The sequence below is a fragment of the Stenella coeruleoalba genome (genome assembly GCF_951394435.1).
Source record: "Stenella coeruleoalba genome assembly, chromosome: 11".
NCBI classification, from domain to species: domain Eukaryota; kingdom Metazoa; phylum Chordata; class Mammalia; order Artiodactyla; family Delphinidae; genus Stenella; species Stenella coeruleoalba.
This window is the reverse complement of record NC_137157.1, coordinates 8730238-8800128: the sequence shown is the minus strand read 5'-3', so window position 1 is coordinate 8800128 and position 69891 is coordinate 8730238. Positions and strand designations below refer to the sequence as shown.

The 69891-nt window shown below is 51.5% G+C and overlaps 2 protein-coding genes across 9 annotated transcripts in view; both read left to right on the top strand.

Moving 5' to 3' along the window:
- The first annotated feature begins 20026 nt into the window (after window positions 1-20026).
- On the top strand, window positions 20027-48337 carry FAM83F (family with sequence similarity 83 member F). 2 transcript variants are annotated; one of them, XR_013830574.1, is made up of 5 exons: window positions 20027-20567; window positions 39429-39596; window positions 40086-40207; window positions 41085-41723; window positions 47837-48337. XR_013830574.1 is itself a non-coding variant. In XM_079937708.1 (5 exons), exons 1-5 carry the CDS (start codon window positions 20070-20072, stop codon window positions 47884-47886), a joined length of 1530 nt encoding a protein of 509 aa, XP_079793834.1. In that variant the 5' UTR covers window positions 20027-20069; the 3' UTR covers window positions 47887-48337. The 2 variants fall into 2 exon arrangements, 1 of the variants encoding a protein (XP_079793834.1); XM_079937708.1 differs by having other exon boundaries at window positions 41032-41723.
- Window positions 48338-60119: 11782 nt separating this feature from the next.
- TNRC6B (trinucleotide repeat containing adaptor 6B) overlaps window positions 60120-69891 on the top strand; it is a 250109-nt gene continuing 240337 nt past the window's right edge. For all 7 annotated transcript variants that reach the window (XM_079936132.1, XM_079936128.1, XM_079936129.1 and 4 more), the window contains exon 1: window positions 60120-60831. The gene's annotated coding sequence lies outside the window, so the exon portion shown is untranslated. The remainder of the gene's footprint in view (window positions 60832-69891) is intronic.

Sequence of the window (69891 nt, the reverse complement as noted above, 5' to 3'; positions counted from 1 at the left end):
ATAGCCTGAGAGGCAGGGGGAGTCCAGCGAGTGAGGAGGGGTCTCTGGAAGTGAAAGCGCAGGAGGTAGAAGGGAACAGAGACATTTCAAAAGATCCAGGAGCAGCGTGAGAGGTTGAAGGGAGGAAGAGGGACAGGAGGTGAAGTGGGACAGGTGAGGAAGACACTGGAGTGACAAGTTGGGGGCAGATGAGGCACGGGCAGGAGGGACAGAGGCTGGTGGGCAGGACGAACCTGGACAGAGGAGACACTGCAGGAACCAAGGCAAAAGAACAAAGGCCAAGGAGCCCGGATAAGCTGTTTCGGTGCTGGGTGATGTGAACAGGTTACAGTAAATAAAAGCCAAAGTAATGTTTGATTTTACAGTATTTACAAACCGTATGCTTTCAGCGGTCCACGAACTTGGTCCATTTGTCTGATTCTGTGGGAGGACCAGCCCCAGGGAAGACAGAGGGAAACGACTGGGTTCTGGCCTGGGTTTTGTGCCTTGAAACACTCCTCAAGAAAGCAGTAATAAAACAAGTGCCTTTGTTCTGCTGGGCTGGGTCTGGGTCTGTGTCACACGCCTCTCTGGAGGAGGGTGGGGGTCACTGGCCTGGAGAAGCTGACCACGCAGTGTGGGCAAAGCTCGCAGAGCCCCTGGATCTGGACTTTCTGTTCCACCAGAGCTTTTAATTGAGGTGCTCAAACAGCCTCGTCCCTGCTCATCTGGAGGCTCAATCCAGAAGGAACTGAGAGTCATCCTAATCACCCGCAGTGAACAAGGGCCCTCGGGGACCAGACTAAGAGGACAAGGACCGCGCTGTCCGCACTGTCGGGGCAGGGGAGGCTGACCCTCCTTGGCCTCTGGTGCTGCCCAGGGGAAGTTGCCCTCCACCCAAGGGGATTTCAGCACCAGGGGCGGGTCCCCCCAGGGCCTCTCACAACCACACAACCAGGAAACAACACATGGTCTCTGAATTCGGTTGAATGAATCACTCTGCGTGACTTGGGGGCCACCTGGAACTTCCAGAGAAAATCTGGTTCCTGTTGGACCATTTCGGTCTCCCTAACCGCTTGCTGAGGCTCGCAGCATTTCAACTATCTTGTACCTGCCACTGCCCACCCACTTTTAGATGGCCCTAGGGTGACCTGAGGCAGCGCTTTTCTCGAAATGAACCTGTCTGTGAATTGCCTGGGGAGTGTGTTCAAATGCGGAGTCTGGTTCAGTCCTGCAAGCCTGTCAAGCTCTGAGGCGTTGTCGCTGGGTCCACAGACCACACTTGAGTAGCAAGTGCAAAGAACTTGGCAGTGAGCTAACTGTCTACGAAACTCTAATTGAATCTCTCTTCTAGGGGTATTTAGGCGTTTTTCTCTGTTGCTAACAAGTAAGTCACTTTGGCCGTGGGATAGACAGGCATGATTCAGAGCTGTCATAACATCATTTGCGTCTGGCAGCCCAGACTTCTTATTTTAGCATCTTCATCTCCATCTCAAATCAAGAAACTTTAGGGCAAGAGGCATTCGGATGAAATACAGACAGGGATTTCCTAACAGTAATTATTGTAAACACGAGCAAAGGTTACAGAAGTGGTGAAAGCTTTCTCAGGAAACCCTTAAACTCCCATCAGCTGTGATCCTGCTTGGAGGCTATGGGGGGGGGGGGAATAGCCCTGTGACGTCATCAGATCTCGGGTAACATAAAGCAAAACAGGCCACGTGTGGGACAGACTGGCGTGCTCAAAATATTTGCTGTTTGCTTTGTCTAAAGTTGGCCTGTCTATACCAAGGCAAGAACCTAAGAAAAGCCGGTCATCTCAATTCTTCTCTTAAATACTCCTTAGACTCCTCCATTTCTTTCTATAACCACAGCCATGCCACCATCATCTCTCCCTTAGCAGCTGAATTCCCCTCCACCCTTTTCTTCCTGCACGCCCTCTTGTCCCCAATCCATTCTCCACACATTCTCCAATGTGAATCTGAAGGCACCACTCCCCTGCCCACTGCACTTAGGTTTAAAATCCAAAGTCCTAATGTGGCCCTGTGAGGTGTGGCCCCTCCCTCCCTCCCCAGCCTCCTCTGCTTCCTCTCTCCTCCTTGCTTTCATGCCCCTGACCCACTGGCCTTCTTTCAGTCTCCAGATGACAAAGGATTTGTCCCCATACCTTTCACACCTGCTGTTCCCTCTACCTGGAATGCACATCCCTGCTCTTCACCTGGTTCACTCCTATACATCTCCAGGTCTTGGTTTAAATATCACTTTCTCAGATTGTCCTTTCCTGACCTCTAATCTAAAATAATCCTTCCCAGGATTTCCCTGGTGGTCCAGTGGTTAGGACTCTGTGCTTTCACTGCCGAGGGCCTGGGTTCAATCCCTGGTCGGGGAACTAAGATTCCCCCAAACCACGTGCTGCAGCCAAAAAATAATAATACTAATCCTTCCCGTTAGACTATCTCGCGGTTCCCAGTACTCTTCCTGAATAGCACATCTACAGATGATGGTGCCAGACTGATTACTATGACTACTAGACGGTAAGCCCCCTGGCGACAGCATTGTCTCTGTTTTGTAAACCATTGTACACCCAGCATCTAGCACGATTCATGGCACACCCAGGTTTGATAAATATTTGTTTAATGAATGAACAAGTGAGAACTGCCTCATCTTACTTATCATTCATTCTGTAACCCAAATGTCCCAGGCCTTACAGACCCATAGGTACAAACAAGGTGATATTAACGTTGATGCCCAAGTTATAGCAGCTCTTAGCCATCTGCCCTCAAAATCTCCAGTTACTTCTGGAAGCCCAAGAGACAGAGGCTGGTGTCTCTCATGTGTTTAAGCACCAGTCTGCTTGTGTCTCCTTCTCTGGCCAGGTTCGATTGCCCAGGACACCCTCTGCTGACAGCGTCTCCCCTGATGCTGCAGATGCCCTGCGCATTGCATCTGTCTGCCGGTGAAACGGGCCAATCCTTCAGGAAACCGAATCTGCTCCACAGTCCTTGTGGCAAGCGGTGTGGGGGGAGAATAGCCTGTGCCCAACTCTGAGTAGCTCTTGTCCCTGGGCCCCAGAGAGGCACTGCTTGGGTCCAGGGTCCCTCACAGCTTGTTCCCTTCTCACCGGAGCCCTCTCTGCATCAGACGGGATAGGGATGCCACCTGCCCCGTCATCTCTCTTTTCTGTCTCTCTCCCTATTGCCCCTTTTTCTTTCAGCTGAAAAGAATGCCCCTGTACCTCTTCAATTGTGCAATAGGGTCCCAGGGGATGTGCGCCCAAGTTGTACAGTCTGGGCTTGGTTATAATTCATTCATTAAATCAACAAATACTTACAAAGCACGCCTAGGGGCCACACACAGTCAGCCATTGGGTCCTTTCCATCTGTCGGACGCTGCCCTGTCTCTGCACCTGTGCCACAGTCATTGTCTCATTTAAAACTTCCCTCTCTTCCCTCCCAGGTGATTGCCATGGTCTCAGAACTGGCCTCCCTGCCTCCTGGCTGGTCCCTTCAATCCAGACTGCCAAAGAGAGCTTATTAATATGCAAAGCTGATGACATCAGGCTTCTGTTAAAGCCTTCAGGGCCTCCCCATGGCTTTCAGGCTAGAGTTTAACCTCCTTAGCTTCACACTAAAGACATTTTGTGATCTGACTGCTGCCTGTTTGTTCAGCCGAAATTTCCATCTCTCCCCAGAATGAGTCACGTTGTCTCAGACCTCTGAGTCTTCCCACCCTGTTCCTTCTGCCTGGAGTGTCTTTCTCCCAGTTTTTGGTCTAGACCAGTGCTGTCCAATAGGACTTTCTGCAATGATGATGGAAAAGTCTCTGTTTGCTCTGTCCAACGTGGTGGCCTCTGGCCACACGTGCAGTGTGTCTAGTGCAGGTGAGTTACATAGCCAGAAGTGGCTCCCTTATTGGGCAGTATGGATGCAGACAACTGCTAATCCCTTTACAGTACTTAGCTCAGGGCTCCAGTTCTGTGCCGGGAAGCCACGCCAAATTCATGGCTGATGCAGATGCCCCTCCTCTGTGTCCTGTAGCATCCTTGTTCTGTTTCTACGCCCATACTCAGAACTTCTCTATAGTCAGTGATGCATCAACCTGCCTCCCCCACTGGACTGAACATTTCTGAGGGCAAGGGCAAACAGTTCACCCAGTGAATGGTTGGTACATGAATGCATAAGTGCACTGCTAAAGGTTTAACTAGCTCAGAGGAACAGCCCTGATTTGTTGTATTTGCCAATTCTGTAATGTAAGTATTCCTATTATGTGTCCAGAGAATAAGACAAGGCACAGAAAGAGAGAACATATTTGCAAAAGTCATATCTGATAGATCTGTTATTTAAGACTGTTATCCAAAATAAACAAAGAATTCTTAAACTCCAACAATAAGAAAATGAACAACCCAATTCAAAAATGGGCAAAAGACTTGAACAGACACCTCACTGAAGAAGATAATGAGATCACAAGCAAGCAAATGAACAGATGGTCAACATCATATATGATTAGGGAAATGCAAATTAAAACAATGAGATACCACTACACACCTCTTAGAACATCCAAGATCCTAAACACCGACAGCACCAAATACTGGCGAGGATGTGGAGCCGCAGGAACTCTCACTCACTGCCGGTGTGAATGACATCACATGGTACGGCCACTTTGAAAGACAGCTTGGCAGTTCCTTAAAACCTCGTCTTAACACGTGATCCAGCAGTCATGCTCCTTGGCATTTACCCAAAGGGCTGAATACTTATGTCCACACAAAAACCTGCACGTGAATGTTTACGGCAACTTTACTCATAATTGCCAACCCTTGAAAGCAACCAAGATGTGCTTCAGTAAGTGAATGGATAAATAAACTGCGGGACACCCAGACAATGAGATATTATTCAGCGCTAAAAATAAATGAGCTATCAAGCCATGAAAAGACATGAAGGAGACTTAAATGCGTATTACTAAGTGAAAGAAACCACTCCGAAAAGGCTACATACTGTATGATTCCAACTATATGACATTCCAGAAAAGGCAAAACTATGGAGACAGTGAAAAGATCAAAGGTTACCAAGGGTGACTGGGGAGAAGAATAGATGAAACGGGATTTTTAGAGCTTCGCAGTGAAACTGATCTCTGTGATTTTATAATGGTGGCCACATGTCATTATACGTTTGTCAAAACCCACAACAAGAGTGAACCCTGACATAAACTATGGACTTTGGGTGATAGTGATGTATCAATATAGGTTCATCAGCTGGGACAAATGGACCACTGTGGTGGGGGTCATTGAAAATGGGGAAGGTTATGCATGTGTGGGGGTGGGGAGGATAAGAAAAATCTCTATCTTCTGCTCTAAAACCTACTCTTTAAACTGCTCAGAAATCAAGTCTATTTTTTAAAAAAACCCCACCATGGCTGACTTCAAGCTACCAACATGACATCACTGAACTCAGAGTGGGGAAGAGATGTGCAGGACTGGCTCTCACAAATCCAATGCAGTGGTGGTAGGAGCCTGCTCCAGCACACCACTGCATGAATAAAGGAAAGAACGAATGAAATATAAGAGATGCCTTCAGGCTCTTTAAGAAGAAGCTTATTCAGACCTGCAAGAAGCTGGGCATGCAGCTGCAGGTCTGATTTCAGTTCTAAACCATCAGATAAAGGACTGAGGTGTCATGTCTTTTGACTTATTCAGGTAGAGAGACTTTTGTTTCCTTTGGGTCCTTTACCTTCAATACCAAGCCTTGTCCAGGCAACTACTGAGCACCCAACTCAGATTAGAGGAAAGTGGGTGAGTCTGAGGCTAGGAAGCAAGGGTATCAGTTAGGAGGGTTCGCCTGCAAGAACATGGAATCCTGGGCTTCCCTGGTGGCGCAGTGGTTGAGAGTCCGCCTGCCGATGCAAGGGACACGGGTTCGTGCCCCGGTCCGGGAGGATCCCACTGCCGCGGAGCGGCTGGGCCCGTGAGCCGTGGCCGCTGAGCTTGTGCGTCCGGAGCCTGTGCTCCGCAACGGGAGGGGCCGCGACAGTGAGGGGCCCGCGTACCGCAAAAAAATAAAAAAGAACATGGAATCCTGACCGGAAGTATCCTAAACAGCCAGGGATTTGTGGTGTCCCACATAAGATGTCCAGAAGAAGGGCAGTTCCTGGCTTGCTGAATTCAATGGTCAACGATGCCATCCTCTGAGCATCAGTGGTGTCTCTCCTCAGCGGCCATCGCAGTTCCAGGCATAACACGCAGGCTGACAACGTCCAGTGAAGAAGAGGCACATTCCCTCCCAATTTTAGTTAGTGAGAAAAACCTCTCCCAGAAGCCCTTCAGCAGCCATTCCTTCAGATCCCAGCGGCAATGACTAGATCACATGCCATACTTAAACCAACCGCTTCCAAGGGATGAGACCACCGTGACTGGCTTAGGCCTATTGGTGGGACCCTACAGGAGGCAGCACCTGGGAACCCAGGCAGGACTCTGCCCGTGTGGAAGAAGCAGGTAGGGGTAGGGTGGCAGTGGGCAGTGGCTGTCAAGACCCAATCTACAGGGAATATTAGAAGAAGATTCACCTATTTTATGACCAGGCCATTCCATAAGAATTCTTGAGATATTAAGGAACAAGAAGGCAGTGGAGGGAACACAGCTCCCCGGATTCCCTCTCAGGTTGAAATACCTACATGGACACAGCCCTCCTCTATGGATTCCCACGTGCAGATTAAGCCAACACGTCAATGGGGACAGGTTCCATGCTGTTCAAAGAAACCAGAACTGTGCATAGTAAGGCCCTGCGTCTGCTGTGGGGACAGAGGCCCCAGCCAGCCCAGGTCTGAGCCATACTCCCAGCAACTCTCTGGTCCTGGTGTGAGACTCCCCCTTGCAGGTGCTTCCAGGTATGGCTCTAGCCAGGGTCATCTTGGCCACGGTCTGATGTGGGTGACCCCGTTTTGACAGGTCTGAATTCCCCAGGGTGAGCAGCGCATGGTGCCTCACTCCAGCTCTGACCTGGTTATGGGGAGTTGCTAGGTAACTGCTCTGCGGCCTCTGCTGCCCACGCCGAGGAGGCCTGTTTACCATGGCAAGTCCAGATGAGTTGGGGAGTGCAAAGGAAAGGGAGCCCTGGCCGGGGGTCTGCAGCCTGGACTCTGCCCTCACTCTCTCTGGACCACTGGACCTTGGGGAAGTCTATTCACCCCTCTGGGCCTCAATTTCCTTGTCAGTCAAATGAAGGAGAGGCTGGGTCTCTTTTCTCTCTAAACCGCTGACACATGCAGGCAGCATAAACTAAATAAACACTGATCATCAGATTCCTCTCAGGTAGGAATGACTCAACACGAATGCAGAAAAGGAATGGGTTGAGTTATTTGCATTTAAAATAAAATAGAGAAACTAGCAAACCTGTGTCTCCATTAGGACACATAAAAGTTACAGAGAATCTGGAACTTCCTTGGCAGCCCAGTGGTTAAGACTCCATGCTTCCACTGCAGGGGCCTCAGGTTGGATCCCTGGTCAGGGAACTAGGATCCCACATGCTGCACGGTGAGGCCAAAAATAATAATAATAAATTTTAAAATAAATAAAAGCAGAAGTTACAGAGAGGGCTTCCCTGGTGGCGCAGTGGTTAAGAATCCGCCTGCCAATGCTGGGAACACGGGTTCTAGCCCTGGTCCAGGAAGACCCCACATGCCACGAAGCAGTTAAACCCACGCACCACAACTACTGAGCCTGCGCCCTAGAGCCTGTGAGCCACAACTACTGAGCCCACGTGCCACAACTACTGAAGCCCATGAGCCTAGAGCCCATGCTCCACAACAAGAGAAGCCACGATGATAAGAAGCCCGCGCACCGCAAAGAAGTATAGCCCCAGCTCACTGCTACTAGAGAAAGCCTGCACACAGCAACGAAGACCCAATACAGCCAAAAAATAAAAACAAATAAATTAATTAATTTAAAAAAAAAACTTACACAATGTTAAAAAAAAAAAAAGAAGTTGCAGAGAATCTTCCTTCTGTTGGCAGAAATTTAGCTTCCGGAATCGATGTTCATAAGTCCATGGGGCTCCCCAGGTCCTTTTCCAAACCCAGACTTCCTAAAGAAGTCCCCTTAGGGTCCGCAGCTTGCTAAAGCGTGCTGTCCTATCTGGGCTCTACTGGCCCTTCTTCTCCCGTTGCAGCCACACCACAGGCCCAGCCCTTCCCGGGTTGCTGGGGCCAGCCCTGACTCCTACAGTGTGGGCTCTGCACTAGCCTCTGGGGCCTGCTACTCGGTCCTGCCTTCATTCTGAGACCCGGTCCCACCCTCTTCCCTGGTCCCTGCAACAAGCTCCCCGCCCAGGCCCACATGCTGGGACCTCTGCAGGACCCAGGTCCTCACCACCTCTGCCCCTTGTTCATGCCAAGCCCCCTCCCAGAATCCAGACTCCTTCTACTGAAGTTTCCTAACCCCACCGCCATCCTGCCTGTCTGCCCACCTGAATTTCCAAATACTGCAGGCTGCTTCACCCCTCAGCATTCCCGTGACCTTGTGCCGGGGCCCCTGGTGTGCCACCTGCATGTCACCGCCACCACCACCACGCAATGCACCTGTCACAGGTGGCCCCTGGGACCCCATCCTACCCCAAGCAGCTGATGTGTTTTCCCCTTCCTCCTAGACCCTGCCTTCCTGGTCCAGTTCTAAGTCGGCCACGCCCGATCCTTCCCTACTGCCATACACACACGGCGTAAAGCATTGTGTCTGAATGTGCCCCAGGATGAGGGAGTCAGATCAGGGAGCATTCTCCACCCCTCGACAGAGTTTTCCCCCGGTTGGGGGCAGGAGGAGGCGTTAGTACCTTGTGTACAGGGAATGAGAACCACTGGGGTGGTCAGGGCAGGTGGCCTTTCAGCTGCCAGCTCTGCTCTGGGGCGCTCTAGACCCTCCCAGCCGGGCAGAGAAAACCCCATCCTTGAGTCATGCAACCCAGTCCCGCCTTCTTTCTAACACTCCTGTAGGCAATGTGGAAAAGCCGAGAAATCACAAGCTTTGAGTCAGGCAGACCTGGGCCCCAGTCCAGACTCTGCCCCTGACGAGTCCTGAGCCTGGACAACTCCCTTGACCTCTCTGAGCTATTCTAGAGAACTGGAGAGAGTAGCACGGAGCTGTCATGAGAAGTAAGCAGAATGATAGGAACTGCTTGGTGAGGGCCCAGCAAGCGGTGGGCAGCCCCCCACCCCTGCCATCTTGGCGGAGATGGGCTTCCTCACGCCTCCACCCCACCCCAGACATGTTGCTGCAAAGGCCTCCTCTGCTTTGAAATTACCTGCCCTGTATTCAGCCCCCTGGGGTGAGTCTCTCCTCCACACAAGCTGATAACTTGCTGATGTCGTAAATCAACGTTGGGGGAGCTCTAATCCCTGGGCCTCACCCGCCTCCTTCCAGGTGACAGCTGCCCCGCCACAGTGACCCACCAGGGACAAAGTATGGAGGGTGTTGGCCAAATGAAGGAGTGATTCTTGAAGGGAGAATGCCAGGTCAGGCAGAGGTGTCCCGCAGCCACCATGACTTCCTCTGGCTGGTCTGCCTGCCCCCAGGCTCTCCGCTACCCAGATTGGGCACTTTCTCTACTGGAAAACCTTTCTCCTGCCATGCCTGGCTTGGGGTTCAGGCAGCCTCCCAGAGATGTGGGGGGAGGTGGAGGAAGGATGTCTGGGCTCCTCTGCCCTGAACCTTGCCCGGCACTTCCTTCTTTGGGGACTGTGCTCCTGCAGGTCCCCACTTGAATTTCCCCTTCCTTTCGATTTACCTCTGTGCACACCCTAGTCAGCCTGCAAGGCCAGGGAAAATGCCACCTCCTTGACTGGTTCCTTGATTCCACCCTCAGCCTGGAGTAACTCTCCCTCTGCAGAAACTTCTCCTGACACTTGCTCTCTGGCCTTGCCCTGGAGGGAGGTGTGCCCTCGAAACCTGTGCCCTGTGACTCTGTGGGTTCCAGTTCCCCAAAGACAGAGATGAGCAGATACTAAGCAAACAAATAATTCCAGCCCAGGTCCCTTGGTTGGGTCAGAGCTGTCATAAAATTTGTCTAAAAATATTTCAGACACAGCCCAGTTCCCAGCACTGCCAGCCACTGGGAAGAGGAGGTGCTTCGCAGCACCCTACCCACAGGGGTGAAGATTGCTCACGCTGCCCCGCATCTGCCCTGCGTCTACAGCCTACCAGTTGTGTTGCTCCAGGAACTCCCCACATCTGTGCTGCCACCAAGAGGAAGTGAGAGGAGGCTCCGTCCCTCCCCGCAGCTTCCCTCCTAAAGCCTCCCAGCCTCAGAGCAGAGTTCTTCCTCTAACACCTAATGTCGTCCACCACGGGCTCTCTCTGCCTCTGGCCCATGCTGTGCCCTCTGCCAGGCACATCCATCTCGAGCACCATTTGCATCCCGCCATTTCCCAGCTCACGAGCCATCCGTGGCTCCCAACTGCCAACAGAGTTACGTCCAAACTCACCTTGGAATTCAAAGATTCAAGAATTCAAAGATTCAGGACTTCCCTGGTGGCGTAGTGGTTAAAAATCCGCCTGCCAATGCAGGGGACACGGGTTCGAGCCCTGGTCCGGGAGGATCCCACATGGCACGGAGCAACTAAGCCCGTGCGCCACAACTGCTGAGCCTGCACTCTAGAGCCCGTGCTCCGCAACAAGAGAAGCCACCGCAATGAGAAGCCCGTGCACCGCAAAGAAGAGTAGCTCCCGCTCACCACAACTAGAGAAAGCCCACGCGCAGCAACGAAGACCCAACGCAGCCAAATATAAATAAATAAAATAAATAACTTAAAAAAAAAAAGAATTCAAAGATTCAAGATTAAAAGATTCAAGAACTTTCATGAGGCAACCTGTATCTCTGGCGCATCCCTCTTCCCATCCTTGCCCCATCCCTGAAACACACACACATGTACATATTCACATACATGTATACAGACATACACATTTACACATATGCACACATATACCTGCACATACATACACACAAATACACACTTACACATAAATGCACACATATATACACACTTACATGACCCAAACTAATTTGTTGTTTAACCTGTATTTGCTTTGAGCATTACATTCATTCACTCATTCATTAATTCATTCATTCATCCATTCAACATTCCCTTGGTGCCAGGTCCATATTAAAGCTGGGATGCAAATGTGAAGAGCACAGTTTTCCTACTTCTCCTAGAAGTACTTACTATTCAGCCAGCTTTCTAATAGCTTGTATTTAATTCTGACTACTTTAAATTTAAATCGTAACAACCATATTGGACAGTGCAGTTCTACTGTAAAACCTTCTGGCCCTTGGGTCCCACGAAATTGGTGGCAAGTAGACTTGGGTTTGAATCCTTAGCTGTGTGACGCTGATTGGGTTGCTAAACCTCTCTGAGCCTCAGCTTTTTTTTTTTTTTTTTTTTTTGCTGCCTCTCACTGTTGTGGCCTCTCCCGTTGCGGAGCACAGGCTCCGGATGCGCAGGCTCAGCGGCCATGGCTCACGGGCCCAGCCGCTCCGCAGCACGTGGGATCTTCCCGGACCGGGGCACGAACCCGTGTCCCCTGCATCGGCAGGCGGACTCTCAACCACTGTGCCACCAGGGAAGCCCCTGAGCCTCAGCTTTATCAGTTACATCATGAACAGGTTGTAACACATAAATGTAAAGATGAAATGAGCAAATGTATGCCTGGAGCCTAGAAAATGCTTAGAAAATATGTTGAATCTGAGTTTTTGTCTCTAGAAATTAAATAATTATTTGGATCATGATCCCTATTCTACTATTAACCTTGTCAATATTTTTGAAGTCTTTTGAATATATTCAGTTGGCCTGAAATAATATAGAAATCCTGCCTCCTTCGATGTTTCAAAGACAGCAGGGGAGACAGGTTCTGGAAGTTTTCTGAGCTCCTTTTGAGCTGGGAGTGTGTTGGTGTTTTTACTGAAGTCCCCGGTAACATAATGCTCTAGGTATGTTTGCTGATAGAATCATTGTATTCACTGATAACAATACTCAGAATTCAGTCCAATAAATATTTAATGCATGCACTCTGGCTAGACACTATGGGAAACACAAAGCAAACCACAACAGTTCCTAACCTTGGAAACTTAATCTAACAGCGGAGGCAACATGTTTGCTTGCGATCGTGTTGCCCTCTGACTCTGGGTGTGAAGCCCTTGGGATGGGGCCGTTCTGGTCAGGCTAAGTGCCTCTGCCCGGGCAGTGAGAGATGAGGGGGGGCAAAAGCCTGGTTTGGGGCGTGAGGTTGTCTTGGGCCACCTACTTCGTGGTCAGGAATCTCCTTCTGATATTAAACCAGCAGAAACAGCCGGAGCACAAGGCATTGAAGACCACAGGGCAGAACTCAAGCTAATCTGCCATGGCCACCTCTCCAGTGACCAGCTTTTGTTCTAGATCACTGCATCCCAGGTCACACAGTGGTCTGACTTTGACAAGGAACGCAGCAGCCAGGACCCAGGGGGAAGGGCCAGGGGAGGAGTCTCCAGGCGTGGAAAAGCACGATCCCCTGGGCCTCTTCCCAGGCAGGACTTCGGCTGAACTCTGCCCTCTGTTCCCTTCCTGATCCTGCCCCCAACCCCACCTGCCCTTCCGTTTGCACCTTCCAGGAGGATGTGGATGGCAAAATCCGGCTTCATCTTTAATTAATTAATTAATTAATTAATTAATTAATTTTTGGCTGCGTTGGCTCTTAGTTGCAGCATGCGGGATCTTTTGTTGCCACGCGTGGGCTCTGTAGTCTGCAGCATGTGGGCTTAGTTGCCCCACAGCATGCGGGATCTTAGTTCCCCGACCAGGGATCGAACCCGCCTCCCAGACATTAGAAGGCAGATTCTTAACCACTGGACCATCAGGAAAGTCCCTTGACTTCATGTTTAAAGTGTACCCTACCACACATATTCTCTCTCTCTCTCTCTCTCTCTCTCTCTCAGCTGTGTAATTGAATGGCTGAAAGGACAATTCAACTGAGTTGCCTTTTTTGTTTCAGGTTCTTATTCCTATGTTCTTACTTCATCTATGCTGAGAAAGAGAGAAAATCTTACCCATTTTTTTTTTTACATCTTTATTGGAGTGTAATTGCTTTACAATGGTGTGTTAGTTTCTGCTTTATAACAAAGTGGATCAGCTATACATATACATATATCCCCATATCTCCTCCCTCTTACGTCTCCCTCCCACCCTCCCTATCCCTCCCCTCTAGATGGTCACAAAGCACCGAGCTGATCTCCCTTGTGCTATGTGGCTGCTTCCCATTAGCTATCTATTTTACTTACCCATTTTTAAGAAGGAATTCCTGGTCAGTTTGAAATAAAATGATAGTGGAAAAGGGGGAAACTGGGGTGAAAGTCCAGTGTTTAGGGTATAATGCCTGGGAACACCACACTGAATAAGACAGTCCTGACCTCCAGGAACCTACCATGTGCTGGGGGAGACAGGCCATCAGCACAGAGCCTGAGTGCTAAACAGGGGCTGAGCGTGAAGTGAGGGGCCCTAACCCAGACCCAGAGGGCCAGGAGAGATGCTGTGGAGGAATTGACCAGGCTGAAGACAAAGGATTCAGAACAGTAGTACATGGACTGAACAGAAAAGCATTTCGGCAGCAGGAAGTCCCCACGCAAAGCCATGACATATTGAGGAAGGGGGAGAAGAAACCTAACAGGTTTGGATCGTAAATGGCCACAAGGTGCTTGACTTGTAGCGTAGGGATAATAGGGAACTTTGGAAGAGTTTTGTGCAGGGAAATGATATAATATATTTGCATTTTAGAAAGGATTTGGGGGCAGAAGATCGAGTTGGGAAGACCAGTTAGTGTTACCGAACCCAGGTCCGGCTGCTCCCCGCTCAAAAGACAATAAAGAGACCAGTTTGGTGGAAAGGAAAGTTTGCTTTATTTTGGATGCGGGCAACCGGGGATGGGTGGGGTGGGTGGGTGTGGACGTCCGTCCAAAGGCCAACGCCCCGCCCCCAAAAATCAGGGGGCAAGAGCTTTTATAGACAGAGGGAGGGGCCTACATGCAGAAACAATACAGTCAGCTCTGACAGTCATCTTGAAATTGGTCATTGGTGGTCTGACCAGCCTCATCTTGCTTGTTTTAGGTACAGTTAATCTTCAGTTCCAGATTCGGTTTGGCCTGCATTTCTTTGAGGCCATTTCTCGGACTTGTGGCAGTTTATGTTGTGGCTACAGTCTGGTCGTCATGTAGTTCACTTCTTCCACCTGGTGGGAGTTTCAGTATCTATAAGACAGCTCGCAGGACATGGCTCAGAATATTGTCCACAGCAGTTGAGGAGGAACAAAACGTCCTTGACTATATGACTAAGCGATTCTTTGGTCTCCTTTGACGGTTTTCCTTTGTTTCTGCATTTTCTCTCTTCTCTGATTAAACTCAATTCTTTGGCTAAAGGTTTTCCACAGACGAAAGGCAGGCTGAGGACATGGTGTTGGCAGGGGCAAGGACCATAGGGTCCTGCTCTGTTTCGTTAGGAGGCTCTCGTAACAATGCTTGGGATGGGGGGAGTGGCAACAGGGATGGAGTGAAAAGGGCTGATGGGAGACATCACAGAGGAGCCTCATCTGGCCTGGTGGCTGTGAGATGGGGGAAGAGTCCAAATGTATCCATGTGTCCCAGTAGCGCCACCAGGCAGGTAGTGGTGTCATTCTGGAGGAGAGGGACCCAGAAGGACATGTAGTGGGAGCAGGTAGAGGAGGAGAGGGTGAGGGATTCCTTTGAGACATGCTGCCTCAGAGGTGCCTGTGGGGCGTCTGAGCAGAGATGGCCAGCAGGCAGCCTGATCAACTGGTATGGAGCAGAGGAGAAAGTCCTGGGGCTGAGAGAGGACTGGGAGAGTCCTTCGAGCCCTAGGGGGGTGGGAGCACCCAAGGAGCATGTGAGGTCTAAACAACGAGGCCAAGGCCGAGCGCTGAGGGACACCAACGTTGAAGGGATGGACAAAAGAGGTGGAGAAGGAGTGGCGGGAGGGGCAGAGAGGTCAGGGAGTTGGGGTGTCGGGAAGCAAGGGCAGCTGTGAAGCAGCGGGGAGAGGAGTCTATAGGCTTCCAAAGTTGCAGATACAACCAAGTCCCCAGGTCTGGAGGTCGGGGAGGGCAGGTACTTGCCTAGTCCAGAATCAGCAATAAAGCAATAAATCACTCCTGAACGAACAGATGAAAGCCCGAGATATGTCGTGAATGGCAGGGGAGAAGCCTCGGTGTGTTCACTTCTCTGGGCTGCAGAGTGGGTCAGAGGTGAAGGCCGCTCAGCTAGTTCAGTACCAGGATCTACACCCCTCCTCCACGGCCGCAGCTATAATCACCTCCTCTTCCTCTGTCATCCTCTCCGGGAATAGGCAGCAAAGCACGAATCTCATGGAGGCATGACAAAGCCCCCAAAGTTGTATAACAGGTCTCCATGACACAAATTGCCGCAGAGGGAAAAAGAGTCAGGCCTGAGAAGCTTATCTTAGAATATATCATGACTCGAATTACACAGGAGGACCTAGGTAAATAGACGCAAACAGGGATGAACGCAGCTACAATGACGGTAAACGCCAAGGGGTCAGATCTCAACTGCACACCCAGCGGGCAGTGAGCGCTGGGCGAGGGGAAGGCGAGTGGCAGTCGAGAGCCCAGGCAGAGGCGGAGGTGTATTCCGGAGGAGAAGGAGGCCTGAGGGGAACTGGAGGAGGGGGCACAATTTCTGAGGAAGGCCCAGTCACCTTGGGCAAGGTGGCTTCCGAGGCTGGAAGGAATGCAACCGTGATGGGCCCCCCAGCTCAGGGAAACACCAGATCCAGGACTTGAGGGACCGGGAGAGGACCAGAGGCTTTCCTAGGGAGTCACCACTGCATGGGATGCCCACAGACACAAGGTAAATTGGGCCTGTGTCTAAAAGAAATCAGTGTATGGGTTGGTAAGGTGTTTAAAAAATCTCACTAATAATGCACAGGGGATCAGGCCTCAGGGATGTGTGTCCCAGCACCTCCACTGGCTGATAACCTTGAAGAGGCCGTCTCACCTCCCAGGGCCTCAACATGTTCATCTGCAGGACCTTACAGTAGTCTCTTTCACAACCTACTTCCAAAGATTGGGGGGACCAAATTAGATAAGTGTACGTGACAGTGCGTCCATAGCCTCTAACCCCTCTGTGAATGCCACTGTGTCACTCGTCACCCTGCCTTGTAAAGAAGGCTGTGGGTATCTGACTCCCAGCTAAACCAAGGGAGCCACCAGAGCAGCTAACGATCACGTCTGATTCCTCTTTTTTATTCTCAGTGGCAAGCATGTTATCTAGTACACGTCAACTGCTCAAAAAAGTTGGCTGAATAGATAAGTCATTGGTATGTACAGGGAACTATCAGGAAAAGACCACTGTGTGTTTCATAGCAGTTAGATCTAGGAAAGCTCTTTTCCACTGCAAACTGTGACTAAAATAGTCTACTCTGATTCTAACCTTCTGTCCTATTCTAACTTGTGTCACATAATATTTGTGTCCTTGAGAGCAAAATCCTTATCGCAGTCATTCACTTCAAGGTAAGCTCCACATGGGCAAGAACTTGGTTTTTTTCAGAGCTGTACCTCAGCACCTAGAGCAGGGCCTTGTGCTTGTTACAACTCAATATGGATTTGGTAAATGAATGAGTGGCTTCTGACCCTCAGCACAATGCTAGGCATTCAGCAAATGTTTGTTGAATGGATAAATTATTAAACAAGGGGGATTCTGTTCCCTTCTAATGTCCCTTTCTAGCATTATCAACCGAGGCAGTATAGCAAGGTGGGCAGGCAGGCAAGCCCTGGAGTCAGATGGCCTGAGTTTGAATCCTGGCTCTTCTACTTAGCAGCTGGGTGACCTAGAGTGAGCTACTGAACCTCTCTGTGTTTCAGTTTTCTCACCTGCAAAATGAGGATAATAATAATTTTTCTAATAGGATTATATGAATTTATTTGAAAGATACATATTTTGCGCAGTGCCTGGCACATAGTAATTGCTATTTTTTTATGACCATATCAGTCTCTTAATAATCTTCAATGGCTCCCCTAGCTACGGAATAAGACTTAAAGTCAAGGTCCCCAGGGACTTCCCTGGTGGTCCAGTGGTTAAGACGCTGCGCTTCCACCGCAGGGCGCTTGGGTTCAGTTCCTGGTCAGTGAACTAAGATCCCACATACCGTGTGACGCAGCCAAAAAATAAAATAAAATCATGGTCCCCACAATTTGGACTCCAGGTCCCTCTCTTTCCAGTCCCATCTTCCCACACTTTTTTTTTTTTTTTTTTTTTTTGTGGTACGCGGGCCTCTCACTGCAGTGGCCTCTCCGGTTGCAGAGCACCGGCTCCGGACGCGGAGGCTCAGCGGCCACGGCTCACGGGCCCAGCCGCTCCGCGTCATGTGGGATCTTCCCGGCCGGGGGCACGAACCCATGTCTCCTACATCGGAAGGCGGACTCTCAACCACTGCGCCACCAGGGAAGCCCCATCTTCCCACACTTTAACACTAGGTACTCTTTACAGGCTACTACGCTGTTGCCAGGCACTCCACTAAGTGGTGTATATCCATTAATTTGTTTCCCTTTTTGCACAGCTCTATTAGGTAGGACTTATTATTGCCCATATGTCACTAATGATGTGGCCAAGGCTCAGAAAGGAGAAGTAACTTCCCCAGGGACACACAGCCTACACCGAGAAAGTGGGATTCCATTCCAGGACTCCCTGACATGAAAGGTCACGCTCTTATTCACTGGCTTCTGAAATCCTTGCTATGCCGATTGGTCTATGGACCAGCATTACGAACATTACCTGGGAGCTTCCTAGAAATGCAGACTCTTGGGCCTCACCTCAGACCAGCTGAATCAGAATCTGCATTTTAGCAAGATCCCCCCAGGGGACTACTGGGCACAGTAAAGTTTTAGAAGTACTGTTGTAAACTACTTTCCATCAGTCAGACACAACTGCTAATTAAATCAAATATGTGATCTTATTTAATCCCTACAACAATCTGGGAGGTCACAGGGTGGCGGGGTGGTGAGCATTGTTATCCCATTTTGTAGATGAGGATACTGAAGGCTCTGAGGGTTGAGTATCTTGAGCTGAACCCACGTGTGCCTTATGCCAGCATGATGTTCTGACCGCACCCAATCCCAACTTCCTCTGCCTGGAATGTCTTCACTCCCTCTCTCCCCCTTGACTTCTTCTCCTCCTTTTAGGCTCCACTTAAGACCCCTTCCTGCTAGGTGAAGACCTTCTTATCTACATCCCACTAGTCAGATTAATTTCTTCTTCCCTCAAAGTGCCCACAGCTCCTTGCACCTACCCTTTTCTTGGCCCTAATTCATTCTTTTTTAAAGAAATCGTACTGAGTACATACTGTGTGCCAGGCACATAGTAGGCATTGAGTAAATGTTTACTCCCAATGCATTGCTGATTGAGTTTATTAAAAGCATTTTCATCACCCCTGTGTTATTCTCCTGTGTGTTTGTTTTTCTATTCCTCCCACTGCTCTGAGCTCCTCTGTATACTCAGGGCTTAGAGTTTGGCATCCTATAGGGCATCAAGTCATCGGAAAACAAACTAAATGCTCTCCCATCTAAAGATGAAATTTGTCTATACTTAGAGTGTTACTAGGAGTGAGGCCTTCCAATTCCCAAGAATAGCAGAGGACACAAGTGAGATGATGGACACCTCTCTGCTCACCATCCCTGACCTGACACAGGGTGCCAGAATTGACTACTGTCACAAAATTGGCAGATATTTGAAAATCTAACCCTCATCTTTCCAGGTCATCAAAGGAAGACCCAGAAATATTAGGTGATCTTTTCTAAGTCCCCAGGGTTAAAACCATGTCCCCAGTAACCTTCTGTCATTTCACAAGAGAAGTAGAAAGGGCAAAGGTGGCCGTGGTGCAGGGCAAAGATCTCCCAGACACAGAGAGCCTAATAGTTCCCTGTGTTGCGTCTCCTTTACAGGGAGACCTGGGCAAACCACATGTTTCTAGGGGGTTGAATTAGTTTCTAAAGCTCCTTCCAGCTCTAAGATGCTGTGCTATAAAATGAGAGAAATGTGAACCTTTGGTTGCTATGATCTGAAAATATTTTGAATGTGGAGAATCAAATAGTACAGCAGTGCATGAACAAAATAATATGTTAATGACTAAGAAGATTGTACTTGATCCAATGGGAAACAGCAGAGCTGCTGCTGGTGATGTGTGTGTGTGTGTGTGTGTGTGTGTGTGTGTGTTTGTCTTCCTCCCTTGAGCTCAAACATATATTTTAAATCACTAATATAGTAATCAGGCCTCTGGCAGCCTATCTTGCCCACACACACACACACACACACACACAAACCACTTCAAATTAAAATGGGGGGAAAAAATTCCACTGCTGCTGCTTACATCCTTGCTGTATCTGGGTGGCTTTTTTTTTTTTTTTTTAAGAAATTTTTGTCCTGGTGAAAGTGTTGGATTGACGGCCCCTGGAGGGGCCTCTGATCTCAGACTGGGACACGTGGACGTGGGCCAGGAGCTGGGGGTTTTATTAGCATGTCGCTTTTGCACACCAACCGCCCCTGCTAGGCCGTCACAATCTGGCCTAGCAGAGGGCCCCCGGACCCCCAACCGACGAGTGGTCAGATCGGCCACCTCAGAAGCACTCTGGCCAGACCACGTGCTCGGGGCCCTAACAGTTAGCAGGGAAAATGGACGCGCTGTGACGTGTCTGGCCGCCCGGCAACAGGAAGGGTTAGGTCCCCAACCTTTCCCCCACCGAAGGGTCGGGGCCAGGAGACGAAAGCGGGCCAGAGGCCGCACGTGGATCTAACTACCGCCCGGCTCCAAGCTCCGGCCCACTCCGGGGCTCCCGCCCCAGGCTGGGCCACGCAGGCCTAGGCGTCGTCGCGTCCCCAGCCGAGCCCCCGAGGCCGTCTGCGCCGCTCGCGCCCCGCAGAGGCGGAGGCGCAGCTGCCCCTCCCCGCCCGACGGCCGCGCCCGCGCCGATTGGCCGCCCTCTCGTCCAGGTGGGGCGCCCCGCCCCTCGGCGGCTCCAGGTGCGGCGGTTGGACTCGGGCCGGGGCCGGGGCCGGGGCCGGGGCGCCATGGCCGAGTCCCAGCTCGGCTGCCTGGACGAGGCGCACGTGAACGAGAGGGTGACCGCGGCGCAGGCAGCCTTCTACTACTGCGAGCGGCGGCGGGCCGCCCTCGAGGCGCTGCTGGGCGGCGGCGAGCAGGCCTACCGCGAGCGGGTCAAGGAGGAGCAGCTGCGGGACTTCCTCTCCAGCCAGGAGCGTCAGGCCCTCGGCGCCACCTGGAGCCCCTACGAAGTCGCCGCCGCCGCCGCCGCCGCCGCCGCCGGCCGGGGCAAGAGCAAGGCCGAGGCCGAGACCCCGACGCAGGCCGCGGCCGAGTCCGGCGATTCCCTGGCCTACTGGCCCGACTGCTCCGACACCGAGGTGCCCCCGCTGGAGCTGGGCTGGACCGAAGCAGCCTTCTACCGCGGCGTGAGCCGCGTCACCCTCTTCACTCACCCTCCTAAGGAGGAAAAGGCGCCCCACCTGAAGCAAGTGGTCCGGCAGATGATCCAACAGGCCCAGAAGGTAGGCCACGCCCCCACGCCTGGCCCCTTGGACCAGGCGCCACCTCCGAGGCAAGGCCTGGGCCTGGCCGCCCTTTCCACCCTCTGGAAAATGGGACCAGAGCCCTCCCTTCCGACGTGGGGCTGGTGAGTCCTCTGGAGAGCGCGGATGTGAACGTGTTTGGCAAATTACAAGGTGTTGGGACAGTTGCTTGTCACCATTACAGTGTCCAGAGGCGCTGGCTTTCCTCTGCTCTGTGCTTCTGTTTCCCTGTCTGGTTTCTCTCCCTAGGGAAGAGTGTGGGCTGTGGAGTCCTTTGGTAAAATGGGCCACTCAAAGGTCTTGATAATAACCTATGTGCTGTTCAGGGATTTACAAAACATATCCCTGGCCATTTTCTGATTTGATCCTCAGGCAACCCCAGGAAGTGTGGTGTGGCCTCCCACCCCAAGCCACGCTGCTCTTAGACGGTCCCCCAGAGTCAAGGCTGGCCTGGCCCCTGGCCCCTGAAATTCACTCCGGCTCTGGGCCCAGTGCTAGAGCTCACGCAGTCTAGGATGAATTAAGGGATGTATTTTGGTCACCTACTACGTACCTGACTCTGTGCTGGGTGCTTTGACAAGGCAGATCCCTGGACTTACCAGGTCAAGAAGAAGCTCCCACTTACAGCGTCTACTCTACCTGGGGATTGAAAGGAGGTGATGCTTCCAGAGTGGCTGGTATTCTAATACTGGTGGGGCCAGTAGTTCGTAGGGCAGGGGGAAGATTTACTCTGTGCCCTTGGGTAGGGGTACCTGGGTAGGGCTTCCAGATAAAATATAAGATGTCCTGTTAAGTTTGAATTCCAGATAAACAACAAGAAAAAATTTAGTATTATTCAGTATGACCCAAATATTGCATTGGGACATACTGATGCTAAAAAGTCATTCACTGTTTCTGTGAAATTCAAAGTTAATGGGGACATTCTGTATTTTTATTTGCTAAGTCTGGTTCCCCTACATTGAGATTTGTTAAGAAACATCAGCAGCCTTCGGTGCCCAGTTCAAAATATACAGCAGGAGTGGCTTGGGTTCACCATTCTGATTCAACTCAGTAACTGTGGTTGGAGCCCTTTTATCCCTAGAGGCTGAACGAGCCTAGAAAGACCGGTGGTGGGCCTCCTCTTCCTGGAAGGCGCAATGCAGGTAGTTGGCTAGATTGGCTGCCAGAAGGAAGGGTTAACTTTTCCCTGTCCATGTTTCCACCCTCCCTCTCTAAAGAATTTCAGCTTGTCTACCTGAGCGTCCTTTGTATATTGCATTCTGCAAAAGAGAAAGACAAGTTTGGACAGAGGAGGAGAAAGGACTGGGTGACAATACTGTGCAGCAGGGTGCAGCTGGGGTCAGGGGTCAGGGCTCGTGCTGTAATACTCACAAGCCTTGATTTATGCATCCTTAATATGTGCCAGCCACTGTGCTAATGATTTACCTGCATTTTTTCTTTTGCTTTTCACAACTACGGAGTAAGATGGGTATTTTCCTTACGTTTGGATTCAGAACAGTTAAGTCACTTGCTGAGCCAGGGTTCAAACACCAAAGTCCTTCTCCTTAACTGCCGTGCTGTCGGTTGACTAAACCAAGGAGCTGGAATGGAACTAGCCTGGTCACAACCTGGACTGCAGGTTGTGACCCCCTGTTACAAGGAGGGGGAGACAGGGACCTGCCCACTAGAACTTCTAGTCCCATATGGGATGTCAGGAATCTCCTATGTAGTGGAGTGTTCTTAACTCTTTAAATATTTAACAACAGAAACTTTAACAACTGTGAACTGATCCAATGCATACATATTAAACCAGTAATTATTTCCTAGGTGCCTACCGTGTGCCGGGTACTAGCCATAGGAGGATATAAGGTGGCCTTTGCCCTCCAAGAGTTAATTCAAATGCTGGGGGATGTGCTGGAAGGGAAGCAGTTTTTGAGGCTGGATATGCCTAATCTGGGAGGGCTTTACAAGGAACGTAAATTGCAGAGTTGAAAGGAGAGAGAGAAGGAAACTGGAATGGGCAGTTTCTCCTTAAGAGACTCAGGAGAGAGAGATTTTCGATGTACTTTGCTTAAAGTGCAGGCGGAAAAGTGCCTTCAGGGACCCAGAAGTGAGTCCGTGGCCTCTCCCACGCTGGCAGAGAGGAACCAGGGGAGGTTGCTGCCGCTTGGGCTGCTGTGACCACTGTAACTGCAGGGCGGGGGCAGGGGGGACTGGACTTAAATCAAGACCCTGTGTAGACAAGGAAACGGCTGGTTCTCATTTACAAGGGCAGAGTGAGAGGACCAAATAACTGCGATTTGGAAGAATAGTGCATTTGGTCATTGGACAAATATTTCGAGGTTTACTATGTGCTAAGCACTTCAGTAGAAAACAGACATATAAAACACACCTCTGCTCTTAAATGGCCTAATAGTCTAATAAACCATCATTTTAATACAGAATGATGGGTGCTTAACAGAGGGCGTGGCAGGAGGGGCACTGACCCAGCCCCTGAACCGGGTTAGGGAAGGACCTTTGATGCTGAGGGCCTGTCTACAAGCGTGTCTGAATGCAGCAAGAAGGGTGGAATTGCACCAGGCATCCACCCATCTTTGAGCCCCAGCTCCCTTCTGACCAGTGGCACCCATTTTTGAGTCTACTGAGTAGGTTTAGAGAGTATTGCCTGTGCTCCAGGAGCAGAGGAAAACCTACTGGCCACCCACCTTGAAGACTGACCCTTGGCCCCTGCATTCCTGAGCCCCACACTCGAGGATACCAACTACCCAGCTCCTCACTGCTTACCACAGTGCCTCCCCCAGCATTTCCTTTGGGCCTCAAAAACCGTGTCAGGCAGAGGGGAGGCCCCTGAGGTCCAGAAGGGTCTAATGATTTGTCTTCAGACCAAGGACAAGGCGAGGACACAGCTTCCCCAGGTCCCTGGTCAGAACTACCAATGACTCCGTGTAGATATAAACACAACCCAGGAGAGGGTGGCTGCTGGGCTAGGAAGCTTTGATTACCTGGGAGCTGCTGCTCTTTATTCCCGTGGCAGTGAGAGGAACAGGCCCACCTGGTTGGTGGGGGACAGAGGGGCATGGGTAGCAGACCCAGCCCTACCCCATCTCTGCCTGTCAATGGTGTGTCCCTTGCCTTCAGGGTCTGGCTCAGAGGCTAACCCTTCTTTGGCTGTTTATCAAATTTTCAATCCAAAAGTGACTTTTTGTTCTCAGACGTGGCTCCTTGTTTGTGCCACATGTGTGCCTGGCACACAGCTCGATTTAGGAGAGCCCATTTTATCCTCGGGGACTAGCAGCTTTGGAAGAGCTAAGACTCCCTCCTACACCTGTCCGTCATCTTTGTAGGGCCCCAGCGGCACGGGCAACCAATGATGTTTGTTTAATTGATTGCAAACTGCCTCCTATTGGCCACCCGCCCCTCTCCATCGGTCTAGGGAAGCAAGTGTCTGGAGAGTCCCCAGTTGAACTGCACATTACTGAGGGACCCCTTTAATCCCCATTGTTCCAAGCCACCTGGCAGCAGAGAGAAGAATGCTTTAAATTGGGAGGAGGGGGGTGCAGAGGGCTTTGGGGAAAGGCTCCAGGGCAGGAGACATGGTTGGCCAGGTTAGCAGCCTTGGTTAGAGGTCTGGGCAGGCGATGGGGGTGAACAGCCGGGTACACATGCCCAGGGGATGTGACAAAGTCTCAGAGGCTCCAGTTCACTTCACCAGGAGGCTCAGCTTTCGGGTGGCAGCCTTTGCCACTGTCTCGCCCTGTTAGCCTCAATTGGCTCTTCCCTCATTCAGATACATCCAGCAAACAGCACGCAGCACCTTCTCTGGACCAGGTGCCTGGACCAGGCACCATGCTGGGCACTGGGATATTGACATGAAGCAGATTCAAAAAGAAAAAAAAGAGAGAGAGAAGAAACAAAAGAAACAGTTTACATATATATATATATACTTAAATATGGCTGGTTTGTGAAATCTTGAGTCTGACGGTACATTCGTCAGCCACCTCGCAGCCTTGTTGGAGAGCTGGTCCTGCTTCTCGCCTAATACCTTTCCCCGTGCTCCTACCGTTCCACGTCAGAGGCTTTATCTAGAGCTCCTGAGCTGCCTTTGAAAAGCCTGATTCGCTGTGCAGAGCAAGAAAAGGCCTCTCAGGGCAGCCCGTGACCTGTGGGTCCAACACACTGTCTCCCTCGCCTAACTCTTCTTCCCTCCCTGAGTGACCACTCCTCGTGGGCGGTTATTTCCAAGGCCCGGGGCGGTTCCAGAGTCCTTGTCCCCTTGAGGCTGGCGGATAATGATGCAGCTGCAGTTCCAGGGACTGAGCACTTCACAGTCCTTCCAGGATCTTGCCTCGGCCTGTCCCAGCATCCCTGCCAAGCCCTTGGGTCTGTGGCTATTGGATTCTGAGTCTCTGTCTTTTACGCTCAGTCACTGATCCTGGGAGCTGGGGTTTCTGGGCAATGGAGACCCAGCTTCACGTCAAGGACAGAGTATAGGCTCTGAAGTTGAAAGGTCTTGATTTCTGTCCTGACCTGGCTACTTACAAACTGCGTTCCTTTGGGGTAAACCACTTCCCTCCCTGGGACTCCTGACCTGCAAAATTGGAGGGCATTACCTAGATTTCTGGATGGTTTTGAAAAATCAGGAAGAAAGTGTATGAAAGCAGAGGATACCAAGAAAGTATCGTACAAACATCAGTTGTCCTGGAAAGGTGCTGCCGTCGCTCTCCCCTCGCAGAGCCGGGAGGGAAATGTGGCTGAGCTTCCTCCCAGGACTCCATGCGGGGCTGCCTGCCAGGAGATCAGAGTTAGGACGGTCAGGGGTTGCTTCTCCTCTTCAGGTTGGAGGCCCTGTGCAGGTGCGCTTCCTGTTTCCTCCTCTGGGTGAGAGGAGCAGCTCCAGCTGCCCACCCCCCCCCCCCCCCCGCACTTCTCAACTGCCTTGATCTGCTGTGGCCGTTTGTCAGGGCGGCTCTCATCTGCCAGGGCGGCTCTCATCTGCCAGGGTGGCTCTCGTCTGCAGGGCTGTGGTAACTGAGTACTCAGCCAAGGGTCTTCTCTAGGATCTGCCACGGGCCGAGATGAGACAGGAAGGCACGGCGGCTCCCCGGTCCCTGAATCAGGGGTCCCTGAGGGCGTCCCCCTGCAGAGTCATTCAGAAGGGCAGTCTGGAAGGACTCCTCAGGACGATAGCTTGCACAAGTAGGCGCTGGGGCATGGGGACACGGGGGTGGGGTGGGTTGAGGTGGGGGACAGGCTGTGTTTCTGTCTTTGGAGAAGAGGGAGGCTGAGGCTTGGTTCCTCTGAAATCTGACAATTTAGGTCCCTGAAACTCTGAGGATGGGTGTTTCCCGGGGAGTTCAAAAGTAGAAGATGGGGCCTCAGTAAAGGGGTGCATTCTTCATGACTTCTTGGTCTCGTGGTAGCGTAGCCAGGTTTGCTGGGCAGTGGTCTCAGGAGGCCAGGTCACTGCAGGGGAAGGAGTACACAGTTGGCAGCCGGGAGCCTGGGTGTCTTCATTCTTGCTCTGTCTTTCCTCCTCTACCAGGTGACGTTGGGCAAATCATTTGACCTTGCTAGGCCTCCATCTCTGCATCTGTAAAATGGGGATCATTCTTGTCTTCTTGCTTACTTTCACAAGATTGCTCTGAGACTCCAGTGCAAGACTGTATGAGACAGCATTTTGAAAAAGATGACTAATAGATGCAGATAAAAGGGATTTATATTACGAGGGGCTAACATTGTTGAAAGATAGGTGCTCTGCATGTTATTTCCTTTAATTAACTCAATCCCCAGCACCTTGCAAGGGAAATGAGGTTTTCCCAGAGGCCAGGTCTGAATTCAAGGCTTGTGTCCTTCTGCTACACATGCAGTTACTTTTGGGGATTGCCCCTGTGGCCACCGCTTCCATCTGAAATTCCAGAAGCAAAGTATATTTGTTGCCAGCCAGGTTCTGGGAAGCTCACCAACTAGTTCTGGAAACAAACAAGTACAGGACTACTTTGGTGGGAGAGGGAGAGGAGAGGATTCTTTCTGTCTGGTGGCACTGGTGTCACCAGGAAGCTGGATATAGGTAGCTTCCAGGGACGTATTTGGTTTGGCCATGCCACATGGCTTGTGGGATCTTAGTCCCCCGACCAGTGTCCTCTTGCTGGCCACTTTCTGGCCCTCTGGGACGTGGGCCCTCACTGACAAACTGAGACCTTAATGGGAGACCTGCTGGCAACCCCACGCCCACGCCGCCCCATCTGTCCAGGTGCACCCCCAGGATGCTGCCTCACTGCTTCACCTTGGCTGGTGGTCAGGTCCGCCTCCTTTTCCTCACAATGTACAGGGCAGAGCCTGTTCTGGGGCAGGCCTCCAATCTTCTGGGAGAGAGGAGCAGGGCAGAGGACCAACGAGCAGGGCTGGGTCCTGGCTGACCGCCTGCCTCTGCTCCTGACACTGTCCTGACCACACCCCCTCCCAGGCTGAGTCACTCTAGTGATCCCTGCCCCTCCCTCCCACCACACCTCCTACCCCAGGGGCCATGCATGACTGGTCGGCCTTAGCTGGGGCCGCTGCCTTCCCCCCCGTTTTCTTTTCCTTCTCTGAATTTTTGGAGTCTGTAGACTTGCTAATGATCCCAGAATCTTAGCCCAGGAAAAGAGCCTATGGCTTTTCTAATTAGTGGTCTCTCTGGCCTGAGTTTCTAGTAATCTGTTGGCTCATCCCAGCCCAGCTTGTACGGTGGTCACCCTGTTGGGCCTCTCACAGCACTGGTGGGGCATGTGGGAGGCTCCAGAGAAATGCTCTTTCTGTTGTGTTCTCTAGCAGTGAGTCGGCAGGAGGCAGGGTCAGGGACAGGGACCAGGGCTTCTTTCCTTTTTGTGGGTCCTTGAGGACCCACTGTGAGTGTTCTTAACTCCCCCTCCCGGAAGCGTTCCCAGACTGCTTGGAGATTCCCCACTTCTGCTCATTTACTCACCATGTTTCACATGTGCCACATTCCAGAAATATACAGGTGAATAAAATGTGGACGCTGAAAAAGAAGATAAACTGCAGAACAGGTTGGAGGGAGAGGGTCAATAGCTATTAACTGTTGAGTACTTAAATACCAGACCGTGCTAGCCCTTTTAAAATATATTATTTCATTTAACTTTCACAACAATCCAGCAACTTTCCATTTTACAGATGCTAAGGTCACAGGGCTGGTAAATAGTGGAGCTGCATGGGAACTTGAGATTGAGTCTGAATCCCACTGAGCTCCAGGGGCGCAGAGGCCTCCTGGGAATTGACGGCTGAAGCAGCCGGTATGGAAGGGAGGGCGGGCAGAGGGCCGGGGTGTGCAAGGCCGGAGGCCTCGGAGTGCACAGATTCACGCTATTCCCAGCGCCCAGCCCCTCCTGACCACCTTCCCCCGCTCCCTGCACCCTCCACTTGCCTCTCTGGAGAAGCCCTCCCAGGCAGCATCACCTGGCTGTGGCCGGTAAGTTATCCTTGCCGCTTCTCAGAACCTCCCGGGCAAGCTGCCAACTCCAGTTGTCTTGCGCTGATTGATCCATCAAGAAATACCTCGAAGGTACTTCTCGAGCCCTGCCGTACTCTGCCCACATAGTGTGTGGTGCTCGGAGCTCCAGGCCAGTAGCCCAAAGCAGCAGCTTATCCTAAGAATCATGTGTGTTTCCCCGTTGGGTTTTTTTTTCTTAGCAGCTGATTTATCTTCTTAATTATGTTTAGCTTTAAGCTAATGTTAAAATGAGCTTGCATTAGATAATTTTCACTAATTAACACCAACTTAGTGCAGGGGAAGTCATCCCAGAAGCATGCCGTGGGGCAGGGAAAAGCTGGCCTAGGATCTTAAAGAGAATTGCCCTTCTTACTGCCTGGCAGATCACATATGGTTCTTCACGGCTGAATTAGTTGACCTTGCTCACATGGGTACAGTCTGTTCTCTGGAGAGCCGGCCCGAGTGTCCTTTGTATCACCCCTTCATCCACCTAGTTTGGGGAATGGGTGTCAAGAGTGCCTCGTAAGGATGAGGGGTGGACAGGGGGTGAGCCCCGGTGGTGCACAGCAGAGGCGGGAACAGAGCTGGCACAGAGGCCACAGGGCCTGGGAGGGGAGGTGGCCTGGCTGGCAGAGCTGGGCTCCAGTGGCTGCCAGTGCAGGAGGGAGCCTGGTGGTTAATGATGTCTAATTAGTGAGCCTGAAACAGTGTAACATGGCCTCAGACAGCTGGGAAGCCTCAGCTGACAAAGCGCAGATGCCCGGCCGGTGGGCTGGGGGCAGCCCGGCCTCGAGGCAGAGAACAAGACCCCAATGGTCTTGGCTTCTGTCCTCTCGGTGGGCCAGGGCTCTGGTCCAGACTGCTTCCTCAGCCCCCCGAGAGAAGCCCCCTACTGCGGAGGTACTCTTTAGACATTCACTGCGTGTCAGGCCCTGTGCAGGGTGGCATGACAGGTCTCTGTGCGCACCCCCCTCCACCATGTGCTCAGAGAGACACAGGCCTGAGCAGGTGTGCCTTCTGGGAAGGGTACACACTGCCCTGGGGGCTGGGGACCCAGGACGAGAATGAGCCTGGGACAGCCTGGGGGAGGGTGAAGCAAGGACCTCAACAGGGAAGGGATGTTCCCATCACCACAGGGAGAAGGTGGTGACAGTGTGAGGTAAGCCACCAGGGTGGGAGCTGCTGGGTGTGTTTGGAGAACGCAGAGGAGTTTATCGTCAAGGGAGGGAGTGGGTTGGAAGCACACGGAGGGTCTTTGGCCAGGCTGAACTCAGGCCGAGGGTTTGGGCAGGGAAACGGCACGCTTAGGGTTGGGCTATTGGTTCCACCTGCCAAGAGCAGGGGACCGACCCCTAGTCTCCCATCATGCTGACGCTGAGCCCCACCCCCACCCTCCCACCGTGTGCCAGGCACTGTGGAGAGGAAGCACAGCGCCAGATGCTCTCCAGGCGTCACTGCGTCTCCGCATCCTCACAAGAACCATGAGTCAGCCTCACTTTACAGGCAGAGTTCCCAGGGGTCAAGTAACACCCGTGGTCTCACCACCCCGGTGGGACCCCCGACTCCAAAGTCTGTGCTTCACCCACTGCAGGATGCTCCTGGACTTTGGGGATTCAGCTAAATGACCCTGGTGTCCCAGAGGTAGGAGGCTGCAAGGCAGGTGGGGCAGGGCCAGGCAGCGTCCGTGGGTGTTCCCCGGGCAGTCATGCAGGCCTCCTCGCCTGGGCTTTCCTCTCCTCTCTCACCCCAGGAAGCACAGACAGGAAGCTTAAAGTAACGCTTTCTTGTCCAGTTGTTCACATCCCACCGGGGGAGAAATTGGATGGGGCCTGTTGCAGCCTTGATGACAAAAGAAAGCCTTTGCCGTGTGCCGGGCGAGTTGTCTCCATCCTCCAGTAGCACCTCTCCATGCTCAGTGGCAGCCGTGCCAACTGGGTCCCGAGCCCACCTGGAGGTGCTCTCCACTCAGGCTGCAGTTTTCTTTCCTTTCTTTCTTTCTTTTTTCTTTTGGCCGCGCCTCATGGCCCCAGCCAGGGGTTGAACCCAGGCCCTCGGCAGTGAAAGCTCAGAGTCCTAACCACTGGACCACCAGAGAATTCCCAGGGCCGCAGTTTTCCTAGTGGTGCGTTCCGTGCTCGGCGTGCGGGCACTGATGCCCAGCGTCGCTCGAGGGACAGTGCATTGTACAGACTTACTTACTCTTCCCTTGATTGAGCTGCCCTTCCCCTCAGTTCAAGTTTTGACCTTCCTGGAAGTGTAGTGTTGCCTGGGCGTTAATCACCATGTGCTGGACCTGCTGGACATGGTATCAGGCAAAGGAAAACATCTCTACCTTGACGTCTGGGGCTGGTGGGCAGCTCTGTGCTGCTGTCTCCCTGGGAGCTGCCTCCGAAGTGAGGCCCCTTTGTTCTGGGTTCCATCAGAGGAGAGAAGGGGGTGCCGACGTGGACCCACAGCTCACAGCAGGCCAGGCACTGTGTTCCTTGTGCCGCTGCATTATCTCATTTAAAACTCAGAACAACCCTGAAGGGACCACCTCCCCATTTGAAAATGAGGAAATGGAGACTTAGATGAAATTACTCACTCGAGGCCCCACAACCAGTGAGACTTTCTGCTTCCAGAGAGTAGATCCTCTTCCCAACACTGGCCGTCACTCAAAGTGTGATCCTTCCACCACCTGCATTCAGATCACCTGAGGGGGAGGGTGTTGTTAAAACGCGTTTCCAGGGGCCGCTGAGTCAGACTCCCTGGGGATGGGGCCCTCGCATCTGCACGTTCAGCGGGCGCACCCCGCCCCACCCCGCCCCGCACCGGCTGATCCTCTACAGGCTCGAGTTTGACAGCCACTGCCCTGGAGACCTAGATCGCTCGCTGGGGAAATCAGAGAAGGCGATCCACAGCTGGGGATGTGTGAGCCGGGTGCTGGCTGGCCTGCCCAGAACTGGCTCCCCTGGGCTACCAGACAGATGGGCCTTCTGGGAGGCAGCAGCTGACCAGTTTGCCCAGGTGCTGCCCTTCCTACCCCAAGGCACCTTAGGGCTGGAGGTGGGGGCATTTGGCCCCATTCACCTGGTTTGGGGATAGCCCCTCAAAACCGCACAGCTTTTTCATGGGATTTCGTGGGCATGATCTCATCTGAAACCCCCAACGGCCCTGGGAGGCAGGCAGGGCAGGCATGGGAGGTAAAAGTCAGGCCCCAGGCTTACATGGGTAATCAGTGGGCAAGTGGGGACTGGAGCTGCCCATGTGGGTTCCCCTCCCTCCCTTCCTCCCTCCCCAGGAAAAAGTGACCATCTCCAGCACACACCTGCAAGGAGCGTGCCTGGCCTGGGGCCTCTTGCCTTTTCCCCACAGTGGCACTGAGCGAGACGTTGTGGGGGGGGGGGGTCTTTGTCAGCAGCAGCCACGCCCACCCCAGTGCCTAAGCTCCACGTCAGCAGAGCTGGGGAAACCAGTGACCGAGAGGGTGGTATCGTCCGGCTCTCTGGATGTATCCTGGTTTTGTGTGACCAGAAGTGACCTCAGGTCCTAGCCAGAGTAGATGTCCCCAGAGCCTCCCACGACCACATCATCAGGGGGTGACAGCTCTGGACTGGGGTCAGAAGCCTGGGCTTTATTTAATCCCACCTCTGCCAAGACCCAGCTGGGTAACTTAACCTTGGGGCTGGGCTCTAGCTGATACATTTCCTCCCAGCTCTGAGGTTCTGCCCATCTGGAATGTCCTTCAGTGCAGGCGCCGAGTGCAGAGATGCAGCCTGTGCCTGCACTGGAGCCTGGCCCAGGGGCTGAGCCCGTGCTCCACTTGCTGGCTTGCATTCCATCACAGGGAGGACGGGTACCCTTTCATAATCTGCACAGAGGCGCTGGCTGTATGTGCTGGTGGCAGCTCTGCTTCCTGGCCTGATGTTCTTGGCGTGGACTTTGACCCCTTCGTAAAGTACTATCCTCAGTAGTGGGCTGGCTGCCCCTTCAAGACCTTGGGTGGGTGGAACAGAGGAAGACCAGACCGGGGACTGGCGCTCAGGCCGCAGTCCCAAAAGGTGCCCACTTCCTTTCCCTTCTCTGTGCCCTTGAGGAAGAGCTTCAGCTCTGCCTTCCAGCAGGATGGTCTAACCTGGAATCTTGAGCAGCATTCTTTTTTTTTTTTTTGTCCCTCCACCAAAATGTCTAGTCATTAATGAAATAAAAGAGTTAACAACAAAGCTAGGTCCACAGCCCGCAAGTAAAACAGTAGACGTGAAACACCCTCCATGTAGACATTCATTCCACAAACATGGAGAACTGACTCCGTGTTGAGATGTCCCCTGAGGGTGGAGATTCTGAGAGAAGTCAGATGGTCCCTGCCATCCGGGAGCCCACAGCCCAGTAAGGGACAGAGCCATTCAGCAGATGTTACAACAAAATGTCAAGGACCTCTGTTATGTACCCGGAACACAACGTGGGCAGGAAGCAGGGAGTGGTGAACAATATTGGGTGGGGAGAAGTTCAGGAAATTCTTACCTGTGTCTTGAAAGATGCGTAGATGTTTCACAGGAGTACAGGAGGGGTAGGAACAGAAGAACTGGAAACTGCCTGGTGTGTGCAGTTGTTCTCAAAAGGGGGTGGGGAGTTGATGCAGTTTTGCCCCCAGGAGATATTTATCGATGTCTACAAACATTTTTCGTTGTCACCAGTGGGGGTGGCGCTACTGGCATGCTGCTAAGCACCCTGCGATGCACAGGACAGCCCCCCACAGCAAGGAATACTGTCCCTGGACCCCTGGAAGTCCCACAGTGGAGAAACCCTGAGTTAGGGTAACTGCAGGTCATCCTGCACGGCTGAAAACAAGGGGCAGACGTGAGATGGTCCGAGATGAAGCTGGAGAGGAGGAGAGGGGCCATCATAAGGCCCTTCAATGCCAAGTTAAGGAGTTTGGCTGTGGGACCCACCACTTCATCAGTCTGTTGTTTTGGCAGGGTCACTGTTACGGAGAAGGAATTGGAGCACAGAGATGGAGGAGAGACTAGTTAGGAAACTATTCCAGAAGTTCAGTGAGAAATGAGGGGGGCCCGAGCAAGGGCAGCAGTGCAGTAGGAACAGAACGGAGCTGACCCAGAGAAGGTGCACAGAGGAGGACCTGCTGGCGTCGGTGGCCAATTGGATTTGGTCGTGGGGAGGAGGAGGAGGCCAGCAGACTCGGGCTTCTGGCCCGGATGACCTAGAGGACGTTGGCTTTGGAAGGGCCTCCAGGGCAGGCTGGTGAGCATAGCTCTGTGGCGAGGAGACTGGCAGTGCGGTGGCCATCCAGACTGGGTCATCCAAACGCACCAGGGGTGTCAGTCCCCAGCTGTCTTTTTTTTTTTTTTATAAATTTATTTACTTATTTAGTTATTTTTGGCTGTGTTGGGTCTTCGTTGCTGCACACAGGCTTTCTCTAGTTGCGGCGAGCGGGGGCTACTCTTTGTAGCGGTGCGTGGGCTTCTCATGTCCTGGCTTCTCTTGTAGCGGAGCACGGGCTCTAGCCGTGCGGGCTTCAGTAGTTGCGGCACGCGGACTCAGTAGTTGTGGCTCGCGGGCTGTAGAGCTCAGGCTCAGTAGTTGTGGTGCACGTGCTTAGTTGCTCCGCTGCATGTGGGATCTTCCCGGGCCAGGGCACGAACCCGTGTCCCTTGCATTGGCAGGTGGATTCTTAACCACTGCGCCACCAGGAAAGCCCCTCCCCGGCTGTCTTGAGTAGAGTCGCTGCGGAGTGCACGGGGAAGGTGGAGTCCTTTTCGTTAATTTCATTAATCTAATGGTAGTTAAGGAGTCCAGGAAGAGAATCTGAAAAGATGGCAGCTTAATTAAAGGTAAGTGACAGATGGAGGGGAATTCAGAGGTTCCCTAACACACCCTGTTGCCCCACCCCACCGCTGAGGCCGAACATCAAAGGAGGAGATGGTAAGCTAACCAAACACCTGATGAGAAGTGTTACAACATCAGAACTGCTTTGCCAGAGCCTGCGACAGCTTCTAAAAACTCCTGCCACCTCAAATTAACCTCTCTCCCCAGGTGCCGCACGTCAGTGGGTAACCAGGTAAAGGAGCCTGCCGGGAGGCCAGGGGATGACTTTTCCCTCCTGACGAAATCCGGCTCCCCGGGTTCTGTGCCTTTGATGTCTCTCTTATAAAACCTGATTTTCCATTTCTACTGGCAGCCTTGAAGTTAGATTTGGCCCGTAGGATCACGTGGCACATTAAACACCAGAGCGGAGGGAGTGGGGAGCTGGTTTTCCTGGGCCTGATGCCGGGGATCCTAATGTCAAGCAGGGCCTCAGAGACCAAAGCGGAGGGTAATTATCACCACTCCTCCACAACGAGATTGCAGGAGTCAGCGAGCAATTGATTTTTTCCTACTACAGATATTTCACTGCTTAATTGGTAGTGACACAGATGGCTGGCTCTGACCAGGGCGCCGCAGACCAAGCCTCCCGAAAGCAGGGCCCCTGAGGACATCTGTCCCTCTAGTCTGTGATGCTCTCACAGCACATCCTCTGTCGGGTGGGGGTGAGGGCAAGCAGGCTCCCTGCGCTTTCAATTACAAAACAAAAGCAAGAGTGAATCCAGAAGCGCTTTCCTGAGCCAGTGAAGCCCTCCCCAGCAACATACTGAGAGTCAGCTTTGAGCTGGACACTGTGGAGAGTCTGGAAATGAGCAAACAGTAGACTCTGGCCTCAGGCAGCAGTTGGGAGCTATCAGGAGGCCTCTGAGATGGTGCGAGCTGTGTTCTGCTGGAATGAAGCCTCAAGTGGATTGTTAAAACCCTCCGTGATCCAGCCCCACCCCGTTGTCCAGCCCCACCCCGTTGTCCTTATGCTACACCTACCCTGAACTGTTCCAGGCCAATTGTTTTTTGTTTGTTTGTCTGTTTGTTTTGGACCGCAAGTGCAGAGCTGATTGTGAGCCTCAGTTCATGGTCCACTGCCATCGTCAATCCAGGGAAGGCCCCTCTTATTTTACTCTCTCCTTCCCTCCCGTCCCTTTCTCCTTCCATAGGCAGCCACCCTCCTATATTCAGTGTATGTCCTTGGACATGTCCGTATCCTTGAAAAACATGCAGGGTTATTTTATGTAGTGTGTTTTTATTTACATAAATGGTATTAGGCTATAGATCTCTAACATTCATCTTAAAAAGAACTACCCAGGTTCTGCACATGGAACTCGTTCATTGCTTCTGTCTGCTGCAGAGCACTCTGTCCGGAGCATCCCTCACATTCTCCACGTCCATTCTTCTAGAGATGGACATCCAAGTTGCTGCCAACTCCTTGCTATGCCGAAGAAAGCTACAGTGAATGTCTTTGTTCCTGCCCCCTTATAGACCTGTGCAAAGATCCAAGAGGTTCCCTGGGTGTGTAGCCAAGAGTAGCGTTGCTGGCTTCCAGGCATGCACAACCTTAAATCCACGAAGCTCTGCCCCTTGCCCTAAGAAATAGCTGTACCAGTGTTCCCTCCCACCCTCAGTGAATGAGGGTTCCCCTTTCCTCACACGCCAACATTTAGGACTATCCAACTTTCTAGTTTTTAGTTCATGTTATAGTTGTAAAGTGGTATCTCTCTTATCTCTTTGCTTTTTTAAAATTTATTTTAAATTTTTTATATAACTTTTAAAGGTTACACTTCATGTGCAGTTATTATTACTGTCTCTTTGCTTTAATTTGAATCTTTCTGCTTACTAATGAGGTCTGCTTCTCTTTACATACTTATTAGCCATTCAGGTATCTCCTCTAGGAATTGCCTATTCATATCCTTTGCCCATTATTCTAATTAGTTTTCTGTCTTTTTCTTGCTGATGTGCAGGCATCTCTTGTGTATTATTAGTTCCTTTTGGTTGTAGACATTGCAGATATCTTCCCCCTGTCAGTTATCTTTGTCTGTTGACATCTTTCTTTGAACAGAAAATCCCTAATTTGCCAAATGCCTCTTCTAAAATTTTATTTGTCTTATGATTCATGCTTTTGGAATCTTAAGAAATCCCATCTTACCTATGCCATGAAGCTATTTTCCTATATTTCATGAATTCCTTTATTAGTTGTATCTTCTGCATATAAGTATACAGCCTACCTGAAATTCACCTTTATATATGGTGTGAGGTAGGGATCCATTTTATTTTTCTGCATTTAGTATGCCAGTTGTCCCAACAGCATCTACTAAACAGCATCCTTTCTCCACTGAGTTGTGATTCCGCCTTAAAGTTAAGACTTTAAAGTTTTATGTATGTGTGTAGGTACCTATATATTTCTGGTCTCTCTATTCTGTCCCATGGTCTATTTGTCAGTTCCTTCCTATCTCAGTATCACAAGTCTTATTAATTTGGCTCTGCAGTATGTCTTACTGTCTAGTAGGACAAGTGTCCCCTTTTAGCTTTTCTTTTTCAAAATTGACTTAGCTATTTGAATCTTCATTCTTCCTCACATCTTAGAAATATTTGAACTCCTCAAAAAATTTTACTGACCATTCATTGGAATTGCATGGGATTTTATTAATTGAAGAGAACTGGATTTTTAAAACATTAAATCATGTTATCCATGAACACAATTTATCTTTTCATTTATTCAAATATTTGTAACTGTCCTTTAATAGAGTTTTCTAAATTTCTCCATAAAGATATTAATTCCTAAATACTATGTGCTTAAGTTGCAATTTTGAATGGACCTTCTTTTCTTTTTTTTTTTTAATTGGTTATTGCTGTAGTAGAAAAATGCTATTGGTTTTTGTAAGTTTTTCTTGTATCTGGCCATCTTGCCAAATTCTCCTATTACTTCTAATAGTTTTTCTCTGCATTCTGTTTTTGTTTTTTTTTTTTAAATATCATCCTTAAATACTGGTAGTTTTGTCTCTTCTAATCCTTCTGTCTCATTTCTTTTTCTTGTCATGTTGCATTGGTCAGGACCGCCAATACTTTGTTGAACAGCAGTGGTGATAAGTGAATATTCTTGACTTGCTTAAGACTTAAAGGGAATGCAACTTTAAGTATGTTTCATGAGGGTTTTTAGTAGATAGGCTTTATGACATTAAGGAAGGTCCCATCTATTCCTAGTTTTTTGAGAGTTTTAATCACAAATAGTGTTATCAAATACTTTATAAAAACTTATTAAGATAATATATGATTTTCCCTCTTTGGCACTATAAATGTTATAAATTGATATGTTTCTGATGTTGAATAATCCTTTCATTTTTAGGATAACCTTATTTGATTATGCTGTATTGTATTTAATTTACTTTTTAAAAAACTGAACTATAGTTGATATGTTTAATTCACTTTTAATGACTTATCCATGTCAATTTCATTTTCAAAGTCATCAATGTGTAAATATTCCTAGTCTTTTTACCATTTCTTAAATAGTAAGAATTTCTTAAAAAGTAAATATATCTGTAGTTATTTCTCTTTCTTCATTCAGTACTTTATTTGCATCTCCTCTGTTTTTGTCAGTCGTGCGTGTCCTCAGTGCCTTTGCTTGTGCTGTTTTCGTTGCCTGAAATGTTCACCTCCTAGGCCCCTGGTAGCCCACGTGGCACCTGTGCGCAGATTAGGAAAAGGCATCTCTTCCTCAGGCAGGCACAGCTCCCACTCACCCCCATCAGCCCAGTGCCTGTGTGCAGTGCACAACCTGCATACCCATGCATGGCAGCCTTGCCCACTTCCCTGCTTGGTTTTATTCCCTGCTCGTTTCTTATGGCACCCAAGGCTGCCCATTCTTCAGGTTTCAGCTTCCTCGGTGAAACCTTTCCTGTTCTCCCCTGGCTGAAAGTAATCTTTCAACCCTCCCCCTCCCTAAGTCCCTCCTTCTCTTCCTACCACCCCTCCTTAGAACTCACATCACACATCATTTGTGCATCTCTTAAGGCATTTGTCTCATTTTACCTTATGTCTTATTATTTTGTGCGAATGTCTTATGATTCCAACTGGATTAACCCCTTGAAGTTAGGGACTGTAGTTTGTTTGTCCTTAGATCCTCCCTCTGCCTGTGGGGCTTTGTAAATGTTACTTGTATGAATGATTGGGTATTAGATGTAAGAGGTAAGAAGGGCCTTATGTGATATTGTGTAAATGGTGTTGGGGGGTGGTCTTTAGAGGCAGAGATAATGGCAGAGCACACGTGAAGGTGATGGTGATTGTGATGATGATGATGGTGATGGAGGATACACTTATTGAGCTTAACATGTGCCTGCACTCTGCTAAACGCTTTCACAGTTTGCTTCTCTAAGCCTTCTCAACAACCCTTTGAGACAGGTGCTACTATGAGCTCGATTTTGCTGCCAAGGAAGCTGGGGCACTGATGAGTCAGCAGTGGAGTTAGTGAACCAGGCCTGGTCTGCCTGGCTTCAGCGTTCGGGCTTTCAGTTACAACGACAAGCAGACTCCTTCGACCATACAATGGTTACCATTTATTGAAGACTTACCTACATATCAGGCATTGTTGATGCTTACAGATGTTATTTCTAATCCTGATGCCAAATGTATCAAGTACAGAGTATTCCCACTTTGCAGATGAGGAAACAGAGGCTCATCAAAGTTAAGGGATTTGCCTAAGGTTACATAAATAGAAAGTGGTTATAATCGGATCTCTCTGACCCCAAAGCACATACTTTCCTCTGCATCATAGGCACAGTGCTTGGGGCCAACAAGAAAACCCTGCCTCTGGAGCAGAAGGTTTGTGTAGGAAAGTGGAGGAGGCTGAGGTCAGAAAGGCAAATCCGCCTCAGGCTGCGGAAGGCCTCGCCTTCCAGGATGGATAATCAAGGCTGGCTTTTGGAAATCAAGGGTCCTGGCAGGGACCTTGATTTGAGGATGAAGTGGGATGGTCTGGACACCTGGAGGCCAAGGGAGCCCGAGCTAACTGGAGCTCTGCCCGAATCTGTGCTCAGGGAAGCTCAGGGCTTTGCACAGCTGCAGGGAGATCAAAGCACCCAGGTCTGCAAAGAAAGTGGTATCTGAGCAGATCTGCAGCTTGTGGAAATGGTCCATTTCATGCCTCTCAGTGACTGCAGCTCCTTGAACCTGCTTATTTCCCGAAGGCACCAGAACCAACTTTCCTCAGCCTCCTAGATCTCCACTGACGTGGCTTCTGAAGAGCTGCTGGAAAATCCCCAGGGTGGGTGGTGGGAATTTGCCAAGGATGAAGTACAAGCGGCATGGCCTACACCCTCTGCACCATCTTCATTTCCCAGAGCAGGGAGCCCATCTCCTGCTCACATGTGCTCAGAGGTGGGTGGGGATGTGCAAAACCCAGGAGTGGTGCAGATGGCATTTTTGACTCTTGGCCAGCACTTACCCCAGCCCAGCTGGTCCTCTGTGGGCCGCAGTGTGACTCTGTATGTGTGTAGTCACCACGTGCCTCACTAGTGCCCTTCCCTGTCCAGGTCATTGCTGTGGTCATGGACCTCTTCACTGATGGTGACATCTTCCAAGACATTGTGGATGCTGCCTCCAAGCGCCGCGTGCCAGTGTACATCATCCTGGACGAGGCGGGCGTGAAGTATTTCCTGGAGATGTGTCAGGGCCTGGAGCTCGCTGACTTCCGTATTCGGGTAAGTTGTATCACTGACACTGGGGGTGGGAGGGGGGAAGGAAGTGGGATGGAGACTGCCTCTGCCCCTCCCTCTGCCTGCTCCCCAGTTCAGGGGCCCCGGTGAACAGCCCTCTCAACCCCTTTCCTTCTGTCTAAAGCCTTGCCTCATGAACTGCTAACCCTCACTGCACGACTGGCTTACATTTTATCCCAAGGCTGCTGAGGCCAAGGAGGCAGCTCCAGCCTAGTCCCGGGCGCTCAGCCCGCAGAGTCACTGTCAGGGTTGAAGGCAGGGCTGTGTTTCTCTTCTGAAGAGCTTTGAGAGCAGACTGGGGCCCCCCTGGGCCCGTCTGAGCCCAAGGCCAGATTTGCTGACTTCCTCAGGCCGTAGGAAGCAGAGTCAGGGTCCCGTGGACAAGAGGATTCATCCTCCACCCATGCAGAGACTCAGCTTAGAGCCTCTAGGGCCCCAACCTGAGTGACAGTGCCCTTCTCCTCTTCTCAACAGAACATCCGTGTCCGCTCTGTGACAGGTGTTGGCTTTTACATGCCCATGGGGAAGATCAAGGGGACCCTGTCATCCAAGTTCCTAATGGTAGATGGTGATAAAGTAGCCACTGGATCCTACAGGTGAGTTGGGCCAGGTCAGAGAAGGGCCTGGGAGGCCTTTGTTCATGGTCACAAGTGTTCATGTTCAGAAAGATGCTGGACTAGAGCCTCCACAGTCATGAGTTTAAGAGCTCTTGTCTATTCTGATAGCAAAGAATAGCCTCCTGGCCAGTCCCTTCCCTCAAACTTTCTGGCTAATGGATTATTCAAGAAAGAGCGTCAACTTTTGTTGAGCATTAAGCACCGCCTGCCTTGCATGGTCCACAACAGCTGGTTGCCTTTTGAGGCTGGAAGAGACCCGGGCACATGACACAATTAATAAATGGCGTCAGTCCTCTTGTGTGGTTGAAGTATGGGGTTTTGCAGATGCTAGGTGCTCTAAAAATTCAGAGAACTATTAGGGAATGGAATAGTATTAACAGTAGTGGCAGCTATAGGTACTCCTTATTAAATGTATGTTTGTGCCAGGTACTGAGCGAAACCTTTTATATTCATTATTGGACTTTGAGCCTCACAGCAACTCTGTGACGGTACGCCTTACAAGCCCCATTTGACAAGGCACGCAGGGCAGAAAGCAGGTTTGAATCCAGACCTGACTTCTCTTGCCCTTGCCCTACACCCACTGCCTGCTTTCTGCATTTGAGGCCAAGACCTGGACCAAGGGAGGATTTGGGTCTGTGGAGGGAGAGCACCCCAGCATGAAGGCAGCAAGGCATCCAGCCTCAGTGGTGGAGCAGGTCGGGCTGGGCAGCGGGGTTTGAGATGGGCTCACCGAGGGGCGGCTGGCAGGGCGAGGCTGCAGGCCCGGGCACATGTATGTTGCTTTTCTGTCCCCATGTTCCCAGATTCACCTGGAGTTCCTCCCATGTGGACAGGAACCTTCTCCTCCTCCTGACAGGGCAGAACGTGGAGCCCTTCGACGTGGAGTTCCGGGAGCTGTACGCCATCTCCGAGGAGGTGGACTTGTACCAGCAGCTGGGCCTGGCAGGAGGCGCTGGCAGGCTGGGCCTCAACTACTCCTCCACTGTGGCTCGCAAGCTTATCAACCCCAAGTACACCCTGGTGACGGGCAGCCACCACCCACCCGGGGAGATGATGCGCTGGGCTGCCCGGCAGCAGCAGGAGGCCAGCCGCAATGCAGAGGGGCAGGAGGAGGGCAGCAAGGGCGGCGAGTCAGCACGGCGCCTGGAGAGTTTCCTGCACGACCTGGTCACGCTGGAGCAGGTGCTGCCCCCCGTGGAGCCCATTCTCTCGGGAGAGCTGAGTCGGGATGGCAGGGTGTTCTCCCACCTGCGTGTGGCCCTGAAGCCCAGACCCCAGGACGCCCTTGCCCAAAATGGCAGGGGAGAAGCTGCCAATGGGGAGGCCACCGCGGCCAAGGTGGGCAGGCGCTTCAGCAGCAGGTTCTTCAGCCGGCGGTCCAAGAGGCCCGCAGCGCCCAATAGCACGGCCAGCGCCCCCTCCCCCGAGGCCTTGGCCGAAGCGGAGTTTATGGCGGGGAAGAGGCCCAACCAGGGCTCCAGTGGCAACGTCTCAGGTGAGTCCCTCCCACTGGGCCCAGGGCTCCTCAGGCCTCTGGCCCTGGTCCAGGAGCACTGCTGATTCTGCAAGAAGGCCGCCTCCCGGCAGGGAGAGCACATCAGCTCTGGGCCCTGTGGTCCTCAATTCCCATCCTGCTCTGGCCTTTGCCTGCGTGTGGCCTGGGGCCAGCCACTGCAGGCCGGAGTTTCAGTTTCCTCTTCTCTAAAAGGGGAAAGTGATGCCTGCCTCGCCCAGCTGTTCTGAGGATATGAAGTGCTCAGAACAGTGCTGGGCACGGAGTAGTCTGAGACTAGGGCTCTGACTCTAGGGCTTGTTCCAGCAAACCTTGTTCCTTGCTGGATCCGTTGCCGTCAGGATCTGACCCGGTCAAACACACCGCACCAATGCCCTGACCCACTTTTCCTTGTTTCTGTTGTAAGTAGTTTGACGTGGCTCCTCCCTGTGTTTATTTGATCAGTGGTATTTGCCAGGCTGTTTACTTCTGGGAGAGATTGTTCCTGGTGGCATCTTTCTGGCTGTCTCTCTGCCTTTATCTCTTTCTCTGGAACAGTCTCCAGAGTGGCCTCTTCTGGCTGGTGGTGACAGCCAGGGCCACTGCTGGCACCTTTTCTCATGTCGGCATTGCTGAGTCAAAGGGGTTTCCATGTTGGGGTTTCTCCCTCCATGGCTGTGGGGCTTTGCAGCGGTGAGGCTGGGCTCCCTGGCTGGCCAGGTAGGTAATGGCAGGGACTTACCTTGGGCAGCCTGAGTGCTTCCAGAATTCCTGTGTCCCTCAAGGCCCCAGCTTTGACCTGACATTGGCTGGAGTGCAAGTCTTCCCAAACACTGATGCCCCAGCCCTGCTAGAGAGCCTGACGCACTCAGTCTGTGCCTCTTAAAGTTAGGACAGGCCTGGAGTCTCCGAGAATTTGGGCACAGCAGCAGTGCCAGGGCTATAGCTGCACTTGGCCAGGAAGCATTTACTGAGCGCCTCCGTGTGCCGGGTCCTTCACTAGGTGCTCTCTCTCTCACTTGGCCCTCACAGGAACCACGGAGGTGGCAGATGGAAGCTCAGGGAGGTGAATTAAGTGGTCCCAGGGCACAGTAAGTGATAGTGGGGCCGGGACACAAACCGAGGCCAGGGCCCGTGTCCTGTCAGGGAGGGGTAGCTGGGCCTGGCCCATTCCCCCTGGGCTCCCTGGCTCCCCCAGCTCCGGATGCTTCTGCTGCCCTGCACCTCTTGTTTGGAAGAAGGGTTGCCATGGTGAACACCTGGCAGGGAAGAGAGGGGGAGGGGTGAGCCCAACCACAAAAGGGGCTCTTTCCCACGTCCTGACTGGAGGTGAAGTAGAAGCTTTCTCTTCCTTCAGCCCCTCACCCTGAGGTGCTGTTTCCATAGAAACAAAAGGCCATTGTCATCCCTTCCTGCCTCCTTTAGTGAGTCTCAGCATCAGATTCCCCTGCTTGGATGACTTGAACAGGTCACTGACACTTCCGCTGCTCCCTGAGTGTTTGCATGGGGTGCCAGGAGCCAGCCAAACAGCCAGGGACAGTGCCCTGTGCCAGCTCGTCTCCTGAGTGCCTGGCACCCAGAGAGAGAGAGTCGGAGACAGAGAGAGAAGGGCAAGTGCAAGAGTGCAGCGGCACGCACGAGGGATGGCCCTCAAGGTCACCCTATTCCTGCTCCATCATAAGGAAACACACAGCGTGGCCTCGTCCAGCACAGCCTCTGTGTACCTGGATGGGCATCCAGCCCTGAGGGCCTGGAATTCAAGTCCCTTAAGAGACCTTTCCTCTCCCTTCTGCTTTCTTCCCTCGAAGGCAGGGCAAGAAGCAGAGACTCCCCTCCCCAAAGCCCCTTTTTGTGGCCTCCAGCCTCCCAAACATTTGACTGGTTTAGTGCCTCCTCTCGGGCAGCAGAAGCTTATCAGCAGGACTCAGTGTGCCAGAGGGTCATGTTCCTGGCAGCATGGGGGTCCCCAAGGTTGGAACTAGCAATCCTAGTACACTGGGCACTGTCATCTGGGAGGAAGTCACTTTAGCTATTCCCTTAGGGCCCCATCCAGGGAAAGGATCCCTGTCCTACAGTGAATCTTACGGGGACCGTTCAGAGCATCATCAGAGCAGCCATCGGATGGATCTCAGCTCCCAGTACCTTGCTCCCCACACCTTGGACACATCCTTTCACCTCCCCGGGGCTGTTTCCTGGTTGAGAAGAGGAGGGGTTGATCCAGGGAGGGTTCAAGAGGCCCCTTTGAGCTCTGATTCTGACTGTCCTTTCTGTCCCTGCTGGCCTCTTGTCAAGGGAGAACCCAGGCCGATGACAGGGTGAGTAAAAGAGAGAAAAATAGAAAAGCTAAGAGCTGACAGCCTGTACAATTACTTGATAAGAAGTATATAGTTGTCAAACAGCATGCAAATTTTTGCAAACCCAAGTGTGGCCCTTGGGAGAACCTTCAGAAATCCCTTCCTTTGGGTCTGGCAGTCCAGCCGTGGGCGGCCAGGTGGTTTGAAGGCTCACAGCCCCCCCTACTGGTGGAAGCCCAGCACCCTCTCCTGGTTTTTCTCTCAGCGAAGTCCTTGCTCCTGCAATTGGCGCCTTTCCTGAGCCGGCCACCTGTGCCCATCCAGGAGCTCGGGACTCTGGGGCAGAGATCCAGCCTCAGGGACCAGCAGTCACTGGAGAGCCTTGTCAAAAGAGTGAGGAGTCTGTCCCGCTCGGCTGGGCTCAGGAATCTGCATTTTAAACGAGCACCCCGATCGTTTTCCCACACAGGGGTCCTCAGAGCAGCAGATTAGGTGACAGGGCTCTGCCATCGGGGGCTGCCAGTTTGGGGGAGGGGGTTCCAGGTGATGTCCTGAAACCCCTCCTGGTCCCCCTGGGGAAATCCCTGGGACAAGGCCCACACCCTCATGCACGGTAAGAGGAGGAAGAAAGGCACAGACTTTGGCTGAGCACCTGGCGTGTGCTGGGTAGACACGGGGCTCAATGCTCTCACCCAGAACCCACAGCCACCCTGCCTGATGACGTTGTTTCAAGACGAGACCCCAGAGGTGCAGAGAGGCGAGGCCCTGTGCCCACGGTCATGAGTGAGGAAAGGGCGGTGGGCTCTCCTGCCTCCCAGGGACTGCCAGAGCGTTATGGTCATCTCTGGAAGGTTAGGGTTGACACCAGCTACCTACGTCTTTAAAGGCTGTTTGGAAGGGCCAGAAGCCTGAGTACATGACTGACTCCCCGCCCCCCACCCCACCCCCGGTACAGAGGAAGAGGAGAGTGCCTCTGGGTCACCACCTTCCGAGGGCCCCTGAGCCCACGCTTCTGTTCCCAGAGTTCTCTGAGGTGACTGCAGCCACTGTTGCCTTGCCAGAACTCTCCCAGGTTCCCCTGAGTGGTGCGTGGATGGGCCACCCTAGCTGGCAGTGTGGTCTGGCTCCTAGCGCTGTGCTCGCTGGCTCCTGGATTTGGGAACTTCAGACTTGCCTGTGTCATCCCTGGGGTGGAGGTCTCAGATCTCTCTCCTGGAAGGCTGGGCCCCTGCCTGGGATGGAAGGCTGGGGAGGTGCTGCTGGGGTTCAGAGCTCCATAAGGGACCTGTGGGCCTTCAGTTCCAGGGTAAGCCTACTCAGCAGCTGTCTTGCCAAGATGGAGTTCCAAAACTCAGTGTCGCTCCTGAGGTCAGACCCCAGCTGATGTTCTCAGGCCGTGCTCTGATTCCATGAACCTGAGCACTGTTACCAGCCAAGGTCTCGGTCACATGGCACAGAAGAGGGGAGCTGAATGGGCATCCTTCGAGGAGCTGATCCCACTGGGCTCCAGAGAAGAGGCAGGCGTCCTTAGTCTCATTGGCAGATGTCAAAATCCCCTGCCCTGCTGGTCTCTCGGGCCTGGCTGGGGCTTCCATCACCATCTAGGTGAGTGAGGGCACGTACGTCACCCGGTCACCACCCACTGATGCCACTGCAGTTGCTCTTGTTATTAGATTGGTGTGAACCCTTACGTAGCTTGCTGCTGCCTGATCATGCATTGTTTTCGACACATGTCTATCTGTGCGGTGTCTGCTCTGTGCCAGGCACTGTCCTAAATTCCTGGTGTAGCAGTGGACAAAGTGAGCTTGCCCCTGCTCTTATGTACTGGGAGGGGGACAGGGACGGCAAGGACCTTCTCCTGAAGAGTGATCAGGGAAGGCCTCTCTGAAAAAGGGGCATTTGAGCAGAGACTTGAATGATGGGAAGCAGAGAACCATGTGGACATCCAGGGGAAGAATCTTCCAGAAAAGGGGAGTGTGAGGTCCTGAAGCCTATAGGGAGGTAGAGCTCACTGTCCTTGTGAGCCGTCCACACCACTGTCCCCTCTCCTGCCTGCCGAGCCGGACCAGCCAGGTCCTGACCATCGGACCGGGTCCCGATGCTCCAGGCCTTCCCTGAGGCCGCCTCTCCTCCACTTCCCGCCCCCATGTCCAGTGTCACTTCTTCCTTTGAAATTTGACTTTCTCTCATGAGCCTCCTTTGGGCCGCCCGTGCCACATACACTTTGTAAAAAGTAGAAATGTGGGGCTGTTGATAGATTCTCCTCCACTCATCTGAGCAGGTGTGATTGGCCACAGCGTGTGCTGCAGGCGGCAGCGGGCTCCGGTCTGTGCGCCGCGGGAGGGGTGGGCTCGAGGGCTTGGTCCTCAGCCCGGCCTCCCGTCAGAGGCGTGGAGGTGAATTCTGAGCGAGAGGCCCGTGTCCAGGCTCGCATCCAGCCTCGGAGAGTGGGTGGGAGTGTGGGGAGCTGGCCGCAAACCTGCTCTGCCCCGGCTGCCCCCAGCCCACGCGGCCACTCCTCCCTGGCCTCGGGAGCCCAGAGGACTTTTCTCACCTGCCTCCAAAATTCTGCTGCCTCTGGGGAGAAACTCGGCATCTGCCCAGTAGGCCAAGCAAGTACAGCAAGCCGCTGAGGACAGGAAGTGGGGACGGACGTGTCCTGCGGCACCCAGGGGACTGCGGCACGGGAAGGGCAGCGGAGGCAGCCTCAGCGCCCCAGGAGGCTGGAGGCTGACCCAGCTCCGGGCCCTTGGAGCCACAGGGAGGCAGGCATCACCGTCTGGCTCCCTTCCCACCTCATCAACGCTCTAGCTGCTCTCAGAACGGCCTCCAGGGAGGCTCAGCTGGACCCGCAGCAAGTCCCGAGGCCTGGGCCCCACCAGCCGGGCAGGGAAGGGCCCTACTCGGGCCTGTTCAGCGTCTCTCTTGCTAATGGCCCGGGAGAGGAGGCCAACACCACCTCCGTGAAATTCACAGCTGAGGTGATACCGGAAGGTGGTGTGAGTGCCGGGAGATGACCCTGGCCCTGGCGGTGTGGAGAGGAACCGGCAGGAAAGAGGTCAGCGGCTGCCCAGGAGACAGCGACCAGCGCCCCAGGAGGACTCCCCGCAGCAGACACGAGGCGCTGGTCTGAGGGCAGGAACACAGCCAGCCTCTGCTTGGGGTGTAAAGGCAGTGGACACGGATGGAAGGGGCCTGGGAAGAGGAGAGCTGTGCCTCCACCTCTTTCTTCTTGGTGAAGGGTGTGCCCCGCGCCCCTAAGCCTGGGGTCCGCGCCACCATGCCTGGCTCCCTCCAGGTCAGCCTAGTGGCCCCTCCTGAGGCACCGCTTTGCCCCTTCCACGTCGGCGGCCTGAGTGGTGGGAAGAGCTGAGGTGGGGCTCGGCAGAGCAGGCAGTGGCGCAGGCGCTGCCCAGCTCTGGGGGCTACTGGCCCCCCTGTCCCCCACTGTCAGGTCGGGCCGAGGATGCCCCCTTGCGGCAGGGCCACGCTGAGGGTCACCGACAGTGACTGCGGTCGCGCTTGTGAGCTGTGACGCAGCATAGGGTATTAGTAACTGGTGAATCACCCCGCTGAGGTCAGAAGATGGCAGATCCCTGATGCCCCAACCAGTGGTGGTCTTGCTGAGGCTGTCAGGACAGGGAGAATCTTTCCTTTTGCTCTTCTGAGGACCTACTGACCTGGTTTCAGCAGCTTGGGAGGCAGACAGTGACCCAACCACCCAAATTTGCGGTGTGGGTGGTGCATAGTAGAGGGGCTGGAGGCCAGCCCAGGGAGCACTTTACCTACATCCTCCCTCGCCTGTGTCCCTTGTCTCTGCAGGTAAAACAAGTTCCAGTCCTGCCAAGGCCAGCAATTGTGTGATTTTGTGAGCTGCGGGCCAGCTGTTGGCAGGACCTGTGGATGCCCCCATCCTGTCCTGTGGAGACACAGGTCAAACCCTGCACCGATTTGCACATCGGACGCCTAGTGGCCTCCTGCCCCAGCAGCCTCCATCCTGGCCTCAGGGACCCTGTATCCCAGATGTGAGGGTCTGCAGCATCTCAAGACAATCACACGCCTCCACAAGACTGTCGTGGCCGGGCAGGGGGGTCACCCTTTGTTTACATGAAGTGGAAGCTTGACTAGTGTCTGCTCTCCTTTATGCCCAGCCCCCTCCCTCCACTGGGCCAGCCTTGCCCTGCAGGCCCCCAGATGGGGTGAGTCCATGTCTTTCTACCTTAATGTGATGGGGTCTCCGGGGCAGCCCCAGCCCCCTGGCTTCTCCTTCCCTGGGCTTCCTGGTGCTGCTGGTCCCCCAAGAGGTTTGGTGGAACAGAAGGGACGAGGACAGGGCTCTGAGCCCGGGATCCAGTCTCGCTTGAGCTTCTGAACTCAGGGTGGAAGATGCAGCGAGGACGGCTGGGGCTGGCTGCTGTGGCCGTCCTGGCGTGGCCTTCCTGGCGTGGCCGTCCTGGCCTGTCCCTCAGGCTCCTGCAGTAGACTCTGAATGCAGTAAGGGCAGAATGTGACCCTGCCCTTTTGAGAGCCCTTGTGCTGAGGTCTCCTTTCCCTCCCCCAGCAGCATCCTGGCAGGCTCTGCCCTGGGTGGTCCGGGCCTCCTCGGCTATCGCCTGCTGCAAGCCCATCTGGCAGTTCTGCTCACGCCTTTACCTGAGGCGACTCCCTCCCGTTTTTTGCCTTGAGTTGCAGCCCAAAGTAGGGAGAGAGAGAGCCTGGCTGATGTTTTGGTGGTGCTGGAGGCTGGGCCCTGTCACCAGGAGTGTTTGCCCTCCTCCCACCCCAGAGATGGCCCTCAGTCCCTTCACCAGCCAGGACTTATGTGCCTTCTCTAGTTATATGTCAGCCAAAGACCAGGCTTGGCCTCCTGCCAAAGTCAGACTGGATTGAGGAGCCTGAGCCTCCCTGCCTTCTTAGGGACCTGGCCTAACTGCCATGACGCCAGGCCAGGAAGACCAGCTGAAAATCGCACACCACCCCCTCTTCACGCATGTGACTGAGAGGACCTGCGGAGAGAGTTCTTGAATGGACGGCCGAACCGCAGGCTCTGTGGCTGGCTTTGCTTCCGGCCGGCGGCTGGAGGCCTGGAGAGCCGGGGTGGCTGGCCTTGCTTCCGGCCGGGGGCTGGAGGCCTGGAGAGCGGGGGGCTGGCCTTGCTTCCGGCCGGGGGCTGTAGACCTGGAGAGCTGGGGGCTGCAGTGCCTGAGAAAGCACCACACTCAGCCTCTCTCAGCCTCCTGCTTCTGAGCCAAACTCTCGTCCTCACACCTTTCCTTCTGCAAAACCCTGGGGCACCAGCAGCACCTTGGGGCGGGGCCCCGGTGCCTGCTAGCGCCTGACGGGAGAGGGAGCAAGGGGACCAGCGAGCATCCTGAGAGGAGCCTGGCCTCCCCGCTGGGTGGTGGGAGGGGCAGGGGAAGGAAGGGTGAACCTGGTTCTTGGGGGGTGAGGGACCCTGACCCACCTCCATGAGCGTCTGTGAGGATTAAACCCTTGCTGGGAAGTGCTTCCTTATGCACTAAGGCCTGGCGATGTGGCCCTGCTTGTTCTGGAGGGGAAGGGAGAGGGAGGTGGAACATGAGGGGCAGGGGTTACACCTCAGCTCAAAGTGTTTGGGTGGAGAGAGCACTCTTGGTGAGCAGAGTGGACACCTCTGGGGCAAGTGGGGAGGCCAAAGGAGGGGACCAGCTCCTAAGCGATTGTGCCTCGCCTGCGAGAGAAGCAGGCCCACGTAATCCCTTTCCCATCTCCCGACCCAAAGCAAGCCCGGTTCCTCCCCTGCCTTCATATGCAGGAGGCTCTGGACTGGAAGTTCCAAGTCGCTGCAGCCTTGAGCCTGGCTGGCCGTCCTGCCCCGGCTTCTCCCTGCACCAGCGTGGGGTCATTCTCACTCTTCAGAGAAACCAAGCAGGATGGGAGACCATGTGTTGAAAAGGAAGCAACGCAGTGTCACGGGAAGAGTGCTGGCCTGTGAGGTGGGGCACCTCTCCCCTTCCTTACAGAGGTTTCAGCGAGGTGGTCTCTGACCCCCTCCAGCTCTAAGATGCTCGGGAAGAGACGAGAGTCCAAAGGTGGCTGAGGATCCTGAAGACCTCAAATGCAGCCTGTCTGCCTAAACTCCAGCCCCTCCGTCCTGCCTCTCGGCTTCTCACTTTTTAGTGCGTCTGCCCTCTGTTCCAGCACTTTGCACATGCTTTGTGAAACAGTCTCTCTGTCATCAAATCTCAAGGGGACATCTGGCCTTCCCAGTTGGATGGCAAGTTCAAGGATGGATCATGCCCTTGGCCCCTCTGCAGCAGCTTCCACAAGGCTGGTAACATCAGTGGGGCTCCAGGAGGAACAGGGGTGAAACAGTACTCTGGGTGCGGGGCCTGGCTTCGCTGGCCCCATCTCACCCCACCACCAAGCTGCCCACTTTCTGAGTACGGCCTCTGTAGGTTGAGTGCCAACAAATGGCACAGCTCCTTGAGAGGCCGACCTCAGATGAGCAGAGGCACTTGAGGGCTGAGACTCCAGGGCTGCTGCCACCCTAGACCTCGCCCCGTAGGAGCAGGAAGCCCAGGACCCCTGCACGGAGCTGGGAGGCTTTCCCATGACATTGGCAAAACTTCCCAGTCTCATTGTCAGCTGTCCTTGGGGTATGGTTAGCCCTAGCCCTGATCCTTCAGGGGTGCTTCTGAGACCGCCTCTGCCAACAGCAGTATCCCGTGCCTGTTTGGACCCTAATAGAAAAGCTGGACCACAAAGGCAGCCTTGAGGTATGGAGGAAACGGGCCCGGGGGGAGGGGAGGGGTTACGGGGGAGACTTTTTTTTTTTGCTATGATGCTTTCCTCTTTTTAATTTATTGAACACCTACTATATGCTAGTCACCGTGCTAGATGCCTCCCTCAGTCACCTGCAGGTTTCAAACTAAGAAAAGCTCAGGAAGAGGCCCTTTACAAAGTTAACAAAAAGTTCTCCCGTGTATTGGGAGATGGAGCCTCACGAAGTTGTGTGATGAGCAGCTTGGGTCTTACCACCCCTGTTTTTCAGATGAGGAGGTGCGTTGTTCTCCCCAAATCCTACAGCACATAAAGTGCAGATCTAGCCTGCCCCCCCAACTCAGGGTTTCCTGCCTTCAACGCCAGTGACACTTCAGATACAAAAGTCTCTGTGGGAGGAGAGGCTGTCCTACACGTGGTAGAATGTTTAGCAGCGCCTCCGGCCTCTTCCTACCAACTACCAGTAGCACCCCTTCAGATGAGACCGCCAAAAATGTCTCCAGACATCTCCAAGTGTCCCTGGGGGGTAGAATCGCCCCAGTTGAGAAAGAGCTCTTTGCATTGAGCCCTGAAGGGCCACGGGCTCCTGCCTGAGCTGCTTTCTGTGCTTACATCCTGCAAAACAGTTCTCTTTGACTGATCTCTTTGGCCCAGAGAGGCTGGCTGACTTGCCAAAGATTTTGCTTTCTGTGACCGACACAATAGCATCTTCCGTCCTTGTTCTGGTTACCTTGCTTAGCTCTTGCCCGCCTTGGACTCTGTGGAACAGGTATGTTTATATGCACACATCTGTCTTACTCCACCCAGAGCCCTGCCACGTTTCCTCCCAATCTGTTCCCCTTCCTTCAGTCCCAGTTAAAGTCCTACACAGAGAGTACCCTTGGACATTCCCGTGTGTGCCCAGCAGTGTCCCCACCTCAAAAGGCAGCCAGGGCCGACGGTAGAGAGACTTCCACGCTCCTCAACGCAGGCCAGGTGGGGATTGCTACTTGGGGTACCACAACCACGTTCCGTTCTGACAAAGCCCCCTTAGCAGCTATTGAGCCCTGCCACGCACCACGCATATAGTTTATCACCTGGCTGTGCACCACCGTCATTCCTCCCTGCCTGGAGGACCCCGCGGCTGTCCCTGTGATTGTCTGCACTGCTGTTCCAGTGGCAGGAGGTCTGGTACAGAACAGGCATCCCGGGCTCAGCGAGCTGAGCCAGACCAAGCTCGAGAGGACGCGCACCTTAGGAAAGGTTGAGAGGTGGCAGGCGCAGATGTGAGAGTGTTCTCAGGGCGAGTCATCGTTGGATCAGCCAGAAGGCTTTGAAAAGTTAGGCAGGCCTGAACTTCTCACCCCTCCTCTGCCTTCCCAGCTCCGAACCGAGGAAGGCCCTGCTTCTGACAGCTTCTGCTGCTTCCTGGCACGACAGATACCCATTCTGTGCCTGGAGACCAGGACACTGTCTTTCCGCCTCACTATCGTATCCACAGTATCTGCTTAATAACGACTCGTTAAATGATTGAACACTTGACAACCATGTGATACAGGGAATAAGTCAGGCTAATCAACGTGGACGGTGTCAGAGGCTCTGCCATTGATCATGACCCTTTCACTTTTGTTCCTGACTCCTGAAATTGTACATGGAAGCCAAACAGGATTTAATTTCTTAAGGACTTTGAAGTCCTTCCTTATCAAGTCCTTTCCTCCAGGAAGGCTTCTCCTTTCAGTGCGTGTCCTCAGCAGACAGTCTTCATCTCCCAGCCACCCGGGTCTCCAGGCCTCTCTGGCTGCTCACGGATGACCCTGTCCGCATGCTTCTTTCAAAGGCTAGCACGAAAGCAGGGGAGGAGGAAATGGGCCTTGAGGTAAGGAAATCTGTCCAAAGTCACTCAGCAAGTCATGAGAAGGGCTAGAACCTGGTTATCCGGACCCTCTAGGAGGGCACTGTCACTGCATCATGTGGCCTCTCCAAGTGACAGCCAGCTGGAGACAAGTTTTCATCAGAAAAGTGGCTAGAAGTTAGGCACTGTCTGCAACCACTAGAAAGCAGCTCTAGGAACAGATGTCCATGTCATAGGGACCAGCTAGGACCTGCCACAGAAGGCAGCAAGTGTGTGGGGAGCCTGGAGGACGAAGGGAGGAAAGGGCAAGACAGGCAGTATGCCTGCAGAGGCTACGGTCCTCTGGGCACGAGCAAGGGAAAAGCACATCCCATCCTGTGCTGAGCCAAGAACCGTGCCTGGTGACCCTTATTTCCTGAGTGCAGCGTGGACACCCTGGCTGGTCTCCTCCTGGAAGGCCTTGGAAGTTGGGCGATTGAACAAGGAGAGGCACTTCACTGCAGTACTTGGAAGGCTTTATACATTTGTTCACTCAGCAGATACTGTGCACTAGGCCTGGGGATGAACGGTGAGGCAGGCCATCGCGGATTTAGGGCAGCGGCGGTGGGAGCGGGGGGGGGGGGGTCAACCTGCTTGCTGTGATCTTAGCTGAGGCTTGCGGCAGCAAGAGGACAGTGCAGAACGGGCAGGCTCGGGCTGGATTCCCCACTCCGCCACATATTAGCTAAATGACCCTGTAAGCTGCTCCACATCCATCCAGGTAAAATGGGGATAATCCTGGTACCACCCTCAAGAGGCCCTGGGGAGTAAAGCCCTCAGCACAGCGGCTGACGTAGAGGAGGAGCTCTGTAAAGGCTGCTGCCTCCGTTGTGTTACATGGGGGGTTATCACTTCCCTCTCGGGACATTCTCTTCTGGATTCTCTACCCTGCTCCCTCCCGGTAAAATGGCCACTTTCATGTCCAGTACTTGGCACACCGGCCTAAATGCTCATCCACCTGGAAGAAGTTAGGAGGCCCAGGTTTTGAAAGAAAGATGGAGAAAATTCCCAGAGATGCCACTTGTGAGCCCTCGGCTCAGCAGGGCCTGAGTTACGCCGGTGCCCGCTGACCCCCGCGGCCCCCCCTCAGCTCTGTAGGTCTGTTATCAGGGGGCCTGGAAGAGGGCCACCGCCTTATCCGGTTGTGCAAAAGCCCCAAACTTTTCTTGACTGATAGTTTTGGGTAAAAATAAACAATTTTTGTGTGTTTGGAGACTCCTTCATATATAAAATACGAATTAAACCCAAACCAAACAAATAGCACATCAGAAAAGCCTGCCGACCCGCGCCAAGCCACCGGGCTAACGAGCCAGTCCTGAACCCCCGTGCGGCTCCAGACCCTCCTCAGCTTTCTTCCAGCCCTTTCCGCGCACTCGCCGGCGGCGACGACAGCCGGCGTCTCCCCGGATGGACCGGGAGGAGCCCCAGGACCGGCGCGGGTCGGGGCGCAGAACCCGAGGCTGCGGGTCCCCGCGGAGCGCGGAGCTGAGAGCACGCGGGGCGATGCTGACACCTGGCGGCCGCTCGCAGCGCCTTGCTTTCCTCCTCAGGGTGGAGAAAGAAGGCAGGGGCCAGCGCTCGGCAAACTTTCTGTAAATGGCCACATAGTAAATGTTCTAGGCTTTGGGGACATGCGGGGTCTGTCACGACCGCTGCTGCTGCTGCAGCGCTAAAGCCCACCAGTACGATGCGAGTGAGTGGGCGTGGCTGTTCCAGTGAAATTTTGGGGACGCTGAAATTTGAATTTCGTCTCATTTTCGTGTGTCACAAAATATTATTCATCTTTTAATTTTACCACCCATTCAAAAAATATAAAAATCATTCTTGGTCAAGAGCTGTGCAAAAACAGGCAGTGGCTGGATTTGGCCTGCAAGGCCGCTGGCCCCCTGGCCCCCGGCCACTTTCCTCCAGGCTCCCAGCACTAACCCCCAACTGTCACACCTGGGACCCTTCCCTACTTTGCCACTGTCCTGCCAAGAGGACTCCCCCAGTACCCCACCCTCAACCAGACTGCTGCCGCTGAGCCCTCTTCCTAACAAATTCTGGAGTTGTTAGTTTTCACCCATGCCTATGAACAATCCCCATGGCCAGGCCGGGGCTGGGCCTGACTCTACACAGGGTACTGAGAGAATTTAGGGGGAAGGAGATGTGGGTCTGGCTTCTCTGTCCCAGAAGCCCCTGAGAGGAAAAGGGGCTTGAACTGAGCTTTGAAGGGAGTGTAGACCTCGGAACAGGGGACAGAGAAAGGGGCATCCGAGGGCTGGCAAACTCGCTGAGGAAGCAATGGGCATGGGCCCGCTGAGAGGCTACCAGGAAGTCCTCCTGAGGGGACCCCCGGGAGGGAACCACCCTTCACGGTATGAATCTCACAACTACTCCAACCAACAGGTGTAAATTTTCTCAGCCCTACCAATTAAAAAATGCGACCTCGGACAGTTACTTAACCTCCCTCTGCCTTAGTGTCCTCATCTGTATCTACCTCATAAGATTGTTATGAGGATTGAGTAAGTCAATACCTATATAATTACAGCAGTGCCTGGCACTAGGGCCAGCTTCATGGGCATGCAACTTGCGGGCTCCCATGGGCCCTGCACCCAGGAGGCGAAGGATCCCACATTTGGTTTAATGCTCTGCTGTTGCTGTCTTGAAATTCTTAACAATTTTGGAACAAGGAGCCCCATGCTTTCATTTTGCACTGCCAGTCCTGCCTGGCATAGCATGTGTTTACAAACTTGAGGTTTTATTGTTATCTTAGAGTCTAGAATAACAAGTCGGCTTCAGTACACTTACTTTAGAAATGAGGAAACTGAAGCTCAGACAGTTTACGTGACTTGCACACGATCGATCACACAGCAAGTGGCCTGCAGAATGACGGCTGGGGACGGAGAAATGAAAATCACGATCTCAGAGGTGAAGGCAGGACAACGACCCAGCTCTCCACCCCCACTCCCCACCCCCCACCCCCCACCACGACAGCCCCGGAAGGCAACATAAGGAGAGGAGAGAGAGAGACTCCATAGAAGGAGCTTAGAGAGAGAGGGGATATGAAAAAGAGCATGAACAGTTGTAGAGGTAGGAGGGGAACTGGCTATTTTGAGGAACCAAGAGAAGATTTTCAGAGTAAAACATAGTGGTGAAGCCATGGAAACGAGGACTAAGAAAGTCTCTTGGATGTTGGCCACAAAGAGGTCATAGATGAGCTTAGAGAAACGAGTTTCAGTAGAGAGTTAGGGCTGGAAGCCAGGATACAGAACAGCAGTGGTGGATATGGCCACAGGGCATTATTTAAGACACTGAGAAAAGGAAAAAGAGGGGAAAAGGGCAGGCAGGCAGGAAGGAAGGCTATTTTGAAGGGGGTGGGAGAGGAGCCAGATCCCAACTGGATGCTGAGGAAGGACCATCAGAGGCAGTAATTTAGCCAGGAAGAGGTGCGCCTCTTTCCCTGAGTCTGTAGGGAAAAGAGCATGGGGTTGAGCTCATAAAGGCTATGAGGGCGACTGTTCATTTGGGGGCTGGTTGTCTCTCCAGCGGCACTGTGGCAGTTCCGACGTAGACGCCTCTGGGAAACATAGCAGCATGGAAAAGAGCTGACTCATTGGAGGCAGAGGGCCTGGGTTCAGCTTTGAAGTTATTAACTGTGGCGACCTGGGGCAAGTTAGTCAGCCCTTCAGAGCCTCAGTTTCCCTACCTGGAAAATGGGGATAACCATGGTTGTTGTGAAGGTTAACTGCCATGATCCATGTAAAGCCCTCAGTACAGTGTCTGACACACATCGGTGTTCACGAAAGGGTAGCTCTTATTAACAGCACATCCGGTTCTCCTGTGAACCTCCTGGGGGTCGAGCGTTGGCCAGCACACAGGAGGGGTCCAGTGTTTGCTGCTTCCCTAGGAGCTTTTCAGGAAGTGTGGTTGTAAGAAATGAGAGGTGGTTTAGAGGCAGCACAGCTTCTGTCACAAGGGCTTTGTTGCACAATAAATGCTACCAAACGTAATAAATTCTTATGAGCGTGTCCTCTGTAATCAGCACCCTCTAGAAAGTTCCCCTCCCCCAGTGCTATTGGCCTTGGCTGTGGCCACACCCACTTCCCAAGTGAGCCAGATCAGCTGTCAGCTGTCCTCTTGTCTTCTGGATTTAGTTCTTTGACAGGGAATCTTCCCATGATTATAAGTTTGAGAACCAGAGACTGCATTATAAACACTTCCAAATGTCTCACAGAAATGAGAGGCCAGCGCAAAGGGTAAAGGGAGTCCTCCTGTGCCACAGAAATCAGAGCTGGAGCCGATCCAGCTGGCTATGTCACCCCAAGCTTGTGGGTCATTGCAGAATTGTTTGCAGAAATTCCCCTTGTATTGGATTTTGTCCAGGCCAATGCAATGTGTTCAGGGATCACAGAACAATCTCTCAAGGGAAGAAAGGAAGGCCTGTTGCTTGGAATGGCTTAGAGCACTTTTGGTAGCCATCCAAGGCAGCTATCACTCATTAAATCTGCCTTCCCCTCCAGCAAAAAGCCAACTGTATAGAATACCACATATAGAGCTCTAAGAATAGTATAGCGCTCCAAGAACATACTGCACTTGGCCTGCATACGAGTGTGCAGGGCTTGGCGAGTCTTTTTACTCTCAAAGCTGGGTGTGTTGTAACAAACAAACACACAAAATATTTACCGCAAGTAGAATGCAGAGAAGAAACGAGAAAGAGAGCAAAGGAGAGCACCCTAGCATGGCATTCTTTGACCTGGGCTGCCTTTTCAGGGCAGGAATGGACTCCACAGCCACCAAAGCAGCCTGTAAGCCCTCGGGCAGTGAGTACTGCAGACCCCTTTCCTCCCCACCATTCACTGACTCCACACTAGGCTGAGCAAGCCCCAAAGTCCTGTAACAGGTGATAATCTGTCATTTGCTGCGACAGGAAGTTGAAACCATCATCCTCCACAATAAACATTTAGTTGATTTATTGGCTTTCTTCCCGCAAGTAGAGAAAGTGAGAACAGGTTCCATCCAAAGCTGCAGTTCTGAGCAATGAGAGCTATCAAAGTACAGACAAGACCCTAAACCACACCCCACTGTTGTTGGAAGAAATCCATGTGCGGGTCTATTCATAAAAGAGTCTGGGGGCTTCCCTGGTGGCACAGTGGTTGAGAGTCCGCCTGCCGATGCAGGGGACACGGGTTCGTGCCCCGGTCCGGAAAGATCCCACATGCCCCAGAGCGGCTAGGCCCGTGAGCCATGGCCGCTGAGCCTGCGTGTCCAGAGCCTGTGCTCCGCAATGGGAGAGGCCACAACAGTGAGAGGCCCGCGTAACGCAAGAGTCTGGGAAGATACTCTCCTTAATGGCGGTTGGCTCTAGTAGTGGGATTTGAGGGAGATTTTATTTTCTACTTTAAAACTTTCTGTATTGTCTGAAATCTTTACTCAATGTTACTTTTATGATCAGAAAAACAGCAATCTTATAGGAAGCACCGGCTTTGGCCACTCCTGGATATTCCTATCCTGCTCCCTGGCCCTAGAGAGCGAGCATTGCAGGTCACCGCACATCCCCAGTCTCTTGCCTAGGTAATCACAATTCATCCTTTAGTTCTTGTAGATGTCACACCTTCAGGGTAGCCATCTTTGTCTCTCCAAGATTGAGTCCCATGTCCCTCCAAGCCATCTGCACTGTGTTTACCTGTTGGTCACCCCCACTAAATCGAGGTTCCTAAAGGCAGACGTGTTTTATTCATCTGTGCAGCCTCTGTACCTTAGGAAAGTGCCAACTAGCTCCATAAATATTTACTGAATAATTATTTATTGGGGGAACCTTATATAATCAGAGCAATTCGAGACATACAAAAATGAAAAAGAAATCATTTGTTTTCAAGGAACTTTAAACTGAGTTGGGGAGACAGGTATGTCCAACAATTAAACTATAAAAACTAGTTTAAGGGTTAAAAATAGAGTTACAAACAACCAACTATGAAAATAAGGAAGTTTTGGGACACTGACCATTTCTCATTCTTTTTGTTTTCTGGTTCAGAATCCCCATATTGGAATGCTAGTATGGGGTATGTAGTTATAAGGATTCAGGTTCTTAGGACCTTTCTTAGAATTTGACTCATGAATTTTCTTCTGTCCTTCTGCTGGCAGTTGCCCTAGGAATACCTGCCATTTAATCTTAATTGATGTTTGTGAAACACTTATCTTCCTCTGCTGAAAGGCTATAAGTGTTGAGCACTATTACTGTGTTACAGTGGTTGTTTTATTATTAAAGCAGTGCCAATGCGGTTACACAACAGCTTGGATCAGGAGAGGAAACAAGGGCAGTGATCCCACTGAAGCTACAGGGGGTGGGGATTTGGGATGGTAAAATGTTAATTACCCGAGACGGAATGCAGGCTATCGTCCAGCACTGTGCTCCTGGAGATCATTTCAGTCCCAGAGCCTGGGGCCGGCTCTCTGGCAGTGGGTCCTAAGCATTCTGCCCTCCCCCGGCTGGAATGTTGGATTCACTTTGCTGAAAGCGGCCACAAAGAATCCAATGGCCACAAGCCAGGAGCACTTGTCTTGCACAGCATCAGGGGCTACTCTGGAAGCTATCCAGGAGCCGAAGGGCTGTTCCGTTTGCATACAGTAAATTATTTATTTCTAAACCGATTTATTCTTTTTCTCTCTTTAGATTCTCTCCTTGTTTCTGCCTCTTGAGGACTCTCTCAAAAGAGAGTGAGCTGGAGATGGATGGGTGTGGGTCAGGAAAGTAGGCTTGAAACAGAAGGCTGGTAGAAGTGTCCATTTATTTATAAAGCCTAGAAAATGAACATAAAGGTAGATAGGCTTCTGGTCAGGAATCACCAAGACTGTTTAATTCAGGGTGGGGAGGAATGGGTGCTGGAGAAGAGGATGCAGTGGAGGCAATGACAGCCTATTCCATAGCTTTAGTCCCCAGCAATGTCACCTCCAGAAACTGAGGAATTTAGGTTCTGATTGAAAGCTTTTGAAGATGTTGGGTTAGCTGATTGGGTACGATTCTAGGCTAAGGGAAAGGCACTAAAGTACAGTGAAAAGAGCGAAGGCTCTGGAGTCAGACAGACCTGGGACCAAATGCTTGCCTACCAACTACATCCTATCTAGGTGACCTTGGGCAAATTTCCTAACCTCTCTGGAGCCTCAGTTTCCTAACTGTAAAATTTAGAGAACGTAAAACTCACAGGTTCAACCGATAGTCCTTGTAAAGAACTCTGCATGGTTGGCACAAAGCGGACATGCAATAAATGGTAATCGTTACTATCGTCAACCACAGGCCAAATGATGGGAGTCATTCAAACTCCCTAGCAAACAATTAACCACAGCACAGCGAATCCAGATCTGACCGACGCGCCTATTTGCCCAATAAGGTACCAGGAAAGAACTCAGTGGAGACACACCAATGGCATTAGCCCTTGTTGTTGGACGGACTTGCTTGCTGTTCCACCAATAGTTTGAAGATTTGACTAGGGAGTGACACGCTGACAGTCCAATGATTCACAACGAGCCCACACTCAGCACTTCGGCGGGGATAAATCAAGGAGCCGGGACGTATAGATTCCGTTATTAGGCAGTACTGGACGGAGAGAGGAGCTTAGGGGAAACAGCGCGAGGGCGAGGCACTAATGAGCTAATAAAAGGAAAAAGACGATGGTTGCGCCAAGTGAGCTCGGCCGCCATCATGCTCTAGTTTCCCCTTCGCCTCTCCGAGTCCGCGACCGAGGAAAAGGTCTCTGGGATGCTGAGGGGGTGTGTCCCCGAATGATTGGCGCAGACAGCTCAGCCAATCGTAGCTCGTCAAACGGAACGCGTTTGACCAATGAGGGGCGACGGCAGCTGGGAGAAATTGGAGGGGCGGAACGGCAGCTTGACGGGCACAAAAGCCAGCCAGTGAGGGCTGGCAGCATCCTCCCTGCGGCCAATGGAATGGGGCTCTGGGCGGGCCCCTGAGTGTTTGTGTTGTGGTTTTGGGGGAGGGAGGCGGAGGGGAAAGTTTGTTTATTTTGTTTTTAGTTTCTGGGGTCCCCGTGTTTCTCGGAGGTGAAGCGGGAGGGAGTGACCCCCCCCGAGCCCCTCAGTCCCTCTACTACGTCGCCTCCATAGCCTGCAGAGAAGCGGGGACCGCGCGCATCGCGGCGCATCGCCTCACAGCGGAACGCCGCGCACTTGGAGCCGGCACGGCTCAGTGGTAAGTGAGGACCGACGGCCACCGCCGCCCTTCCCCTCCCCCGCTCACCGCCCAGTCAGAGCTGGCCGGCCGGGTGGGCGAGGACGCCCGCGGGAGCGCGCGGCGCGGGGTCGGCCTGTCAAGCTGAGGCGCACCGTGTGCGTGTCCTCGCGAGTGAGCGCGCGCGGCGGGGAGAGGGCCGGAGGGGCGTGAGCGCGCGGGGTCGGCGGGGGTGGCGGCGTTGGGCGCGCGCCCCGCGGGGCGGGCGTCTGGTGGGTTTGACCCCGGGGCTGGGAGGGACGCGGGCGACATCCGCTCGCGGGGAAGGGGCGCCCCGAATGGCCGGGCCGGGACCGGCAGACGAGCGCGACTGCGGGCGTCACGCGCCGGCAGGTGTGAGCTGGGGGAGGGCTTCCGGGTGGGCTGGTCGAGTCGAGTTCGCTTCCCGTCGCTGGGGGACCTCGGGGCAGAGAGGGGTCCCCGCGGAGAGCCGAGGCCCGCGGAGGCGCGTCGGGGCCCCTGCCTGGCGGTGGCAGAGGGAGGCGGCAGGCCTCGAAGCCTCCCGGTCCCCACCTGTGTGCAGGACCTGCGTGACGGAGTGAATGCGTTCCCCTGCTGCCGCCCCCACCCCTCCCCCCAGAGCCTTGCGTGTGTGGCCACCTTCGAGAGGCGATTCAACCTCCTCGGGGAAAGGAGGGCGAGGGGAATATCAGCGGACGACCAGCCCGAAGTGTTTCCTGCATTCCCTGGTCCTGCGCCCTTTGGTTTCAAACTAGTGGGTTTCCACAGTGGGCTTAAATCCACTGTAGTGGCTGAAGACACCCAGTAAAGGTAGCCTCTTGTCAGGCTTCTTAAGGACCAGCACATGCTCAGTTCTTTGGGCACCGAGAACTAGTCTGGGTCTTTTCAGGCTGCTTGCTTTCTCATGTATCTTTTGGCTGTTTTATTACTTTTTAGCGTCTGTGCTGGAGGTTGAAGCGAGGGATAAGGTGAATTTCAAGTTGGCCATTTGCTTACAATATAAGCAAAATTATACAACAAAATTGGCCAGAGATGTTTCCCCATGGTCAGTGAGTAAAACGTCATTAATTACTGCCCCCCCCCCCCGCGCCAGCAGTTAAGCAAACAGAAATGGGATGTATAGAAATCTTACATCTTAGCATTTTGTGCAGGTTTAACAATAGAGGCTATTTCCTTCGTAGTTGTGGGGAATTTCAGTAGGATGATAGTTTCCTATTGATTTGGAGAAGCAGCTTGGCTTTGAAACTATGTTTATTCTTTTGGTAGTGTTTTGTAAATGCCTTTTAAAAAGCAGAACTTTTAGAACATTGACAACTCTACACGTGTGCAGTGTCCCACTCGGTATGTAGTAGGAGAGATGTGAATGTAGTAGGTCCATACACTAAGGCAAGTATGCAGATCGCAAATCAGACTGGCTTGTTCCTCTTGGGATGCCGTGATGATAATAATGATGATGCCTTTATAGTTTCTTAGTTGTTGACTGTTTTTAAGTGCTTGTCCCAAACATCATTATTTGAGCAAAATAGTTCCTGATAGGACTTAAGGAGAAAAAATTGCCAAGCTGCTTTTCTAAGGTAGCACAGAAATGTCATGCCCTTGGGGAAAAAAGATTATTTTTTTCTCATTCAAATGGAAGCACTTAAAAATGTTTTAAATCAGAACAATATCATTTCTTCAAATGGTAGTAATAATGTTAAGCTAACTTTTTTTTTTTTTTTTTTGCGGTACGCGGGCCTCTCCCATTGCGGAGCACAGGCTCCAGATGCGCAGGCTCAGTAGCCGTGGCTCATGGGGCCAGCTGCTCCGCGGCATGTGGGATCTTCCCGGACCGGGGCACGAATCCGTGCCCCGTGCATCGGCAGGCGGACTCTCAACCATTGCGCCACCAGGGAGGCCCTAAGCTAACATTTTTTGCGTGTTTTGCATATGCCAACCTGTTTATATTTTTACCTAATTCTTACCTTAAGCCTGCGGGGTAGGTATCATTACTGTTTTTTGAGCCTCCAGAAGCCACAGAGCTAGGAAGTTCAAGGGCATCGGTTTAGTCTTAAGTCTGTTTGGTTTCAAAGCCTGTGCTTGTCCCATTTTGCCCCCTAACTTATCCAGAGGAAGAAATGCAGAGTACACTGAAAAGCAGAGAGGGATGGAAAAGGGAAATGCGACTGATGATTAGGTTCCCCATACCTAACTTAAGAAACTCATTCTTAGTTTTTAGAAATTAGGAACATTTTTACTAGTGTTACATCTAAGCTTTGCTTTAATTTCCTCCTTATTTACTTTTCATAAAGATAAATTAAAATGTGTTTAATTCAGAGGTCAAGGCTTTCAGAGCCCTTCGTGCAGATCACTCCAGTACCTTTGCTGTTGTGATTAATCCTGTGTGCTCTTCCAGGGCCCAGGCGTTATTCACTTTTGTATCCAGCAGGGTGCTTACTGTATAGTAGGAGCACAGTAAATATCAGTTGACTAAGGAACAGAGTTAAAAATGTCATGATTTTGGGTTCATTTTAGCAGTTTTAGTTCAATGGGACGATAAGAAAGTGAACAGCTCATGTGCAAAAGGCATGTTTTAGAAGAATACTTAAATGGAGCAATTCATAGAGTCTGGGAAGTTTGGCTCTGCTAGTTTGCTAATCTCCCACTTCTCATCTGTTTGAGCTCCTGTGCCATTCTGTTCTTCCTTTCACCTCCAGAGTTCTAACAGAGGAGGCTATACTGACTGCTTCCCTTCACTACTTAGTCATCCTTGAACCTTTGCAGCCTGGCTTTTAACCTCACCACCACTCACTGAGGCGTTTTCCAAGGTTGCCATTTAATTTAATGGTTAAATTTCCCAGAGCATCCTTTCGGGCTTTATCCTGTTCTGTGCTGTCTCCCTGTAGCTCAGTCCTTTTGACTACCCCACCCTTTAAAAACATTTTTATTTTACTTTTAAAATAACATATAATAACAATGACTTTTAGTGTGTGTATGTTTCTGTGAATGTTAGTACATGTACAGATACATGTGGCCATCACCATAATCAGGATACAGAACAGTTCCATCACTCCAAAAAGACTCACTCATGCTCTTTCCTTTTTGAGAGCCCTTTTTCCTGACTTCCATCCCAGAGAGAAATTAACTCTAAGGATCAAACTCAGGCTCCTTTTGTTGTCTTTTTTTTTTTCTCTTTTTCTACTCCTTGAAAATGTTATTTACTTTTGGGATTTAAACTATATCACTTCTGTCTGTTAACCTGAGGATCCATGCCTCATCTCTCTTCCATTCTCTAAACAACATCCATATTTACCTGCTGGAATTCTTCCCTAGTCTTTCATACCCGGTATGTTTAGAGTTGTGCCTAACTTTGCCTCCCAGCTAATGGCTCCCAAACCAGCTCTTCCACCAGATTTTTCTATATTTTTTGGTGGTACCGTCCTTCTCCCAGCCTTGGAACCCTGGAACACTTGAAGGGCCTTATATTAAACTCTTACCCCAGACCAGGTATCCTGCTACTCAGCTACGAATGCTGGGTCCTGCCTCTTTGCTGCCAAGCCGGCTTCTGTTCAGTAGGCTGAGCAGAGCATAGGTGGTTGGAACACTTAGAACCCATCAGGATTTCCCTGGTCAAAACCCCTCACGGCTTCCCGTTGCACTCAGACCCGTTTAGGATTTTATTTTTCACCCTTTGAGGCTTCGCAAGATCTGGCCTCTGCCTGCCTCTCCAGCCTTCTCTCACCTTTATATGGCCCACCTGCCTTCCTGACATTCTAACTACACAGCCTTTCTTTCAATTCTTTGAATTACCCAAGCCTTTTCCAGCCGTAAGGTTTTTGTACATACCACTCTCCTGGCTTGGGCTGTTCTTCCCCCTTAGTCTTTACCCACCTGACTTCAGAGTTCAGATGAAATTGTCACTTCTTCAGAGGGTCTTTCCTTTATGACCTCATCCCATTACTCCCATCCACCCTTAATTAGGTCTCTCAGAGCTCCTGTTCTTTCTTCATAGCTCTCACTACAGTTTGTGATTCAGGACCACGTCTGTTTTGCTTCCCATGCCTCCAGAGCCGAGCCAAGTATCAGGCATACCGCAAACTCTCAGTAAATATTTGCTGGCAGTGTTGTAAGTCTGGGCTTTTGCTTTCATAATTTATCGCTATCTTGTAGTTTCTGGTAGCCTTGCTTTCTACTTCCTACCTTCTCTGGACTTGATCCCACTGGTGGAGGTCTTGCCACATAGAGATAGATCTGAAATCACTAAAGAGAACACCGATTTTGTTCTCTTGAATTGCACCTCCGCCTGGGAGCCTTTACCACTGAGCCAGTTGAGGTCTAACCTAAACCTAAACCAGGGCTGGGCTTGCTAGTCCACTGAGCAGTGCACCTTGGTTATCCAGGCTCGTGTCAGTGCTTGCAGCTGTTACTCTTCCCTCACCTCACCCTGCTCTTGATTTCTTCCTCCTCTCTACACCCAGCGTGGGACTTCTAAAGACCTTGTATGCTTTCCAGCTGAGCCTGCTTTACCCTTTGACATTTGCTGGCCTTTTGACATTGACAACTGCCTCTAGTGTCTTGAAGCTAGGGATTGCCCCCACGCTAGTCTTCCTGAAACAGTGCTTTGTTTATGTTTCCTGTCCCCTCCCCAAATCTACCACAAGCACCTAAGTTTGAAAACATTCAATAGTGTTTCATTGCCTCAAGGGATTAAACTCCTTAGCTTGTTGTTTAAAGCTCTCTGGACTAGCACTGTGCAGGAGAAATAGAATGCAAGCCACAAATGTGAGCCACACATGTAATTTTAAATTTTCTAGTAGCCACATTAGAAAGGTAGAAAAAAAGGGTGAAATTGATTTTCATAACGCTTTATTTACTTCAGTATATCCAGAATATTGTGTAAACATATAATCAGTAAAAAAAATACATTGAGGTGCTTTACATCCTTTTTTTCATGTGAAACTCTGAAATCTGGAGGATACTTTTCATTTAATACATCTCAATTCAGACTAAGCACATTTCCAGTGCTCAGTAGCTGCATGTGGCTAGTGGCTACCATGCTGGACAGCACAACTCTAAACCATGTCCTCAACACAGATGGAGGGCTATACCTGGGTAATTGCCACCACTGGCTTTTTGGTAACTCTGTTCCCCTTCCCTACAACCAGCTCCTTATCCAAATATGCTAACCTTCCTTGCTGAGAAACCCGGAGGATCCTAAGACCATCCCTAAACTTCAGTTCTCACCATCTCCTCTGAGCCATTTTAATGTTAATTTTTTCGTGTCATTGTTTTTTCATGTAGCAATTATTTATCAGTTTGTATTATAATCAGAGGTAGTGTTAAAATATTTAATAACTGATAAGGCATAGGTATAGGTGCCTGATGAATTAGAACCAATGGCAACTGTGTTCTCATCTGTGCGGACCTGCTGAATTACGGCTCTTATTGTCCTGGGCTGTGTTATTCTTGGCTTCCTCCATAAGACTGAGTTCCTTGAAGGCAGGCTTTTGTCCTGCTCATTTTTGCATTCCTAAGATGGCTCCTTACCTGGCCTGTAGTAAGCAGTCTGTAAATATGTTAAATCAATGAACAAATGCTACCTTGTATTTTGTTTTATTCTTTCTATGTGCTACGTTTTATCTTTCCAATTAGAAACCAAAATATAAGTTCTTTGAGGACAGAGATCATGAATTATGAAGGACTAGATGGCGGTTTCTTGATTGTCTTCATAGGAGAATTTCTTCTGAATGAAGATTTGCTTTAAAAAAATAACTATGTTTAGATATTGTTACGGGTTTTCAGGCTGGGTCAAAAAATGAGGTTTGACTTTAATGATACTTACTTTCTTTGGTGGTTTGTAAGCTGGCTTGGAAAGCAGCTTCAAAAGAAGAGCTCCTTGGAATTAATGCATGCTCTTCCAGTTAGGGGCATGTTTAGTTACTGGAAAGGCACTGAACTAGAAGTTGAAAACCTGGGTTGGTTTGTATCGTAGACATATGCTTGAGTACCTACTGTGTTCCAAGTACAGGAATGATTGAGAATTCAAAAACTAATAATATGAAAAAAATGCAGCTTTAACACAGAGATGAAATGATTCATTCTTCCTAGGAAGATTGAGTTCCTCTCTGCTCCCTTATACTTTCCTCATTTCTAGCATGGACTACACTATATAGTGTTTCTAGATCTGTCTCTCCCATCAGATTGTGAGTTTCTTAAGAGCAAGACTGTTGCATTCATCTCTGTATGAATGCACACACTGTACTGTGCCTGCCATATTGTAGGCACTCAAAAGTTTGTTGAATAAATATCCTCAAATAAATTTGTTTTGAAGAACCTTAGTTTTTTCTTTTGTAAGTAGAGAATTCTCTGCCTCAGAGAATTGTTGAAACTGCAGCAGGAATAATCGTTTAAAACTACATATCTGTTCTGTGTATGTTATACCTCAAATATACAACATTTAACTGAAAAACAAGTGTAACTGGTCACATTTCTCCCCTACTTAAAACTGTTAATGAGTCCCCAAACCCTGCCATCTGCCCTCTGGAATATAAACTTCATGAGAGTAAGCACCTGTTCTGTCTTGCTCGCTGAATGCCCAGGGAAGACCCTGCCACATTTCCTGTCCTCCGCTTGGTTGCCTATACTCTTGCCACACCGACCTTCTGGTTCCTGAAATGCATATTCCTCCCCACTCAAGGTCTCTTCCTTGCACTTGCTATTCCCATGGTCTGGAGGCCTCCCACCCCAACCCTAGTTGATGCCTCTTCAATCCTCAGAGCCCAGTTTACATGTCACTTCTGTAGTGACTTTCTAAGCATCCCCACCCCAGATTAGGGGATGTGCTGCTTTTAAAAATTCAGAGCACTCAATATAGTTGTAATTAAGTAATCATTTAATTTGTATATTGTTTTCCCTGCAAGAAAATAGCTATGTGAATAAAAATACTTTTTAAAAAAAATAAATTTATTTATTTTATTTATTTATTTTTGGCTGCGTTGGGTCTTCGTTGCTGCACGCGGGCTTTCTCTAGTTGTGGCGAGCAGGGGCTTCTCTTGTTGCGGAGCACGGGCTCCAGGCACACGGGCCTCAGCAGTTGGCTTGCGGGCTCTAGAGCGCAGCCTCGGCAGTCGTGGCGTACGGGCTTAGCTGCTTCGCGGCATGCGGGATCTTCCCGGACCAGGGCTCGAACCCGTGTCCCCTGCATTGGCAGGCAGACTCTCAACCACTGCGCCACCAGGGAAGCCCCATACCTTGTCTGTTCTGTTCACATTTTTATCACCAGTATTTAGCACTGTAAATTGCACATAGTAGGTCCTGAGTGAATATTTTTCAAATAAATTAAGAACGAGAACTAAAAATAGAATTAAAAAAAATCATTTCAGGGCTTCCCTGTGGGAGAGGCCACAAGAGTGAGAGGCCCACGTACCGCAAAAAAAACAAAAACAAAAACAACAACAACAACAACAAAATCATTCTAATGGTTTAAATAAATAAAATATATGGGGGCAGGGAGGGGCTTTCCATTTTAGATTGTCTCTGGGTTCTATTTTTTTCTTAGTTTCTACTTGTAATAGGTAAACATTTTAATATTACAGAAAGAATATTGTAATGAAAAATTTTAATTTGTCTGAAAATTTTATGTGGTCATTGTAGAGTTTTTTTCTGTTGTTGTTTTGGCCATGTTGTGTGGCTTGTGGGATCTCAGTTCCTGGACTAGGGATTGAACCTGGGCCACGGCAGTGAAAGCCCGGAATCCTAACCACTAGGCCACCAGGGAACTCCCCACTGTAGAGTTTAATGAGTATCTTTTTAATCCTTATTAGTAAAAATAATCAGAATGGTTATTCCTTTAAACAATTTTTTTATATGGTCGGGACTCACATGACTGCAGTTTCACTGAACGTTTGAGTGCACACCATGTGCTGAATGCTAGGTTAGCAGCTAGGACTACAAGGATGGGATGAGAAGAGATCTTTGCTCCCGAGGAGTGCACAGCGAAGTGGGCAAGGCAGACACATACACAAATGAGTGCCATTTAGTGCAATAAGTGCTATAGTAGGCATATAGGGGAGGGGGCAGGGGTGAAAAGGAAAGTTGTCCACACGACTGGAGGTCCAGAAAGCCGTTCCAGGGAAGGTGACACTTCCAGTAAGTCATAGAGGAAGGGCATTTCAGGCAGAGCGAACAGCCTGCACAGAGGCCCGAAGGAGCTCATTTAGTATGTGGAGAAGATGGCACAGTGGTGTGCTTTTATAAAGCTGGCGTTGGGGTACAGGGCCAACAGCTGACTTACAGGCTAACCGTGTCATGTCAGACTCAGACTCTTAGATTACACTACATTTCAGAACTGGAAATAATCTTGGAAATAATGTTGTGATTCCGTACATTTGAATTCATAAAGGCATTATAAAGTACCATTCAAAGAAGCTAATCATAAACCAGAATGATGCTTGTTGCTTCTAATTAATATAGTTGCTTGAGTATAGTACCTGTAACCATGCAAATGATTTCAGGTGGAGTTAGAAAGCAGTAACTCATTTAAGCTTATCTAGGAGTGGAGAGTAGAGGGAATGACCTCCAGATTGCCTGAGGCGAGTGCTGATGCACCTCACAGGGCCAGATACTGAACCAGTGAAAGGGATGAAATCAGAAAGGATTACCCAGAAGGACCTCCAGGTACATGGACTGGGAAAGACGACTTCTACAGCTTGAAGTTTTGATTTTACTTATCTGTAAGTCTTTAAGTGGTTCACTGAACCAGCATTAGTTTAATTTGATTCTCAACTAAAAGTGAAGAAAGGAAGGTTCATTGAATGGAAATTTAGTCCATTTTCATTCATTTTATACCTCTTTAACAGCTCTTTGCTTTCATGTCCCCTTCCATTCCTCTTTCTCAGCCCTGTTATTCTTAAGTAGTGCCTCCTTTTCCCTAATTCACCTCAACTCTTGCTATCTTTCATTCTATTATTGTTTTTAAGTACAATTGTGAGATGTCTGTACTTTGTTGGCTAACCAGTGTTTCCTCAGATTTTCATATTCAGAACTTGATAGTTTTCAGAATGAGGTGATTAAGCTCTGGTAGTG

Bases quoted from the DNA above. Each gene is read 5' to 3' on its own strand.
- FAM83F (XM_079937708.1), top strand. From the start codon at position 20,070: ATGGCCGAGTCCCAGCTCGGCTGCCTGGACGAGGCGCACGTGAACGAG. The intron at 39,597-40,085 runs GTAAGTTGTATC...TCTTCTCAACAG, and splicing joins TCGCTGACTTCCGTATTCGG to AACATCCGTGTCCGCTCTGT. The intron at 41,724-47,836 runs GTGAGTCCCTCC...TTGTCTCTGCAG, and splicing joins CTCCAGTGGCAACGTCTCAG to GTAAAACAAGTTCCAGTCCT.